This window comes from Nerophis ophidion, linkage group LG15 (assembly GCF_033978795.1).
Source record: "Nerophis ophidion isolate RoL-2023_Sa linkage group LG15, RoL_Noph_v1.0, whole genome shotgun sequence".
Lineage (NCBI taxonomy): Eukaryota > Metazoa > Chordata > Actinopteri > Syngnathiformes > Syngnathidae > Nerophis > Nerophis ophidion.
In genome coordinates this window covers 45,392,534-45,464,622 of record NC_084625.1, presented here as the reverse complement: position 1 = coordinate 45,464,622, position 72,089 = coordinate 45,392,534, and the positions used below count along the sequence as shown (strand labels likewise).

The following is a 72,089-nucleotide window of genomic DNA, read 5'->3' as shown; positions in this document are numbered from 1 at the left end:
CAGTTCATGCTCATAGACTTAGATTGGTCATATCAAGTTGTGGACTTGGATTGGTCAGATCTAGTCTTAGACTTAGATTGGTCGGATCTGGTCTAGCGGCTGGTGCCAATATCTCAGTAGGCTTCATCAGTTTATGCTCGTAGACTTAGTTGGTCAGATCAAGTTTTGCACTTGGATTGGTCTGATCTAGTCTAGCGGCTGATGCCAATATCTCAGTGGGGCTCATCAGTTCATGCTCATAGACTTAGATTGGTCAGATCAAGTTGTGGACTTGGATTGGTCAGATCTAGTCTTAGACTTAGATTGGTCGGATCTGGTCTAGCGGCTGGTGCCAATATCTCAGTAGGCTTCATCAGTTTATGCTCGTAGACTTAGTTGGTCAGATCAAGTTTTGCACTTGGATTGGTCCGATCTAGTCTAGCGGCTGATGCCAATATCTCAGTGGGGCTCATCAGTTCATGCTCATAGACTTAGATTGGTCAGATCAAGTTGTGGACTTGGATTGGTCAGATCTAGTCTTAGACTTAGATCGGTTGGATCTAGTCTAGTGGCTGGTGCCAATATGTCAGTAGGCTTCATCAGTTAATTCTCATAGACTTAGTTGGTCAGATCAAGTTTTGGACTTGGATTGGTCCGATCTCGTCTTGGACTTAGATTGGTCAAATCTAGTTTAGCGGCTGGTGCCAATATCTCAGTAGGCTTCATCAGTTCATGCTCATAGACTTATACTGGTCAGATCAAGTTTTGGACTTGGGTTGGTCAGATCTAGTCTTAGACTTAGATTGGTCAGGTCAAGTCTAGCGGCTGGTGCCAATATCTCAGTAGGCTTCATCAGTTTATGCTCATAAACTTAGTTGGTCAGATCAAGTTTTGGACTTGGATTGGTCGGATGTAGTCTAGCGGCTGATGCCAATATCTCAGTAGGCTTCATCAGTTTATGCTCATAAACTTAGTTGGTCAGATCAAGTTTTGGACTTGGATTGGTCGGATGTAGTCTAGCGGCTGGTGCCAATATGTCAGTAGGCTTCATCAGTTAATTCTCATAGACTTAGTTGGTCAGATCAAGTTTTGGACTTGGATTGGTCCGATCTCGTCTTGGACTTAGATTGGTCAAATCTAGTTTAGCGGCTGGTGCCAATATCTCAGTAGGCTTCATCAGTTCATGCTCATAGACTTATACTGGTCAGATCAAGTTTTGGACTTGGGTTGGTCAGATCTAGTCTTAGACTTAGATTGGTCAGGTCAAGTCTAGCGGCTGGTGCCAATATCTCAGTAGGCTTCATCAGTTTATGCTCATAAACTTAGTTGGTCAGATCAAGTTTTGGACTTGGATTGGTCGGATGTAGTCTAGCGGCTGATGCCAATATCTCAGTAGGCCTCATCAGTTCATTCTCATAGACTTAGATTGGTCAGATCAAGTTTTGGACTTGGATTGGTCAGATCTAGTATTTCACTTAGATCGGTTGGATGTAGTCTAGCGGCTGGTGCCAATATCTCAGTAGGCTTCATCAGTTCATTCTCATAGACTTAGTTGGTCAGATCAAGTTTTGGACTTGGATTGGTCCGATCTCGTGTTGGACTTAGATTGGTCAAATCTAGTCTAGCGGCTGGTGCCAATATCTCAGTAGGCTTCATCAGTTCATGCTAATAGACTTATACTGGTCAGATCAAGTTTTGGACTTGGGTTGGTCAGATCTAGTCTTAGACTTAGATTGGTCGGATCAAGTCTAGCGGCTGGTGCCAATATCTCAGTAGGCTTCATCAGTTTATGCTCATAGACTTAGTTGGTCAGATCAAGTTTTGGACTTGAATTGGTCGGATCTAGTCTAGCGGCTGATGCCAATATCTCAGTAGGCCTCATCAGTTCATTCTCATAGACTTAGATTGGTCAGATCAAGTTTTGGACTTCAATTGGTCAGATCTAGTTTTAGACTTAGATTGGTTGGATCTAGTCTAGCGGTTGGTGCCAATATGTCAGTAGGCTTCATCAGTTAATTTTCATAGACTTAGTTGGTCAGATCAAGTTTTGCACTTAGATTGGTCGGATCTCGTCTTAGACTTAGATTGGTCAGATCTAGTCTAGCGGCTGGTGCCAATATCTCAGTAGGCTTCATCAGTTCATGCTAATAGACTTATACTGGTCAGATCAAGTTTTGGACTTGGGTTGGTCAGATCTAGTCTTAGACTTAGATTGGTCAGATCAAGTCTAGCGGCTGGTGCCAATATCTCAGAAGGCTTCATCAGTTTATGCTCATAGACTTAGTTGGTCAGATCCAGTTTTGGACTTGGATTGGTCGGATCTAGTCTAGCGGCTGGTGCCAATATCTCAGTAGGCTTCATCAGTTCATGCTAATAGACTTATACTGGGCAGATCAAGTTTTGGACTTGGATTGGTCAGATCTAGTCTTAGACTTGGATTGGTTGGATCTAGTCTAGCGGCTAGTTGGTAAAAATGAATGAGGAAGTTGCGGGTAGTTGACAAAATGTGCGGGGCTGCACATAAATTGCGCAAAGACGTGTTTTATGCCATTCCTTCTGTGTCTCATTTTGTCCACCAAACGTTTTATGCTGTGCGTGAATGCACAAAGGTGAGCTTTGTTGATGTCATTGACTTGTTGGAGTGTTAATCAGACATATTTGGTCAGTTCATGACAGGAAGCTAATCAATGTTAACATGCTATTTAGGCCAGTTGTATGTACATATTGTGACATTATCCCTCGTTTGTTGGTATATTTGAGCTCATTTAATATCCTTTACTTATGTCCTCTGTGTATTTAATTTATATTTGCATGTCTCATGAGACATCATATGTATGTAATATTGGCTGCATTTCTCATAGTTGTTTGTGTGCCATATTGTTCCAGACCACAGCAAACGTTACCCAGATTGTAATAAATCCATTAGAAGAAGACAGCCTCCAGTTTCCTTAAACTTGAACACACTTGGGCGGTATAGCTCGGTTGGTAGAGCGGCCGTGCCAGCAACTTGAGGGTTGCAGATTCGATCCCCGCTTCCGCCATCCTAGTCACTGCCGTTGTGTCCTTGGGCAAGACACTTTACCCACCTGCTCCCGGTGCCACCCACACTGGTTTAAATGGAAAAATTAGATATTGGGTTTCACTATGTAAAGCGCTTTGAGTCACTAGAGAAAAAGCGCTATATAAATATAATTCACTTCACTTCACTTCACATATATATTTTGGTCATTCTAAGCCAATAATTTCTAGGCGTTATCTCATCCTGGGAGAAGTCTCCATTTTACTACTGATTTCAAATGTTGCAAAAATGTGTAGAATAAATATTAAATTAACATTTCTGTCAACGAAAATTTGCCTCAGCCTTTAATAGTAGGCTAATATAGCTAATATTGCTTGAATTTGCGTGAATTAGCACAACCATTTTTCAATATTTGTATTTACTATAAACAATTATATATGACTGCGATGAGGTGGCGACTTGTCCAGGGTGTACTCCTTCTTCCACCTGAATGCAGCTGAGATAGGCTCCAGCACCCCAAAAGGGACAAGCGGTAGAAAATGGATAGATGGATGGAATTATGTATGAACAATAACCAAGAAGTCTCAATTGACAACAATAATTTAGTTCAATCCAGTGGTTTGGTAGTCTAAGATCATGTGTTTCTATTCCATTTCCAGGTTATGTCCAAAGATTGCATATGAAAAGGGGGTAAAAAGGTTAATGAGTCCTACAAGGAAAGAAAAGTGTCCTACAGCAGAGAAGCCAATTCAAAAACTGCTATGCTGCTTGGGCATTAATTGAAAAAGTAAACAAAACACAATAAATGGGCTCAAACTATTGAAAAAACTAATGTAATTTGTACATTTTATCTTTGGGGAAAAGGTTGGGCTACAATATAACCCTAAATAGGACGGTCGTTTAATAAATACAGCATAAATATTTCACGATAATGGTGTTTAAAGGCCTACTGAAATGAGATGTTCTTATTTAAACGGGGATAGCAGGTCCATTCTATGTGTCATACTTGATCATTTCGCGATATTGCCATATTTTTGCTGAAAGGATTTAGTATAGAGAACATCGACCATAAAGTTCGCAACTTTTGGTGCTGATAAAAAAGCCTTGCCTGTACCAGAAGTAGCAGACGGGTTGTGGAGTTCCTCACATTTGAACATTGTTTACAATCATGGCCACCAGCAGCGAGAGCGATTCGGACCGAGGAAGCGACGATTTTCCCATTAATTTGAGCGAGTATGAAAGATTCTTGGATGAGGAAAGTGAGAGGGAAGGACAAGGGGGGAAAAAAAAGACTCTACAGAGGGAGCGATTCAGATGTTATTAGACAAATTTACTAGGATAATTCGGGAAAATCTTTTATTTGCTTATTGTGTTACTAGTTATTTAGTGAGATTATATGGTCGTATCTGTACAACCTGAAGGTCGGCCCCGCACCTTTCTTCAGCACCAGTCGACGGGTGGTGGCGATGCCCATATCTGCCCTTCGCAAGGGACCCTCTTCGAAACACGATCTTTCGAAATGATCGCTGCATAATACACTGTCCTTTGTGTGTGTGGTCCAATCCAACTGTGTTTCATTTGACCGCTCTGTTCCATAGTAAAGCTTCACCGTCATCTTTCGGGAATGTAAACAATGAAACACCGGCTGTGTTTGTGTTGCTAAAGGCACCTACAGCTTTCTTCTTTGATGTCTCCATTATTCATTGAACAAATTGCAAAAGATTCAGCAACACAGAGCCCAGAATACTGTGGAATTATGCGATGAAAACAGACGACTTTTAGCTCGGAACGATGCTGGAACAAAATGTCCTCTACAATACGTGACGTCACGTGCACGCGTCATCATACCGCGACGTTTCAGCATGATACTTTGGCGCGAAATTTAAAATTGCAATTTAGTAAACTAACCCGGCTGTATTGGCATGTGTTGCAATGTTAATATTTCATCATTGATATATAAACTATCAGACTGCGTGGTCGATAGTAGTGGGTTTCAGTAGGCCTTTAAAGTGATGATAAAATAAGTAAAAAGCTTTATGGGCTTTAAAAAATAGACACGTGTGCAATGCTGATAAACCGAACTACAGCTATTACAAAGGACATGTTGACTGATGTTCAGCAGAGACAAAGTATAATTGTATCCATGAGGCAATTCAGTCCATTGAAGTAGAACAAGCGAACACCTGCATGACAAAAAACTGAAGTGTCCGGTCGCCATAATCATGGCCCTTAAGAACCGCATAAAGTGTTTCTGCCGGCAGTCAGCCCTGATTGCAGCCAACCCTGCTCCTCCCCCTTTATAGGGGTCCCTAGCTTGGGACCAGCAAAGAGAAATGTACTTACTGGCAGCCCTTCACGGTGTAGAAGAGTGCTTTGCTTCTCGCCGAATTATTTAATTGTATTTTATTATTTCATTAATAAGAATAATGGTGTCACACTTCGTTAAAAGTCATTACACAGGCTGTAGAAGGTCATGGTGTATAATAAACGTTACATTGGCGACATGCAAATAAACAGAAAGAGTCAGGCCAGCAGGCACAAAACATTGATACAACATTGATTATACGTGCATGTCCTTTAAAACTGACTTTTAAACAACGTTGCAAAATAGTTGTATTTGTAAATTGAGACAACCTTGATGTCCAATGTTGGATCCACGTTGTTGGTTGGTAAATGACCCAATTTCAATGGTCAAATCAACGTTGGAACTCCATCCATCCATCTATCCAACTTCCTCTGCTTTTCCGAGGTTGGGTCACGGGGGCAGCAGCCTAAGCAGGGAAGCTCAGACTTCTCTCTCCCCAGCCACTTCGTCTAGCTCCTCCCGTGGGATCCCGAGGCGTTCCCAGGCCAGTCGGGAGACATAGCCTTCCCAACGTGTCCTGGGTCTTGCCTGTGACCTCCTACTGGTCGGATGTGCCCTAAATACCTCCCTAGGGAGGCATTTGGTTGGCATCCTGACCAGATGCCCGAACCACCACATCTGGCTCCTATCAATGTGGAGTAGCAAGTAGAGCTCCTCCCGGATGACAGAGCTTCTCACCGTATCTCTAAGGGAGAGCCCCGCCACCCGTTGGAGGAGAAAAACGGGTGAGTATGGCTTCCTGCGCTTCGTGCACTTTACTCATGGATAGGTTGGCTTTGCTAGAGAGCCGTGTCCGCCAGTTAGAGCAGTGTAATTTCGTAACTTTAGATGTTGCGGACACATCTGCTAGCCTTAGCTGTAGCGAGCTAACTAGCCCAGCTTGTAGCAGCCCTAATCGGCCTACAAGCTACGGTGTACCGGTTGAGACGCATAATAGATTTAGCCCTTTAGCTAGTCCTACACCCCAGTCTACCGGGCACCACACTTTAGTCATAGGGGACTCCATCACCCGAAACATAAAGCTTAGCAAACCAGCCACAATTAAGTGTATTCCCGGGGGCAGAGCACCTGACATTGAAGCTAATCTTAGGGAGCTAACTCGCAACAGGTCTAGTAAACACGTACGGCAGGCTAACCGCACCACTAGTTATGCGAATATAGTAATACACGTTGGCTCCAATGACGTTAGGATGAGACAATCAGAGATTACAAAGAGAAACATAGCCAGGGCTTGTAATCTCGCCAGAAAGATGTCCAGGCATCGAGTAATTGTCTCTGGCCCCCTGCCTGGGAGAGGCAATGATGAGAGATATAGCAGATTAGTCTCTCTTAACAGGTGGCTGGATAGCTTCTGCAGACAACAGGGATTTACGTTTATTGATAATTGGCCCTCTTTCTGGGGCAAACCTGGCTTGCTGAGGAGAGACGGCCTTCACCCTAACCAGGAAGGCGCTATCCTCTTGTCTCGGAACATAGACTTCGCATTGAGCCACATTTGACTAACTGCACTAGAGCAAGCCCGGTCACAGGCAATTACAGAGCCTGCTAGCCTGGGTATGGAGTCAGTTAAGTTAGAGCTAGCCAGCGCCAGGCTGGATGATCCCTGTACACATAGCAATTTTCGTAGAATAATACACAACTCACAAAATGTTTTTTCTACTGTGTCTATGACTACGTCAGAGTTAGACATGCGTTCTACTGAGGTGGCAAATTATGATGCGTTCAGTTTATCGCAACGCCAAGTAGACAATCTGAAAATTCCCGTCATATCAATTCCTAGATATGGTCGTAATTATTTTAAGTACACTGCGCATAATAAACGCAACATTATTAATATTACTACTACGGATAATTTTATCAACAACTCCTTAAAACAGCCCACTACCTATAATATGGGCTTTCTAAACATCAGATCTTTGTCTCCCAAAACGTTATTAGTCAATGAGGTCATTAGAGACAACAACCTTAACGTCATCGGTCTTAGCGAAACCTGGCTTAAACCAGACGACTTTTTTGCGATAAATGAGGCATCCCCTCCTAACTATACGAATGCGCATATTGCCCGTCACCTCAAAAGGGGAGGGGGTGTCGCACTAATATACAACGAAAACTTTAACTTTAGTCCTAACTTAAATAATAAATATAAATCGTTTGAGGTGCTTTCTATGAAGTCTGCCACACCTCTGCCTCTGTGCCTGGCCGTTATCTACCGCCCCCCAGGGCCCTATTCGGACTTTATTAGTGAATTCTCAGAGTTTGTTGCTGATCTAGTGACGCACGCCGATAATATAATTATAATGGGGGACTTTAATATCCATATGAATACCCCATTGGACCCACCGTGCGTGGCGCTCCAGACTATAATTGACAGCTGTGGTCTTACACAAATAATAAATGAACCGACGCATCGCAGCGGTAATACGATAGACCTAGTGCTTGTCAGAGGTATCACCGTCTCCAAAGTTATGATACTCCCGTATACTAAAGTAATGTCCGATCATTACCTTATAAAATTCGAAGTTCAGACTCATGTTCGGCAAGCTAATAATAATAATAACTGCTATAGCAGCCGCAACATTAATGCTGCCACAACGACGACTCTTGCGGACCTACTGCCCTCAGTAATGGCACCGTTCCCAAAGTATGTGGGCTCTATTGATAACCTCACTAACAACTTTAACAACGCCCTGCGCGAAACCATTGATAGTATAGCACCGCTGAAGTTAAAAAAGGCTCCAAAAAGGCGTACGCCATGGTTTACTGAAGAAACTAGAGCTCAGAAATTATTATGTAGAAAGCTGGAACGCAAATGGCGCACGACTAAACTTGAGGTGCACCATCAAGCATGGAGTGATAGTTTAATAACTTATAAACGCATGCTTACCTTAGCTAAAACTAATTATTACTCAAATCTCATCCGCATTAATAAAAACGATCCAAAATTTTTGTTTAGTACAGTAGCATCGCTAACCCAACAAGGGACTCCTTCCAGTAGCTCCACCCATTCGGCAGATGACTTTATGAAGTTCTTTAATAAGAAAATTGATCTTATTAGAAAGGAGATCAAAGACAATGCGTCCCAGCTACAACGGGGTTATAGTAACACAGATATGATTGTATATACGGCGGATACTGCAAATATCCAAAATAGTTTCTCTCGTTTTGATGAAATAACATTAGAAGGATTGTTACAACGTGTAAATGGAATAAAACAAACAACATGTTTACTTGACCCACTTCCTGGGAAACTTATCAAGGAGCTTTTTGTATTATTAGGTCCATCAGTGCTAAATATTATAAACTTATCACTTTCCTCGGGCACTGTTCCCGTTGCATTCAAAAAAGCGGTTATTCATCCTCTCCTTAAAAGACCTAACCTCGATCCTGACCTCATGGTAAACTACCGACCGGTGTCTCACCTTCCCTTTATTTCGAAAATCCTCGAAAAAATTGTTGCAGAGCAGCTAAATGAGCACTTAGCGTTTAACAATCTATGTGAAACCTTGCAATCCGGTTTCAGGGCAAATCACTCGACTGAGACAGCCCTCGCAAAACTGACTAATGATCTATTGCTAACGATGGACTCTGATGCGTCATCTATGTTGCTGCTCCTCGATCTTAGCGCTGCTTTCGATACCGTCGATCATAATATTTTATTAGAGCGTATCAAAATACGAACTGGTATGTCAGACTCAGCCCTGTCATGGTTTAACTCTTATCTTACTGATAGGATGCATTGCGTCTCCTATAACAGTGTGACCTCGGACTATGTTAAGGTAACGTGTGGAGTTCCCCAGGGTTCGGTCCTTGGCCCTGTACTCTTCAGCATCTACATGCTGCCGCTAGGTGACGTCATACGCAAATACGGTATTAGCTTTCACTGTTATGCTGATGACACCCAACTTTACATGCCCCTAAAGCTGACCAACACGCCGGACTGTAGTCAGTTGGAAGCGTGTCTTAATGAAATTAAACAATGGATGTCCGCTAACTTTTTGCAACTTAATGCCAAAAAAAACGGAAATGCTGATTATCGGTCCTGCTAGACACCGACCTCTATTTAATAATACAACTTTAACATTTGACAACCAAATAATAAAACAAGGTGACTCTGTAAAAAATCTGGGTATTATCTTCGACCCAACTCTCTCCTTTGAGTCACACATTAAAAGCGTTACTAAAACAGCCTTCTTTCATCTCCGTAATATCGCTAAAATTCGCTCCATTTTGTCCACTAAAGACGCCGAGATCATTATCCATGCATTTGTTACGTCTCGCCTCGACTACTGTAACGTATTATTTTCGGGTCTCCCCATGTCTAGCATTAAAAGATTACAGTTGGTACAAAATGCGGCTGCTAGACTTTTGACAAGAACAAGAAAATTTGATCATATTACGCCTGTACTGGCTTCCTGTGCACTTAAGATGTGACTTTAAGGTTTTACTACTTACGTATAAAATACTACACGGTCTAGCTCCAGCCTATCTTGCCGATTGTATTGTACCGTATGTCCCGGCAAGAAATCTGCGTTCAAAAGACTCCGGCTTATTAGTGATTCCTAGAGCTCAAAAAAAGTCTGCGGGCTATAGAGCGTTTTCCGTTCGGGCTCCAGTACTCTGGAATGCCATCCCGGTAACAGTTCGAGATGCTACCTCAGTAGAAGCATTTAAGTCTCATCTTAAAACTCATCTGTATACTCTAGCCTTTAAATAGACCTCCTTTTTAGACCAGTTGATCTGCCGCTTCTTTTCTTTCTCCTATGTCCCCCCCTCCCTTGTGGAGGGGGTCCGGTCCGATGACCATGGATGAAGTACTGACTGTCCAGAGTCGAGACCCAGGATGGACCGCTCGTCGGGACCCAGGATGGACCGCTCGCCTGTATCGGTTGGGGACATCTCTACGCTGCTGATCCGCTTGAGATGGTTTCCTGTGGACGGGACTCTCACTGCTGTCTTGGAGCCACTATGGATTGAACTTTCACAGTATCATGTTAGACCCACTCGACATCCATTGCTTTCGGTCCCCTAGAGGGGGGGGGTTGCCCACATCTGAGGTCCTCTCCAAGGTTTCTCATAGTCAGCATTGTCACTGGCGTCCCACTGAATGTGAATTCTCCCTGCCCACTGGGTGTGAGTTTTCCTTGCCCTTTTGTGGGTTCTTCCGAGGATGTTGTAGTCGTAATGATTTGTGCAGTCCTTTGAGACATTTGTGATTTGGGGCTATATAAATAAACATTGATTGAAAAAATGTGTCCGCTTGTACCCGTGATTTTGTCCTTTCGGTCATAACTCAAAGCTCATGACCATAGGTGAGGATGGGAATGTAGATTGACCGGTAAATTGAGAGCTTTGCCTTCCGGCTCAGCTCCTTCTTCTCCACAACGGATCGATACAGTGCCACATTACTGAAGACGCCGCACCAATTCGCTTGTTAATCTCACGATCCACTCTTCCCTCACTCTTGAACCAGACTCCGAGGTACTTGAACTCCTCCACTTAGGGCAAGATCTCCACCCCAACCCGGATATGGCACTCCACCCTTTTCCGGGCGAGAACCATGGACTAAGACTTGGAGGTTCTGATTCTCATCCCAGTTGCTTCACACAGCTGTGAACCAATCCAGAAAGAGCTGAAGATCCTGGCCAGTCGGCCTTTAGAGTTTTGACGGAAGGTACGGCGCTAGAGTCTGCTGAAATAAAAAGTGTTTCTCGCCTTCCTCTCGGTCATATTTTCATAATAATGATCTTGCAGCAGCCAGCGTCATCTCACAAGACCCTCCGGTACCGTGAATGTCATTTAAGTGACGTCTTGGTGAAGATTGATGATCACTAATTTTTAGGTCTATTTTTTTTTTAAAAGCCTGGCTGGAGATCGACTGACACACCCCCCGCGGTCGACTGGTAGCTCGCGATCGACGTAATGGGCACCCCTGTATTAGACCTTACCGGGAAGGCTGAGGAATGGGATCCCACGATAGTTGGAACACACCATCTGGTTCCCCTTCTTTAAAGAGAGGAACAGCCAGCCCGGTTAGCCAATCCAGAGGCACCGCCCCCGATGTCCACGCGATGTTTCAGAGTCTTGTCAACCAAGACAGCCCCACGTCAGAACTCAACATTGACACAAAGTCGGGCCATTCCGCCACCGCCTCCGGTGCCATTAATGTGTTGCTGACTGGCCGAGCTGGTGCTGGAGTCACAGGAACACATTGTGACAGCAATAGGTGGCCAAATTAGCACCTAGATAAATTAATAGACGTCCTCACAAATATAAATATGAATACTAAGCATTAAGTGCATTGGGGGACAAGTACATTTTGTGTCCTTTTGAATACATAAGGCCCCCTGGTGTAGACAGTATACTGTTTGAAGTGTACTGACTAAAGATGTCCGATAATATCGGACTGCTGATAATATCGGCCGATAAATGCTTTAAAATGAAATATCGGAAATTATCGGTATCGGTTTCAGAAAGTAAAATGTATGACTTCTTAAAATTTTGCTGTGTACACGGACGTAGGGAGAAGTACAGAGCGGCCCCAACGGCTGCCTTCGCTTCGCCTCGTCGAGAAAACGTGGCTTCCCTCAGAGACACTAGCGGTCACCCCACCCGTGTCCACACCCCTCCGACTTTCAGATACGACCATATAATCTCACTAAAACACTAGTAACACAATATGCAGATAAGGGATTTTCCAGAATTATCCTAGTAAATGTGTCTAATAACATCTGTATCGCTCCCACTGCCCTCGTCTTTTTTTTTTTTCTAGTCCTTCACTCTCACTTTCCTCGTCCACGAATCTTTCATCCTCGCTCAAATTAATGAGGAAATCTTCCCTTTCTTGGTCCGAATCGCTCTCGCTGCTGGTGGCCATGATTGTAAACAATGTTCAGATGTGAGGAGCTCCACAACCCGTGACGTCACGCGTACATTGTCTGCTACTTCCGGTACAGGCAAGGTTATTTTATCAGCGACCAAAAGTCCGAACTTTATGTTCGATGTTCTCTACTAAATCCTTTCAGCAAAAATATGGCGATATCGCGAAATGATCAAGTATGACACATAGAATGGACCTGTTATCCCCGTTTAAGAGGAAAAAATCTCATTCCAGAAGGCCTTTAAATTGGGCAAGTAGGGATATTTGTGTGTGTGTGTGTGTGTGTGTGTGTGTGTGTGTGTGTGTGTGTGTGTGTGTGTGTGTGTGTGTGTGTGTGTGTGTGTGTGTGTGTGTGTGTGTGTGTGTGTGTGTGTGTGTGTGTGTGTGTGTGTGTGTGTGCGTGCGTGCGTGCGTGCGTGCGTGCGTGTGTGTGTTATCTAATATGGGTTTGGTTGGTGAGAAGCGCTCTTACACGTAACTTCATCTGTTGACAAAAGGCAGCGAGTGATGTCGGCCTGCCAGCGGAAGATGAAAGCTCGCGTGATGCTCTCATCCCAGCTGACGAGGACAGCTGGAAGACCGCACAAAGGGGAGGGGCTGCTCTTAGTAGAAGAGTAATGGGACATCGTGGTTTGATATGTACATTAATTCCACTTGTCTTTGTCCGTTTTAGAGATTCGACCAGAAGGACAAGTGTGGGATTTTAAAGACTAACAAGGACTTGTCCTTGACACCACGGCCATGACTCCCCACCAAGTAGGCACGTGATGGCATTTTTTAACGCATACTGAGTTGGACATTTTTTTAAATTTACGCTAGCTTTTGAAGCAGGGGTCAGCAACCTTTTTGAAACCAAGAGCTACTTCTTGGGTACTGATTAATGCGAAGGGCTACCAGTTTGATACACACTTAAATAAATTGCCAAAAATAGCCAATTTGCTCAATTTACCTTTAATAAATATATATATATATATATATATATATATATATATATATAAACGGGTATTTCTGTCAGTCATCCCGTTGTACTTTTTTTTTCCTTTTAAGGAAGGTTTTTGGTAGAGAATAAATGATGAAAAAAACACTTAATTGAACGATTTAAAAGAGGAGAAAACAGGAAAAAAAAGAAAATTAAATTTTGAAACATAGTTTATCTTTCATTTCGACTCTTTAAAATTCAAAACTCAACCGAAAAAAATGAAGAGAAAAACTAGCTAATTCGAATCTTTTTGAAAAAATTAAAAAAAGAATTTATGGAACATCATTAGTAATTTTTTCTGATTAAGATTAATTTTAGAATTCTGATGACATGTTTTAAATAGGTTAAAATCCAATCTGCACTTTGTTAGAATATATAACAAATTGGACCAAGCTATATTTCTAACAAAGACAAATCATTACTTCTTCTAGATTTTCCAGAACAAAAATTTGAAAAGAAATTCAACACACTTTGAAATAAGATTTAAATTTGATTCTACAGATTTTCTAGATTTGCCAGAATAATTTTTGGGAATTTTAATCATGATAAGTTTGAATAAATATTTCACAAATATTTTTCGTCGAAAAAACAGAAGCTAAAATGAAGAATTAAATTAAAATGTGTTTATTTTTCTTTACAATAAAAAGAAAAAAAATTACTTGAACATTGATTTAAATTGTCAGGAAAGAAGAGGAACGAATTTAAAAGGTAAAAAGGTATATGTGTTTAAAAATCCTAAAATCTTTTTTAGGCTGTTTTTTTTTTTAATTGTCTTTATGAAAGTTATAAGAAGCAAAGTAAAAAAAGTAAATGAATTTATTTAAACAAGTGAAGACCAAGTCTTTAAAATATTTTCTTGGATTTTCAAATTCTATTTGAGTTTTGTCTCTCTTAGAATTAAAAATGTCGAGCAAAACGAGACCAGCTTGCTAGTAAATAAATCCAATTTAAAAAATAGAGGCAGCTCACTGGTAAGTGCTGCTATTTGAGCTATTTTTAGAACAGGCCAGCGGGCGACTCATCTGGTTCTTACAGGCTACCTGGTGCCCGCGGGCCCCGCGTTGGTGACCCCTGGTCTAGAGCTAGCAGTTTGACACACTTTCATTGGCACCTGAGCCGAGACAGTGAGGGGCGGGTTTGTTTATTAATCACCAGCTTGTGTGATGTGTCTCTCATCGCACCAACACGTATAATTAAGCTTTAAAGGCTTCACGTGTCTGCATTTGGTTTGCTTTTAGCTTCCTTTCAAGTTGCTGCATGAGTGTGCGTGCATGTGCGTGTACAGTAAATGGGCGGGGAGAATCCTCCCGTGTGTGCGTGGTCAGGGGGAGCTTCCCAAAAGGAGAAGGGGGGCAGGGGGGACAAAAGTGTGCGCTTCCCGCCTTGCATGACCCCCGCGGTGTCTCCTGACATGCTAGCTTGTTTGCACGGGTGACAGTTGAAAGGTTGGCGGCCGAACGTTTCTTCATCGTCCCTCACAAAAAGTGACAACACCCTCCGCACGTTGCTTCATAGCCGTCCTCAAAAAGTAAAAACTGAGACCGTCACATCGGCGACTTCAGGCTGGTTCCAAAATGATTCTTGGCTGCATTTTTGCAGCAGCTTGTCATTACCTGAGAATATAAGTTGATGCTTGCTTGTTTTATGTATGTGTGCAGTGTAATTATTACCGTTATCTGATACGCTTGTTCAGTGTTCAGATGCATTAAATATCAATCTGCTCCACATGCTAATATCTCACTTCACTGTGCATGTTTTAACATGTGTCACTACCACTGCATGCCGCTTATTAAAGTATTTTAGTCACCATTACTGCAGTACTGCACTGTATTTCTTCCTCGTGGTGTTATCTTAGACTGACCATACGTCCTATTTTCCCCGGACATGTCTTCTTCTGCGGGACTGTCCGGGGTGTCCGGGTGGGGTTTCTTAAATGCCTCAAATGTCCGGCGTTTTGTGTCAAGGTTGCGTGTATTTTCAATGTACGTACAGGCTTAAAGGCCTACTGAAACCCACTACTACCAACCACGCAGTCTGATAGTTTATATATCAATTAATAATAATAATAATAGATTTTATTTGTAAAAAGCACTTTACGTTGAGCAAACAACCTCAAAGTGCCACAGTGTAAAAAATAGTAATAATAAAAATAAATGAAATATAAAACTAGAAATAGCTACAACCAGCCTGCATGTCTATATGGGGCGGCATAGCTCAGTTGGTAGAGTGGCCGTGCCAGCAACTTAAAGGGTTGCAGGTTCGATTCCCGCTTCCGCCATCCTAGCCACTGCCGTTGTGTCCTTGGGCAAGACACTTTACCCACCTGCTCCCAGTGCCACCCACACTGGTTTAAATGTAACTTAGATATTGGGTTTCACTATGTAAAGCGCTTTGAGTCACTAGAGAAAAAGCGCTATATAAATATAATTCACTTCACTTCACTATAGAAAGGCTTTTTTAAAAAGATGGGTTTTTAAGCCTTTTTTAAAAGCATCCACAGTCTGAGGTGCCCTCAGGTGGTCAGGGAGCGCGTTCCACAGACTGGGAGCAGCGGAGCAGAAAGCCCGGTCTCCCATTGTTCGAAGCTTTGTCCGTGGAGGTTAAAGGAGGATAGCCTGTACGGAGCGGAGGTGTCATGTGGAGGATTTGGGGGTGAGCAGTTCCTTGAGGTAGAGGGGGGCATTACCATGGAGGCACTGGTGAGTTAGTAGGGAGATTTTGAATTCAATCCTGAATGGAACAGGAAGCCAGTGAAGGGATTTGAGAGTTGGTGTGATGTGGTCATGTTTCCGCACTCTCATCAGGATCCTCGCACTACTATTTTGTATGTACTGCAGCTTCTGGATGTTCTTGCCGGGGATCCTGACAAGAAGTGCGTTGCAGTAGTCGAGCCTGGAGGAGACAAAGGCGTGGACGATAATAATGAAATATTAACATTGCAACACATGCCAATACGGCCGGTTAAGTTTACTAAATTACAATTTTAAATTTCCCGCGGCGTTTCCTGTTAAAACGTCGAGGAATGATGACGCGTATGATAACACGTGTTTTTGACGTTATTGGTTGGAGGGGACATATTAGCCCAGCACCACTTACGGCTAAAAGTTGTCTCTTTTCATCGCATAATTACACAGTATTTTGGACATCTGTGTTGCTGAATCTTTTGCAATTTGTTCAATTAATAATGGAGACTATAAAGAACAATGCTGTTGGTGGAAAGCGGTGGATTGCAGCTGCCTTTAGCACCGAAACACAGCCGGAGTTTCTTTGTTTGTTGTGAAGCTTTAACACAGAGCGGTCAAGCGAACATGTTTCTCTACGTCAACCAGCAAGTTTTTGGATGGGAAAATTGTGATATTAAGTCGGCTCTTACCGGAGACTTGAGTGGATTATGCGACTTTATCCTGCAGCTCAAAAAGGCAGCTGTGATCTTGGCTCCTCGGCTTCTCTCAGAGACACTGGCGTTCACCGCAGCCATCCGACTTTCAGGCATGACTATATAATCTCAGTAAAATACTATTAACACAATAAGCAGATAAGGGATCTTCCAGAATTATCCTAGTAAGTGTGTCTAATTACATCTAAAACGCTCCCACTGCCGCCGCCTGGAGCCGTCGCCTTTTCTTTTTTTTTTTGTGCTTCACTCTAACTTTCCTCATCCACAAATCTTTCATCCTCGCTCAAATTAATGGGGGAATCGTCGCTTTTTCGGTCCGAATTGCTCACAATGTGAGGAGCCCTCAGACTGGTGACATCACACGCACATCGTCTGCTACTTTCGGTACATGCAAGGCTTTTTTATTAGCGACCAAAAGTTGCAAACTTTATCGTCAATGTTCTCTACTAAATCCTTTCAACAAAAATATGGCAATATCGCGAAATGATCAAGTATGACACATAGAATGGACCTGCTATCCCCGTTTAAATAAGAAAATCTCATTTCAGTAGGCCTTTAAGATGGGTTAAATACAAAACAAATTGTGAAGGTGTGACCACGCAGCAACATTCGTGAGGAAGGGGCAGAGACAGTGTGAGCGAGAGGGCGAGTGGTAGATAAATTGTCAATCAAGGCATACTTGGTCAACAGCCATACAGGTCACACTGAGGGTGGCTGTATAAACAACTTTAACACTGTAACAAATATGCGCCACACTGTGAACCCACACCAAACAAGAATGACAAACACATTTGGGAATAACATCTGCACCGAAAGGCAACTTAAACACAACAGAACAAGTACCCAGAACCCCTTGTGGCACTGACTCTTCCGGGATGCTACAATATACAACACTGCTGTCAACAGAGGAGTGCTTTATATAAATAAATATATAATTTATAAGGGCAGCACGGTGGTACTGGGGTTAGTGCATGTGCCTCACAATACACCGGTCCTGAGTTGTCCTGGGCTCAATCCCGGGCTCGGGATCTTTCTGTTTGGAGTTTGCATGTTTTCCCCGTGACTTTGTGGGTTCCCTCGGGGTACTCTGGCTTCCTCCCACCTCCAAAGACATGCACCTGGGGATAGGTCCTAAATGGTCCTTAGTGTGTGAATGTTGTCCGTGATGAGGTAGCGACTTGTCCAGAGTGTATCCCCGCCTTCCGCAAGAATGCAGCTTAGATAGGCTCCGGCGACCCTTCGCGACCCCGAACGGGACAAGCGGTAGAAAATGGATAGATGGATGAATATTATTTATAAAGCAAGTTCAATTATCATTGGAGCCTGAGGTAGTGCGCGAGGTAGGGAAATTCTGGGTGGATGTAGTCAGACTCACCTCGACGCACAGCAAGGGCTCTGGACCCAGTTCTCTCGAGAGGGGCAGGACTCTCTTCCACACTGGCGTTGCTCGCAGTTAGAGGCGACGAGCTGGGGTAGCAATTCTCTTGTAGCCTGCATGTTGGAGTTCAACCTAGTGGCCTCCCTCCGCCTTCGGGTGGGGGGACGGGTCCTGACTGTTGTTTGTGCTTACGCACCAAACAACAGTTCAGAATCCCCACCCGGGGAAGACCCAGGACACGTTGGGAAGACTGTGTCTCCTGGCTGGCCTGGGAACGCCTAGGGATCCCCCTGGGAAGAGCTGGACGAAGTGGCTGGGGAGAGGAAAGTCTGGGCTGCCCTGCTTAGGCTGCTGCCCCCACGACCCGACTTCGGATAAGCGGAAGAAGATGGATGGATAAATTTCTTATTTCAAGTATGAATAAAAAAAAAAACATGCCGAGTGCATATCATTATGTCAAGAAAATGGCACTAGCATTTACTTAATTTAAGAACATTTTTCAACATATTGAGCAAAATTGTCCATTTTTTTTCTACCAAGAAAAGTGCACTTGTTATTAGTGAGAGTATACTTATTTTAAGCTATTTTTGGGTTCATTGAGGTTAGCTAATTAGGGACCGATGTCCCTTTGGGACACAGCACCCTATTGAATTCCTAGCGTTTTATTATTATTCTTTATTATTATATTGCCGCCTCTTTGAGCTGTAATTTGACCCCCTGAGCATGCTTCAAAACTCACCAAATTGAACACACACATCAGGACTGGCGAACATTGTAATCTAATCAAAAAACCAAACCGCAAAACTCAAAATTACGCTGTAGCGCCCCCTAGGAAGAAAACACAGAGAAGACGGCCTCTAACTCCCAGTAGGATTGTCGTAGACACATTAAACAAAAACCTCTATTTAGGTCTCACTTAGACCTATATTTCATACACTGACAACCCCTAGTTAAAATCAACAGGAAGTTTGCAATTCCCCCTTCAATACAAAAGTTGGGTAAAGAATGTCGCTTTATTTCAAACATTATCTCCTCTGAGGCCGTTTGTCGAGTCGGCTTCAAATAAGCACAGGAGAGAGATTGAACCCTTCTGATTAAAAGTTGATGAAATAGTTTATAACGGATCTAAGAGACTGATGTATAATACATGTGTATACAACTTTTTCTGTGTAATAATCCATCCACCCATCCATCGCTGCTTGCAGCTTTAATCATACCTGTTTTGGAAAGTCTTGACAAGCCGAATTTTCTTTTTCTATTGGCAGATCATTTTGCTTAGTCCAGGGGTAGGGAACCTATGGCTCTAGAGCCACATCTGGCTCTTTTAATGACTGCATCTGGCTCCCAAATAAATCTTAGCTGACGTTGCTTAACACGATAAGTAATTAATAATTCCGCTGATAATCACAGTGTTAAAAATAGCGTTCAAAATATAAAACATTCTCATGCATTTGAATCCATTCATTCGTTTCTACTGCACCTGTTCAAGAAGTCGCATTAATGGTCCAAAGTATTTTATTTATTATTGGTTAGCTTCAGAATAACAATGTTATTAAAAAGAATAAGAGATGCAGTCCAAATGAAAGAGGAGGCGTAGAATTCTCTTGTCAGAGTGTGTGACGACACTGTACAAGGGTACAGGTCTACGGGTTTCTCCTCATTGAGCTAAATCAGGGGTAGGGAACCTGTGGCTCTAGAGCCGGATGTGGCTCTTTTGAAAACTAAATCTGGCTCTCGGATAAATCTTAGCTGACATTTCTTAACACAATAAGTAAGGAATAGTTTTGCTGGTAATCACAGTGTTAAAAATAACCTTCAAAATAGAAAACATTGTCATGCATTTTAATCCATCCATCCATCCATTTCCTACCGCATTTGTTCAAGAAGTCACATTATTGGTAAGAAGTATCTTATTTATTATTGGTTAGCTTCAGAATAAACATGTTATTAAAAATAATAGGAGACTTATTGTACTCTAATAAAGTTGTTATCAATTAAAAATGCATGCATTTAGTTGTATTCGGTGTTAAAAAATATTATATGGCTCTCACAGAAATCCATTTTAAAATCTTTGGCTTTAATGGCTCTCTCAGCCAAAAAGGTTCCTGACCCCTGAGCTAAATTGAATCCAGTCTCTGTTTGATTCCTTGCTTCTTGTCTGTTTAATAGATGTCATCAGTGTTTGAACCTGACAGTTGTATTCTGTGTTAAAAATATTATACGGCTCTCACGGAAATACATTTTAAAATATTTAAAATTAAAATACTTTAATGGCTCTCTCAGCCAAAAAAGGTTCCCGACCCCTTGTTTAGTTCAAATAAAATACCCCTAATTTTTGTATTTATTTTTTCTTCTTGTTTTTGAACACTGACTTTTTTTCAATTCTCAAAGGGTCAGCATCGGTGTATGCAATGTGACGTTTCTTCCAGAACATATTTCCATACTGCCGAGCTGAAAAGTTCTGATTTGTATGAAAGCAGCGTGAAGGGCTGGCAAAAGTTTCAGCGCCTCTCAAACGCAGCGAGACGCCATCGCAGGCTACAATTTATGGCCATTACTTTGGCCTATTTCGAGCGATCCTGATGGATTCTGCTCAATTATTGTCCATTACGGAGAAAGATGGACGCCATCAAGAACGCCGCAAATTACCGCCTCCACCCCAGCGGTGGACTCGGCAACTTGTCAGCGAGGTGTGTTTTGCTCCTAAATGTAATACATAGGTTCCGAACATTTCTGCCTCGTGACCCCTTAATGCAAATCCACGTTAACCTTTGACCTCTTCATAACATTCCGGATATGTGACACTTAAGCTTGTGAGCAGCGGAATCTCAGTGTGCTTGTTGACCTTCATAATTGCACAAAAAGAAACAACATTTATATACAAAACCCGTTTCCATTTGAGTTGGGAAATTGTGTTAGATGTAAATATAAACGGAATACAGCGATTTGCAAATCCTTTTCAACCCATATTCAGTTGAATATGCTACAAAGACAACATAATTGATGTTCAAACTCATAAACCTTTTTTTTTGCAAATAATAATTAACTTACAATTTCATGTCTGCAACACGTGCCAAAGTAGTTGGGAAAGGGCATGTTCACCATTGTGTTACATCACCTTTTCTTTTAACAACACTCAATAAACGTTTGGGAACTGAGGAAACTAATTGTTGAAGCTTTGAAAGTGGAATTCTTTCCCATTCTTGTTTTATGTAGAGCTTCAGTCGTTCAACAGTCCGGGGTCTCCGCTGTCGTATTTTATGCTTCATAATGCGCCACACATTTTCGATGGGAGACAGGTCTGGACTGCAGGCGGGTCAGGAAAGTACCCGCACTCTTATTTTACGAAGCCACGCTGTTGTAACACGTGCTGAATGTGGCTTGGCATTGTCTTGCTGAAATAAGCAGGGGCGTCCATGATAACGTTGCTTGGATGACAACATATGTTGCTCCAAAACCTGTATAGACCTTTCAGCATTAATGGTGCCTTCACAGATATGTAAGTTACCCATGCCTTGGGCACTAATACACCCCCATACCATCACAGATGCTGGCTTTTGAACTGTGCGTCTATTACAATCCGGATGGTTATTTCTCTCTTTGTTCTGGAGGACACCACGTCCTCTGTTTCCAAATATAATTTGAAATGTGGACCCGTCAGACCACAGAACACCTTTCCACTTTGCATCAGTCCATCTTAGGTAAGCTCGGGCCCAGCCAAGCCGGCGGCGTTTCAGGATGTTGTTGATAAATGGGTTTGGCTTTGCATAGTAGAGTTTTAACTTGCACTTACAGATGTAGCGACCAACTGTAGTTACTGACAGTGGTTTCATGAAGTGTTCCTGAGCCCATGTGGTGATATCATTTACACACTGATGTCGGTTTTTGGTGCAGTACCGCCTGAGGAGTCAAAGGTCCGTAATATCATCGCTTACGTGCAGTGATTTGTCCAGATTCTCTGAACCTTTTGATGATTTTACGGTCTGTAGATGGTAAAATCCCTAAATTCCTTGCAATAGCTCGTTGAGAAATGTTGTTCTAAAACTGTTCGACAATTTGCTTACCAAGTGGTGACCCTCACCCCATCCTTGTTTGTGAATTACTTAGCATTTCACAGAAGCTGCTTCTATACCTAATCATGGCACCCACCTGTTCCCAATTAGCCTGCACACTTGTGGGATGTTCCAAATAAGTGTTTGATGAGCATTCATCAACTTTATCAGTATTTATTGCCACCTTTCCCAACTACTTTGTTTACTTTGACCCAGGACTGTTGAACGACTGAAGCTCTACATAAAACAAGAATGGGACAGAATTCCACTTTCAAAGCTTCAACAATTAGTTTCCTCAGTTCCCAAACGTTTATTGAGTGTTGTTAAAAGAAAAGGTGATGTAACACAGTGGTGAACATGCCCTTTCCCAACTATTTTGGCACGTGTTGCAGCCATTTATTCTAAAGTTAATAATTATTTGCACAAAAAAAATGTTTATCAGTTTGAACATCAAATATGTTGTCTTTGTAGCATATTCAACTGAATATGGGTTGAAAATGATTTGCAAATCATTGTATTCCGTTTATATTTACATGTAACAATTTCCCAACTCATATGGAAACGGGGTTTGTACTTGTATCCCGCTTTTCTACCTTTTTTTAAGGAACTCAAAGGGATTTGACACTATTTCCACATTCACCAATCCACACACAGACATTCACACACTGATGGCGGGAGCTGTCATGCAAGGCCCTAACCACCACCCATCAGGAGCAAGGGTGAAGTGTCTTGCTCAAGGATACAACGGATGTGACTAGGATGATAGAAGGTGGGGATTGAACCTGGAACCCTCAGGTTCACTCTCCCAACTGCGCCATGCCATTACATAGCAAACAAGGTACAGATGTATACAAATAGGTAATCAGTGACGGGCAAGCGACGTAGATTATACTATATTATCTAAAATCTATATTTCGATATATATTGTAACATCAGGATCTCTTGCAACGATATACAATAAGTTGAATTCCCTTGAGGTCATGTCTGGCTCATTAAATATGTCAAACTGGTAGTGGCGGGCTAGGGAGCGTCTGTTGTCATAGCGTTCTGGGCGGCATTTTGCTTTTCTCGAAGAAAAATGCCCTATGCTTGCGTTGTTGGGACCGTTCATAACGCGAAAAAAATGAAAGATTATTCCGAGTTCCGAGAGAGGTAACCAAGAAGGGCGGGAGAGTGCAAGATTTTACGAAAAAAAGACAAGGAAAGTGGCACTCACTCCAGTCCGAGGGAGCCACTGGGAGCAGGTGGGTAAAGTGTCTTGCCCAAGGACACAACGGCAGTGACTAGGATGGCGGAAGCGGGGATCGAACATGCAACCCTCAAGTTGCTGGCACGGCCACTCTACCAACCAAGCTATAGTGCACACATCCATCCATCCATCCGTCTTCTTCCGCTTATCCGAGGTCGGGTCGCGGGGGCAACAGCCTAAGCAGGGAAGCCCAGACTTTCCTTTCCCCAGCCACTTCGTCCAGCTCCTCCTGGGGGATCCTGAGGCGTTCCCAGGCCAGTCGGGAGACATAGTCTTCCCAACGTGTCCTGGGTCTTCCCCGTGGCCTCCTACCGGTCGGGCGTGCCCGAAACTCCTCCTTAACCCTTGTGTGGTGTTCGGGTCTGTGGGACCCGTTTTAATTTTTTATTAAAAGAAAAATTATACAATTAATACATTTTTCAAACTGAGACTGACTGACTTTGGCTCATTTTCTGTGGAGATCATATATCAGAATACATAATTAATGACCACACACCATATACACCCCCTACACATTTCTATAACTTATAAGATGTCCGGGTCCACTAGACCAGGACATCTGGAGTACGACAGAGTGTAGGTACACAGAACATCAGAGGGCCAAATGTGCGAGAAAATGAGAGCAGGCAGTGTTGACAAACTATGTTGTAAACTTGTTTTGGAACCACAGGTGCAGAAACACAAAAGAAGAATCCCTTTGGGATGCATAAAACTGGCAGAGAAATTTTCCGTGCAACGTTCATATTGTTGTTACTCAGCCAGCGTTTGTGGGTCTGATGGACCAACAAATTTCTCTGCCAGTTTCTGCATCCCACAGGCATTCTTCTTTTGTGTTTCTGCACAATCAAGCACTTCTATGTTAAAATACCCAATCAATCAATGAATCAATGTTTATTTATACAGCCCTAAATCACAAGTGTCTCAAAGGGCTGCACAAACCACAACCACATCCTCGGTACAGAGTCCACATAAGGGCAAGGAAAAACTCACACCAACAGATGTTTACCTTATCCAATAAACATCTGTTCAGTACTTTAACAAAAAAGTGTTTGATTGTAAGGTATTAAAAGCCACAAAATGCGTTGGGTCCATCAGACCCACAAACGCTGGCTGAGTAACAACAATATAAACATTACACAAGGGTTAAAGAGGTGTTCGGGTGGCATCCTGACCAGATTTCCGAACCACCATTCACCCATTCACAGACACATTCACACACTGATGGCGGGAGCTGACATGCAAGGCGCTAACCATCAGGAGCAAGGGGGAAGTGTCTTGCTCAAGGACCCAACAGACATGACGAGGTTGTTAGAAAGTGGGGATTAAACCAGGAACCCTCAGGTTGCTGGCCACGCTGTCCCCAATAAGCACACACGTTGGGGTTTTTTCTTGAATTTTGTAGGCTACTAAGAACTAGCAGCTACACAACAGCTAAGCACATAATAGCTCACAAGCTAGACATACATAATCTTTACTTGAACAATATTACAATCTGAAACAGTACAATCCATGCATCCATCCATCTTTCTCCGCTTATCCGAGGTCGGGTCGCGGGGGCAGCAGCCTAAGCAGGGAAGCCCAGACTTCCCTTTCCCCAGCCACTTCCTCCAGCTCTCCCCGAGGAATCCCAAGGCGTTCCCAGACCAGCCGGGAGACGTTCGGGTGGACTCCAGACCCGATGCCCGAACCACCTCATCTGGCTCCTCTCCATGTGGAGGAGCAGCGACTTTACTTTGAGTTCCTCCCAGATGACAGAGCTTCTCACCCTATCTCTAAGGGAGAGCCCCGCCACACGGCGGAGGAAACCCATTCCGGCCGCTTGTACCCGTGATCTTGTCCTTTCGGTCATGACCCAAAGCTCATGACCATAGCTGAGGATGGGAACGTAGATCGACCGGTAAATTGAGAGCTTTGCCTTCCGGCTCAGCTCCTTCTTCACCACAACGGATCGATACAGCGTCCGCATTACTGAAGACGCCGCACCGATCCGCCTGTCGATCTCACGATCCACTCTTCCCTCACTCCTGAACAAGACTCCGAGGTACTTGAACTCGGCTCAAGTGATATCAGATGATAATTTCATTGTATTTGCTTTTAATTATATTTCTTGCCTGGCCGGCAATATCAACGCCGGCTGTGGTCTTGGCTGTCATCACCTTGCCTTGCTCCACTCCTCTCGTCCACCAGCTTGTTGCTCCAGTGAAGGAGCTCATGCAGCTCGACGGAGAATGACTCACCTTGCCTATATTTATATTGCAATCGCCCAGATCATCAAGTCTGTGTTTGTTCCTTCTTGTTAGGTTAACACCACCACCACAGCAGTTTACAGACCACATCGCCAGCCTAGTGAGTACCCTGGCACTGCCTTACATCTTTTTCACACTCTTGACTAGTTGCCTAATAACAGATTATGACTAATGAGTCAACCTATAGTGAATGTATTAGTTGCAGCCCTTATTTATTCCAAGGTAGATTATTATTGTGTTGATTATTCAGTCGAATGTTCGATTATTTATTTCGTCATTATGCCTTCACAATCTGCACCTGTAGTCTTAGGTCTTATTAAGGTTTGATCACATTACGCCTAGACTGGCTCACCTGCACTGGCTTCCTGTGCACTGAAGATGTGACTTTAAGGTTTTACTACTTACGTATAAAATACTGCACGGTCTAGCTCCATCCTATCTTGCTGATTGTATTGTACCATATGTCCCGGCAAGAAATAGGTGTTGAAAGAACTCCGGCTTATTAGTGATTCCCAGAGCCCAAAAAAAAGTCTGCGGGCTATAGAACGTTTTCTATTCGGGCTCCAGTACTCTGGAATCCCCTCCCGGTAACAGTTAGAGATGTCACCTCAGTAGAAGCATTTAAATCTCATCTTAAAACTCATTTGTATACTCTAACCTTTAAATAGACCACTTTTTCAGACCAGTTGATCTGCCGTTTCTTTTCTTTTCTCCTCTGCTCTGCCCCCCCTCTCCTCTGCACAGGTCCAGTAGCCATGGATGAAGTGCTGGCTGTCCAGAGGTGGACCGCTCGCCTGTGCATCGGTTGGGGACATCTCTGCACTGCTGACCCGTCTCCGCTCGGGATGGTCTCCTGTTGGCCCCCTATGGACTGGACTCTCACTATTATGTTGGATCCACTATGGACTGGACTCTCACTATTATGTTAGATCCTCTATGGACTGGACTCTCACTACTATGTTAGATCCATTATGGACTGGACTCTCACTATTATGTTAGATCCACTATAGACTGGACTCTCACTATTATGTTAGATCCACTATGGACTGGACTCTGACACTATTATGTTACATCCACTCTGGACTGGACTCTCACTATTATGTTGGATCCACTATGGACTGGACTCTCACTATTATGTTAGATCCACTATGGACTGGACTCTCACTATTATGTTAGATCCACTATGGACTGGACTCTCACTATTATGTTGGATCCACTATGGACTGGACTCTCACTATTATGTTAGATCCACTATGGACTGGACTCTCACTATTATGTTTGATCCACTTTGAACTGGACTCTGACACTATTATGTTAGATCCACTATGGACTGGACTCTCACTATTATGTTAGATCCACTATGGACTGGACTCTCACTATTATGTTGGATCCACTATGGACTGGACTCTCACTATTATGTTAGATCCACTCTGGACTGGACTCTCACTATTATGTTAGATCCAGTATAGACTGGACTCTCACTATTATGTTAGATCCACTATGGACTGGACTCTGACACTATTATGTTAGATCCACTATGGACTGGACTCTCACTATTATGTTAGATCCACTATGGACTGGACTCTCACACTATTATGTTGGATCCACTATGGACTGGACTCTCACTATTATGTTAGATCCACTATGGACTGGACTCTGACACTATTATGTTAGATCCACTATGGACTGGACTCTCACTATTATGTTAGATCCACTATGGACTGGACTCTCACACTATTATGTTGGATCCACTATGGACTGGACTCTCACTATTATGTTAGATCCACTATGGACTGGACTCTCACTATTATGTTAGATCCACTATGGACTGGACTCTCACTATTATGTTAGATCCACTATGGACTGGACTTTCACAATATTGTGTTAGACCCACTCGATGTCCATTGCATCCGGTCCACCCTAGAGGTGGGGGCGGGGTAACCCACATCTGCGGTCCTCTCCAAGGTTTCTCATAGTCATTCACATTGACATCCCACTGGGTTGTGAGTTTTTCCTTGCTCTTATGTGGGCTCTGAACCGAGGATGTTGTTGTGGCTTGTGCAGCCCTTTGAGACACTTGTGATTTAGGGCTATATAAATAAACATTGGTTGATTGATTACCTAGCTTAAAGGTCAAAACCCATCTATAAACCGGTCTAAACCCGCCACGGTGAATTATAGTTTGAAGAAAAATCTTTAAATTAGCCGCTCTGTTTTATAAGCCGCAGGGTTCAAAGTGTAGAAAAAAGTAGCAGCTTATAGTCTGGAATTTATGGTACTCAGAGACTGAACTCTTGCCAAGGATATTGAACCCTTTTCTTTACTCGTTTTAACTTCTCCGTCACCAACAAACTGTGCATGCTCCGCGTCCGTGTTGTGGGTGGACTCTACTACTGGCCCAAATGGAACACAACCTTTACGGATCCACCATCCTAACTGTCCCCCGCACTCGTTGCCTTTGCAATTCCCACCTAGGACAGCTGGTGCGCATCACTCTCCTCTAGTCGTCCGCTTCCCCTTTCTATTTTTTTGTTTCCCTTCTGCTTTTTTGCCACAATCTCCTAGGTCCACACTTCCCAAAAATTTCTCGGGCCAGAATTGATTCTAGACCCTAACCACCTTGGCCTTGCTCCTGCTGTTACCTATTGACACATTTTCCCGTGGGCCTGTTGAACACACCAAGCTTACTCAGGACTAGCTCATGGCTCAAGATGGTTCGTGGGCTTGACATGTCCAGCATTCCTGTCTGCAAACAGTCCCCTGCCTCTTTCTGTCCCATCAAACTGGTTCACCTCAAACCGCCACTCAACACACCTCCTTACTTGCTTAGCTTCAAGCCCAACGCTCTCTCCAGGACCAACGGCCTTGCCACAGAGGAATCTGGCCGAGACACATTTGTACTTGCGGCCTGGGTTGTCGAGACACCCCAGTCGGAGGTGGAGAGAAGGAAGGCCAATGCAGACAGAGTAGCACAAGTACCTGGGGGTTATCCATTATCCAAGTTTTGCAATACGAACATTCATCCAAGGTCATCTAGAGCTGATTTGCACTCAGTTCATCATTGCCCAGAGATTCGGGGTGTCCTTCGATTACCACGGTGTGACAGTGTCTTGCTGTCGTGCGGGTTCTCAGGCCCACCAAGGAAGGACATTGTGGCGCAGGTTAGACTTTCTTTTATTTTTCAATGATAAAAAGTCTCTAAGGGTTGCTTTTCAGCCTTGCCGTGTCCTGCTTCCTCTGCCGCTCCACCTTTGCAGTCGCGTGTGTCTTCGTCTTCCTGTGGCTCTCTCTCGCTCTCGTTCAGCACCCGCTTCCTTCTGGCTCCTTCTCTCTCCGTCTCTCCCTTCGGCGTTTACGGCCGCTGCCCTTTTATACAGTGCGAGAGGAGATTTATTATTGTGCCCAGCTGGGCGACCCATGCACCTGATAATATTTGCGGGGTTGATTGCAGCGCCCCCCGCCTCGCTGCTTGCTCGCAGTCCACGCCTCTTCGCCGCCATCTTGGGCCGGGCTCCGGCTTGCCCTGCCTCGCTGTTGGACTGCCGGCCACGCCTCCTCGCCGCCATTTTGCAGCGGGCTACGGTGTGCCTTGCCTCGCTGTCGGACTGCCGGCTCCGCCTCTCCACACACGGACATTAGGAAATTTGTCACAGCCTGCTCTGTCTGGTCCAGATGCAAGCCATCCCCATCATTCTCCAGCAGGCATCCTCCTTTTTCCGTTTCCTCCTATCCCTGGCCTCATTTCGCTCTTGACCCCAATATGGTTGGGTAGATTTCAAAGATGGCACACCTCCTTGCACGTCACAATTTGCCTTTAAACCTGAGGGGACTTAACTTCTCTGCCGTTTCGGAAGCTACTATTAAATGGGTTTTGACTTTTCAGGGTATGAATGTACAGCTAAGGTTTTGAGGTCATATACAAAACCCAAAACCAATGAGGTTGGCACGTTGTGTAAATTGTAAATAAAAACAGAATACAATGATTTGCAAATTATTTTGAACCTATATTCAATGGAGTAGACTGCAAAGACAACATACTTAACGTTCGAACTGAAAAACGTTGGTATTTTTTGCAAATATTAGCTCATTTGGAATTTGATGCCTGCAACATGTTTCAACAAAGCTGGCACAAGTGGCAAAAAAGACTGAGAAAGTTGAGGAATGCTCATCAAACACTTATTTGGAACATCCCACAGGTGAACAGGCTAATTTGGAGCAGGTGGGTGCAATGATTGGATATAAAAGCAGCTTCCATGAAATGCTCAGTCATTCACAAACAAAGGATGGGGCGAGGGTCACCACTTTGTGAACAAATGCGTGAACAAATTGTCCAACAGTTTAACAACAACATTTCTCAACGAGCTATTGCAAATAACTTAGGGATTTCACCATCTACGGTCCGTAATATCATCAAAAAGTTCAGAGAATCTGGAGAAATCACTGCACATAAGCGATGATATTACGGACCTTCACATAAGCACATAAGCGATGATATTACGGACCTTCGATCCCTCAGGCGGTACTGCATCAAAAAAGCGACATCAGTGTATAGTGATATCACCACATGGGCTCAGGAACACTTCAGAAAACCACTGTCAGTAAATACAGTTGGTTGCTACGTCAGTAAGTGCAAGTTAAAACTCTACTATGCAAAGCGAAAGCCATTTATCAACAACACCCAGAAACCTTCCCGGCTTCTCTGGGCCTGAGCTGTTATGGTATTGCAGAGGGGGGTGACGGCAGACTGACACCATGGGGCAGTATGTTCAATAATTTATTATATATAGTAAATATATATATAATAAGAATAATAAAAAATACTAAACTAATAAGATAACCCAAGGAAATGGAGTGTGTCAAACCCAAGTGCGAAAGTGTGTTACTATGTGTGTAGATTAACTGAAGTGTGTGTTATTGTAAATGTTGAATGAGGAAGCAGACAAAACCTAAGAGGGCATGGCAAAAGGAGTCCAAATTCCGCGAGGGGTTCGTGGGGCAGAGAGAGTGACGTCAGAGTCCGGGGGCGAGTGAGGAGTCGGGAAACGAGAGAGGTAGTCCAAATCCAGGGCAACGAAAGGGAAACACGGGAGAACAAACAAGGATGTCAGAAACCGAGGGAAAAGCGCAGAGAGAGAGCATAAGCCTTACGGTATCCGATTGGAGAACTAAGTTCCCGCGCTGATCCTGGGGTCCACTGGTCCTTTATTGAGCTTGCCCTCATCAGTACCAGGTGAGTAAATTGGTAAATGAGTGCAGGCTTGATGGACTGATGCAAAGTGTTCTATGGTCTGACGGGTTCACATTTGAAATTATTTTTGGAAACTGTGAACGTTGTCCCCTCTGGACCAAAGAGGAAAACAACCATCCGGATTGTTATAGGCGCAACGTTCAAAAGCCAGCATCTGTGATGGTATGGGGGTGCATTAGTGCCCAGGGCATGGGTAACTTACACATCTGTGAAGGCACCATTAATGCTGAAAGGTACATACGGGTTTTGCTGCTATCCAAGCAACATTATCATGGACGCCCCTGCTTATTTCAGCAAGACAATACCAAGCTATGTGTTAAAACAGCGTGGCTTCATAGTAAAAGAGTGCGGGTACCATACTGGCCTGCCTGTAGTCCAGAGCTGTCTCCCATTGAAAATGTGTGACGCCTAAAATACCCCAACTTTTTAAAGTAACCGGCATTGTAACAATTTTGTACTTTTTGCTGATGCTACGCTGAGAGGAGGAGCGGTTTGAGTCACTGCTGGCATGGACAGAGTCAGGTGGCAGGCATCCCAGCAGCACTGGTCTTGGCTGCAGTCAGCACAAAGTGGACTAATTGAGAGGAGAAGCAAAAAAAAAAAATAAATAAAAAAATGTCGCAGCCAGTCGGTCCCAGCGCTGTCCCTAAACCATATGATTCACAATGGCGGATCAATAAGTTCTCAAGTGCTAATAAGCGCTGGCACATTCAGTGATATGTGAGTCCCTCCATCATTTGAAGCGGCGCAGATTTATAGGAAATCCATTGTTAGGTCCAAAGTATGAGGTAATGTAGCACTTAGTAAATGAAGGCAAAAAAGCCGGGGTGATTTGTATTTCATTTACAAAGGACACGTCTAATCATGATGACGCTCTTCTTCTTCTTCTTCTTACTCAGCAAGGAGCGCAGCCTTTCCTCCCAGACAAACCACGGGGGACTCCACGCCGGCGATTAAAGTCATGTTAGGGGGAAGCATTAGAGGTCAAGTCATAAAATAATGAGATTTGCGTTGTCTGCGATCAAAGTGATCGCTCTCTCTGGCTGACATAATTGTTAATAAGCCATTATGGCTGCCCTTTCTCATCCCTTTCTCAGCACAGTCGCCACTGGGTACAACATGACCATACATCACACTATGCAGCCTGCACAAGTGTCTTTATGGTTATTATACCTTCAGAATATTCATATTAGTACAAAACCCGTTTCCATTTGAGTTGAGAAATTGTGTTAGAGGTAAATTTAAAAAAAAATACAATGATTTGCAAATTCTTTTCAAACCATATTCAATTAAATGCACTACAATGACAAGATATTTCATGTTCAAACTCATAAACTTTATTTTTTATTTGCAAATAATAATTAACTTACAATTTCATGGCTGCAAAACGTGCCAAAGTAGTTGGGAAAGGGCATGTTCACCACTGTGTTACATCATCTGTTCTTTTAACAACACTCAATAAACGTTTGGGAACTGAGGAAACTAATTGTTGAAGCTTTGAAAGTGGAATTCTTTCTCATTCTTGTTTTATGTAGAGCTTCAGTCGTTCAACAGTCCGGGGTCTCCGCTGTCGTATTTTACGCTTCATAATGCGCCACACATTTTCGTTGGGAGACAGGTCTGGACTGCAAGCGGGCCAGGAAAGTACCCGCACTCTTTTTTTTTATGAAGCCACGCTGTTGCAACACATGCTGAATGTGGCTTGTCATTGTCTTGCTGAAATAAGCAGGGGCGTCCATGAAAAAGACGGCGCTAAGATGGCAGCATATGTTCCAAAACCTGTATGTACCTTTCAGCATTAATGGTACGTTCACAGATGTGTAAGTTAACCATGCCTTGGGCACTAATGCACCCCCATACCATCACAGATGCTGGCTTTTGAACTTTGCGTCGATAACAGTCTGGATGGTTTGCTTCCCCTTTGGTCCGGATGACACGATGTCGAATATTTCCTAAAACAATTTCAAATGTGGACTCGTCAGACCACAAGACACTTTCCCACTTTGCATCAGTCCATCTTAGATGATCTCGGGCCCAGAGAAGCCGGCGGCGTTTCTGGATGTTGTTGATAAACGGCTTTCGCTTTGCATAGTAGAGCTTTAACTTGCACTTATAGATGTAGCCACAAACTGTATTCAGAGACAATGGTTTTTGAAGTGTTCGTCGGTTTTTGATACAGTGCCGTCTGAGGGATCGAACGTTACGGTCATTCAATTTTGGTTTCCGGCCAAGCCGCTTACGTGGAGTGATTTCTCCAGATTCTCAGAACCTTTTGATGATATTATGGAGCGTAGATGTTGAAATCCCTAAAATTCTTGCAATTGCACTTTGAGAAACGTTGTTCTTAAACTGTTTGACTATTTGCTCTTGCAGTTGTGGACAAAGGGGTGTACCTCACCCCATCCTTTCTTGTGAAAGACTGAGCATTTTTTTGGGAAGCTGCTTTTATACCCAATCATGGCACCCACCTTTTCCCAATTAGCCTGCACACCTGTGGGATGTTCCAAATAAGTGTTTGATGAGCATTCCTGACCTTTATCAGTATTTATTGCCACCTTTCCCAACTTCTTTGTCACGTGTTGTTGGCATCAAATTGTAAAGTTAATGGTATTGGCAAAAAAATGTTTATCAGTTTGAACATCAAATATGTTGTCTTTGTAGCATATTCAGCTGAAAATGGGTTGAAAATGATTTGCAAATCATTGTATTCTGTTTATATTTACATCTAACACAATTTCCCAACTCATATGGAAACAGGGTTTGTATAATCCATGTTGGACACGTAAGACATTAATTGTGTAAAATTATTTTAAGGTGTCCTTTAACACTGGGAGAATCTCGTTGAAATGTGGTCGTGAAAATGGAGGTTTGTGTTTTGACATTTTTAAAGAAACAGTACCAGCATTTTTTGGGGGTTCATCTTTGCATGTCAAGGTGAGTTGTATTTTGAGAAGAAAGTTAAATAAAAAGCCTTTAAAAAATGGTGTTCATGGTGTGGGGGAGGGGGCCTAAGACAAACAAGTCGCTGTTGAAAATAAAAGCACACACTGAAATCCATTCTGATGACAGTTGGAAGAATGCAGGCTTTATGGGGGCGGGGGGACTTGAGCCCCATCTTTGCCGTATCTTTTAAGCGTGATTATTTACTTAAAACAACAAACCAAAGCCTGAGTCTGGCAGGGTGGACGTCAGCCTTTTGATTGAGCCCTCAGCTTGAATTCTTAGCTAATAAATTGTTCCACGTCTTTGTCTGGGGTTTAACGACAGTGGTCCAAGTTTTTCTTGCCCTAATCTCAAGAATGCAGCAGCCTCTTGAGAAGTTTCCTTCTCTCCCAGAGTCGCGTCTTGGCTTTGTTTTCTTAGACGACTCCGAGCATTGACAGGCATCGCCGTTAGCCTGCTTTCACCAATCCGTCTCAGCCCAGGCCGCAAAACCGTTTTAAAGGCGAAATGGGGCAAACTTTTCATCGGACCCCACAAAAAGAGAGCTTTCGGGGGCTGTTTTCAACGTGAAGGTGACCTGGGAGGGACCCTGAGCTCACGGCGCAGGTATGAGCAGCTTAGCTTTGTTCTGACGACAGCTGGCTGAGTCACATCCACTAACCTCCTTTAGTCAGCTTCCAAATATGTGCCAACAATAAAATAATCATTAGTGGCATGCACGCAGGCTGTGACAACTGTCTTCAGTATACACCGTTTTATTTTCATATTATTATATGTAGGTGTCCCAATCCGATATTGAAAATTGGTCCAAAAACATCGGATTGCGTGTAAAATGTATGATACAAGCAGTCTTTCTGCGTGTTTAGTTGTGCAAATCAGACATCTAAATGTCCTCCAATAAATGGTAAATGGGTTATACTTGTATAGCGCTTTTCTACCTTCAAGGTACTTAAAGCGCCTTGACACTATTTCACCATTTACCCATTCACACTCTGATGGCGGGAGCTGCCATGCAAGGCGCTAACTAGGGCCCATCAGGAGCAAGGGTGAAGTGTCTTGCTCAAGGACACAACAGACGTGACGAGGTTGGTGGAAGATGTGGATTGAACCAGGAACCCTCAGGAACTGGCACGGCCACTCTGCCAATTGCACCACGCCGTACCCAATAAGCACATGTGACGGTCTTGAGCCGTCGTCGCTTGGGTTCAATGGACCACCCAGGAAGGACATGCTTTTGAGCAGGTTTGACTCCTTTATTTTGCAATAAAGCTTGTCCGAGTCACATCCACTAACCTCCTTTAGTCAGCTTCCAAATATGTGCCAACAATAAAATAATCATTAGTGGCATGCACGCAGGCTGTGACAACTGTCTTCAGTATACACCGTTTTATTTTCATATTATTATATGTAGGTGTCCCAATCCGATATTGAAAATTGGTCCAAAAACATCGGATTGCGTGTAAAATGTCCGATACAAGCAGTCTTTCGGCGTATTTCCTTGTGCAAATCAGACATTTAAATGTCCTCCAATAAATGGTAAATGCGTTATACTTGTATAGCGCTTTTCTACCTTCAAGGTACTCAAAGCGTCTTGACACTATTTCACCATTTACCCATTCACACTCTGATGGCGGGAGCTGCCATGCAAGGCGCTAACCAGGACCCATCAGGAGCAAGGGTGAAGTGTCTTGCTCAAGGACACAACAGACGTGACGAGGTTGGTGGAAGATGTGGATTGAACCAGGAACCTTCAGGTTGCTGGCACAGCCACTCTGCCAATTGCACCACGCCGTACCCAATAAGCACATGTGACGGTCTTGAGCCGTCGTCGCTTGGGTTCAATGGACCACCCAGGAAGGACATGCTTTTGAGCAGGTTTGACTCCTTTATTTTGCAATAAAGATTGTCCGAGTCACATCCACTAACCTCCTTTAGTCAGCTTCCAAATATGTGCCAACAATAAAATAATCATTAGTGGCATGCACGCAGGCTGTGACAACTGTCTTCAGTATACACCGTTTTATTTTCATATTATTATATGTAGGTGTCCCAATCCGATATTGAAAATTGGTCCAAAAACATCGGATTGCGTGTAAAATGTCCAATACAAGCAGTCTTTCTGCGTGTTTACTTGTGCAAATCAGACATTTAAATGTCCTCCAATAAATGGTAAATGGGTTATACTTGTATAGCGCTTTTCTACCTTCAAAGTACTCAAAGCGCCTTGACACTATTTCACCATTTACCCATTCACACTCTGATGGCGGGAGCTGCCATGCAAGGCGCTAACCAGGACCCATCAGGAGCAAGGGTGAAGTGTCTTGCTCAAGGACACAACAGACGTGACGAGGTTGGTGGAAGATGTGGATTGAACCAGGAACCCTCAGGTTGCTGGCACGGCCACTCTGCCAATTGCACCACTCCGTACCCAATAAGCACATGTGACAGTCTTGAGCTGTCGTCGCTCGGGTTCAATGGACCACCCAGGAAGGACATGCTTTGGAGCAGGTTTGACTCCTTTATTTTGCAATAAAGCTTGTCTGCGGTCGGGTCGCTTTTCAGCTCCTTCCTCCACTGCTCGTTTCCGGTCTGCTTTTCAGCTGCCGTCGTCGTCATCCTCGTCTGCTTTTTGGGCGCTCTTGCTTCTTAGTCGCTGCTGCCGGCTCTCCTACTCCTTCCGCCCCGATCTCTCCTCCTCCTCCCCTTTTATACAGCGTGAGGAGATGAGTTAATTGTGTGCCGGTGTGCGAGCCACGCACCTGGTCTTGCTCGTAGCGTCGCTCCTGGCACGCCTCGCCTCTCCGCTCAGCCGCATTCTCCGCCTCCTTGCCGCCATCTTGGGCAGGGCACGCCATCGGACTGTCGGCTCCGCCTCCCCACAGCACACAAGTTTGTGTTTTTATTAAATTTTGTACACTACTAAGAACTAGCAGCTACACAACAGCTAAGCACACATAGCTCACAAGTTAGACATACATAATCTCTACTTGAACGATATTGCAGTCTGAAACAGCACAATCCATCCATCTTCTTCCGCTTATCCGAGGTTGGGCCGCGGGGGCAGCAGCCTAAGCAGGGAAGCCCAGACTCTCCTTTCCACAGCCACTTCGTCCAGCTCTTCTCGGGGAATCCCGAGGCGTTCCCAGACCAGCTGGGAGACATAGTCTTCCCAACGTGTCCTGGGTCTTCCCCGTGGCCTCCTACCGGTTGGACGTGCCTGAAACACCTCCCTAAGGAGGAGTTCGGGTGGCATCCGGACCAGATGCCCGAACCACCTCGTCTGGCTCCGCTCTTTACATTGAGTTCCCCCCTAATGGCAGAGCTTCTCACCCTATTTCTAGGCGAGGGAAACTCATTTCGGCCGCTTGTACCCGTGATCTCGTCCTTTCGGTCATAACCCAAAGCTCATGACCATAGGTGAGGATGGGAACGTAGATCGACCGGTAAATTGAGAGCTTTGCCTTCCGGCTCAGCTCCTTCTTCACCACAACGGATAGATACAGCATCCGCATTACTGAAGACGCCGCACCGATCCGCCTGTCGATCTCACGATCCACTCTTCCCTCACTCGTGAACAAGACTCCTAGGTACTTGAACTCCTCCACTTGGGGCAGGGTCTCCTCCCCAACCCGGAGATGGCACTCCACCCTTTTCCGGGCGAGAACTATGGACTCAGACTTGGAGGTGCTGATTCTCATCCAAGTCGCTCCACACTCGGCTGCGAACCGATCCATTGAGAGCTGAAGATCCTGGCCAGATGAAGCCATCAGGACCACATCATCTGCAAAAAAGCATAGACCTAATCCTGCAGCCACCAAACCGGATCCCCTCAACGCCTTGAAATTCTGTCCATAAAAGTTATGAAGAGACTCGGTGACAAAGGGCAGCCTTGGCGGAGTCCAACCCTCTCTGGAAACCTGTCCGACTTACTGCCGGCAATGCGGACCAAGCTCTGACACTGATCATATTTTTATATTTATTTGGGACAAAGTGATTATACTTCACGTAAAGTTTAATTTTAGTAAGGTAGTTTGAATCAATGTTTTGAGCAACATGTATAAAAAATACAATGTACAGGACATTTATATAATTTATAGTCAATTTTATTGTGCATTTGTATATTTATTTGGGACAAATTGATTAACTTCACGTAAAATTGAACTTTAGTAAGGTAGTTTGAATCAATATTTTGAACAACATCTCTAAAAAATACAATGTATATGACATTTAAATAATTTATAGTCAATTTTATTGTGCATTTGTATATTATATTTATCTGGGACAAAGTGATTATATTTCACGAAAAGTTGAATTTTAGTAAAGTAGTTTGAATCAGGGCTTCACGGTGGCAGAGGGGTTAGTGCGTCTGCCTCACAATACGAAGTTCCTGCAGTCCTGGGTTCAAATCCAGGCCCGGGATCTTTCTGTGTGGAGTTTGCATGTTCTCCCCGTGAATGCGTGGGTTCCCTACGGCTACTCCGGCTTCCTCCCACTTCCAAAGACATGCACCTGGGGATAGGTTGATTGGCAACACTAAATTGGCCCTAGTGTGTGAATGTGAGTGTGAATGTTGTCTGTCTATCTGTGTTGGCCCTGCGATGAGGTGGCGACTTGTCCAGTGTGTACCCCGCCTTCCGCCCGATTGTAGCTGAGATAGGCGCCAGTGCCCCCCGCGACCCCGAAAGGGAATAAGCGGTAGGAAATGGATGGATGGACATATTTTTATTTTATTTTGAAACGTCCCACACTAAAGCATTTCCGCTTTTGGGCAAGGGTGGGCGGGGCCTACGTTACCTAGCAACCGTACAGACCGCGCTGTTAGGATGGCAAGGCGGAAGGTACGCTCTCTTCACAATTAAGTAACTTTTCATGAAAAGTCACGCGTGTCCGTGTGAGAAAGTGGCCGAAGTGACGTGTTTCCCTGCTTTGGGAACTGACCCACGTCGTGTTGTGTTATTTAAAAAACGCGTGGCGACGTTTGGAGCGTGTATCTCCCACGCTAGCTTGTTAATGTGATTGTAAACACCTGCGACACGAGCGCTTTACGGTAAACTTAGTTAAACTTAGTTCAACTTTTGTCTTTATTTGGTACACATGAACATTTTTTTTAGTTAATCGACAGTACAATGGTGAATATTTGAATTTGAATGTATCTGACAGGATTGTGACGTAAGCAGCAAGTTGGTGATCACCTCAGTGGCCCTTCAGGATCACATCAGAAGGAACCTTCTAGAACCCGAGTTCTTGCTTTCTGACCCCCTGCTGAAGTACAGAAGCAAAACACCTTTAAGGCAGAGAGGGAAGCAAAAGGATGTGCAGAGACCAGAACTTCCAGAGGAGCGAGAATATGTACTTGGTCCTCCTCCACCTCCTCCAACGTTGGGTAGGTTGTTCTGAAACAGTGGTGTCAAAGTCAAGGCCTGTGGGCAAATTAGTTATCTATGGATTATATTTGATTAGTATTACAAACCCCGTTTCCATATGAGTCGGGAAATTGTGTTAGATGTAAATATAAACGGAATACAATGATTTGCAAATCATTTTCAACCCATATTCAGTTGAATGCACTACACAGACAAGATATTTGATGTTCAAAGTCATAAACTTAATTTTTTTTTTTTTGCAAATAATAATTAACTTATAATTTCATGGCTGCAACACGTGCCAAAGTAGTTGGGAAAGGGCATGTTCACCACTGTGTTACATCACCTTTTCTTTTAACAACACTCAAACGTTTGGGAACTGAGGAAACTAATTGTTGAAGCCTTGAAAGTGGAATTCTTTCCCATTCTTGTTTTATGTAGAGTTTCAGTCGTTCAACAGTCCGGGGTCTCCGCTGTCGTATTTTACGCTTCATAATGCGCCACACATTTTTGATTTGAGACAGGTCTGGACAAGCCACGCTGTTGTAACACGTGGCTTGGCATTGTTTTGCTGAAATAAGCAGGGGCCTCAATGATAACGTTGCTTGGATGACAACATATGTTGTTCCAAAACCTGTATGTACCTTTCAGCATTAATGGTGCCTTCACAGATGTGTAAGTTACCCATGCCTTGGGCACTAATACACCCCCATACCATCACAGATGCTGGCTTTTGAACTTTGCGTCTATAACAATCCGGATGGTTATTTTCCTCTTTGTTCCGGAGGACACCACGTCCACAGTTTCCAAATATAATTTGAAATGTGGACTCGTCAGACCACACGATACTTTTCCACTTTGCATCAGTCCATCTTAGATGAGCTCAGGCCCAGCAAAGCGGGCGGCGTTTCTGGGTGCTGTTGATAAATGGGTTTGACTTTGCATAATAGAGTTTTAACTTGTACTTACAGATGTAGCGACCAACTCTAGTTAATGACAGTGGTTTTCTGAAGTGTTCCTAAGCCCATGTGGTGATTTCCTTTACACACTGATGTCAGTTTTTGATGCAGTACCGCCTGAGGGATCAAAGGTCTGTAATATCATCGCTTACGTGCAGTGATTTCTCCAGATTCTCTGAACCTTTTGATGATTTTACGGACCGTAGATGGTAAAATCCCTAAATTTCTTGCAATAGCTCGTTGAGAAATGTTGTTCTAAAACTGTTCGACAATTTGCTTACCAAGTGGTGACCCTCACCCCATCCTTGTTTGTGAATTACTTAGCATTTCATGGAAGCTGCTTTTATACCCAATCATGGGACCCACCTGTTCCCAATTAGCCTGCACACTTTTGAGATGTTCCAAATAAGTGATTGATGAGCATTCCTCAACTTTCAGTATATATTGCCACCTTTCCCAACTTCTTTGTCACGTGTTGCTGGCATCAAATTCTAAAGTTAATCATTATTTGCAAAAAAAAATGTTTATCACTTTGAACATCAAATATGTTGTCTTTGTAGCATATTCAACTGAATATGGGTTGAAAAGGATTTGCAAATCATTGTATTCCGTTTATATTTACATCTAACACAATTTCCCAACTCATTTGAAAACAGGGATTATAGAACGGGCCGGCAGGCTACAGCCGCCTGCTGCTGTTTTTGCACGCACCAATACTACCATCAGTGTTGGCACTAGGAATTTTCAAAACTGAGATAGGCTCCGGCACCCCCCGCTACCCTGAAATGGACAAGCGGTAGTAAATGGATGGATGGATGGTCCCATGGGACCCCATCAAGTCATTGTTTTGAAAACAATTGATAAATGTATGCATTATCCTGTTTAGACATGTCCAATAATATCGGGCTGCCGATATTATCAGCCGATAAATGCTTTAAAATGTAATATCGGAAATTATTGCTATTGGTTTCAAAAAGTAAAATTTCGGGCCAGATCAGACCCGTGAACAGCTTTATTCCGGCCCGCGGGATGAGTTTGCTAGGTATAAAAATGAGCCAACATTTCTTAATGAAAAAAACGCTGTTCTAAAGGTGTCCACTAGATGTCGCAATAACAATGATTTGTATCTCTGTAGATCAGGGATCGGGAACCTTTTTGGCTGAGAGAGCCGAAAAGCCAAATATTTTAAAATGTATTTCCGTAAGAGCCATATAATATTTTTTTTAACACTGAACACAACTAAACGCGTGCATTTTTAAGTAAGACCAACATTTCTAGAGTATAATAAGTCTCTTATTCTTTGTAATAACATTGTTATTCTGAAGCTAACTGTGGAGGGGCCGTGGCCCGCGGGCCTGCAGCGAACTGGGGTGTGCCAGGACCGGCCTCGAAATCAGCGAGAGCTGCGTAGATGGTCCACCTAAGCCTTGTTATCTAATCACCTGTTGCTCTGTTATAAGCAGCAGTCAGGATGAGAGACGGGGTTGGGGCTGGAGCCAGAGCGCGAGCGAGAACGAAAGAGAAAAAGACAATTGCTGGAAAGCAACTGAGAGACTTATTGAAAAATAAAACAATAGTGTAACCCTGAAACAGGCTCTCATGTTGTTGCTTGGTGGTCTGGAGAACCCCCAGGAGGACAAGCCCCACACTAACCAATGATAAATTAACTTCTTAACGCAACTTCTTGAACAGTTGCGGTAGTAAACAGATAGATGGACTACAAATGCATGAGAATGTTTTATCTTTTGAACATTATTTTGAACAATTATTACAAGTGGAATTATTAATTACTTATTATGTTAAGCAATGTCAGCTCAGATGTATCCGAGAGCCAGATGTAGTCATCAAAAGAGCCACATGTGGCTCGCGAGCCGTAGGTTCCCTACCCCTGCTGTAGATTATGCTACATATTTAAAAAAAAAAAAAAACACGATGTTAGTACGCAGTCAAGGAAAATGAGTAAACTACTTCAATAACATCCTGTAATTTGATCCGGATATTATTGTTTTTATCCTAATAGATTGAAAATGAACACCAATTTGTTGACTGATGAAAATTATCACATAACTTTTCAGAAAGTATAAATAATGACAAATAAAGATAGAAAACTGTTAACCGCAACATGTAAGTGTAAAAAAAACAACAACATTATGATTTGCACATTTTCAGAATGTGCTTGTTCTATTTTTAAACAAAGAAAATAATCTTAAACGGTGCGTCTGTCTCACAATACGAAGTTCCTGCAGTCCTGGGTTCAAACCCAGGCTCGGGATCTTTCTGTGTGGAGTTTGCATGTTCTCCCCGTGAATGCGTGGGTTCCCTCCGGCTACTCCGGCTTCCTCCCACTTCCAAAAACATGCACCTGGGGATAGGTTGATTGGCAACACTAAATGGTCCCTAGTGTGTGAATGTGAGTGTGAATGTTGTCTGTCTATCTGTGTTGGCCCTGCGATGAGGTGGCGACTTGTCCAGTGTGTACCCCGCCTTCCGCCCGATTGTAGCTGAGATAGGCGCCAGCGCCCCCCGCGAGCCCAAAAGGAAATAAGCGGTAGAAAATGGATGGATGGATGGATGGGTTTTTATTTTTAAGTTATCATGCCGTGATTCTACCAGTCCGGCTCACTTGGGAGTATATTTTTCTCCATGTGGCCCCTGATCTAAAATAAGTTTGACACCCCTGGTATAATCATTCATTCACTTTCTTCTTTCCTTCAGGGATCTAAACTTTACCGCTGCCAGTATTTTTTTTTCTGTATTGTAATATTTTCAGAATGTGTTTGTTCTATTTTTGGCCAAAGTAAGACAGAAAAAACAATCTGAAGTTGTCTTTATTTTTTTGTTTTACTGCCATGATTTAATAGTCCGGCCCGCTTGGGCACAGATTTTCCTCCATGCGGCCCCGGAGCTAAAATTAGTTTGACACCCCTGTTCTGGAACTTTCTATGTGCCTTTCATTCATGACGTGATGATCATCTCCTTTACCAGCTCAGAGGATGGGCTTGGTGGCCCCGCCTGCGGGCAGGCTGAGCGAGGACCAGTGGACGCGGGTGAAGACCAGGTCACTCCAGCAGCGGGAGTCTGAGCAGCCTTGTTCAATATGCAGAGAGGCTTTCTGCCTTCAGCCTCAGGTATTCACCAACAGCCTGCCTGCGATAACGCTGAATTGCTAGGGAGCAACCATGTGACCAGGAGGAAGTCCGCCGTACTTCCGGGCAAACATCAATATGGCCACCGTCGAGTTACCACTGGCTGTGCACATGTCAGAGCACAGTACTATAAAGGTGTCAAGAGCCTAATATACAATGCAGATAATACGCCAGATTTCACTAAAAAGTAGCTGAATGTGATCAAATGGAGTCATCCACTATACAACACTTTTGATAAGATGTTGACATGTTCTTAGGGACGGCGTGGCGCAGTGGAAGAGTGGCCGTGCGCAACCCGAGGGTCACTGGTTCAAATCCCACCTAGAACCAACCTCGTCACGTCCGTTGTGTCCTGAGCTAGACACTTCACCCTTGCTCCTGATGGGTGCTGGTTGGCGCCTTGCATGGCAGCTCCCTCCATCAGTGTGTGAATGTGTGTGTGAGTGGGTAAATGTGGAAGTAGTGTCAAAGCGCTTTGAGTACCCTGAAGGTAGAAAAGCGCTATACAAGTACAACCCAACCCATTTAAAGGCCTACTGAAATGAGATTTTCTTATTTAAACGGGGATAGCAGGTCCATTCTGTGTGTCATACTTGATCATTTCGCGATATTGCCATATTTTTGCTGAAAGGATTTAGTAGAGAACATCCACGATAAAGTTCGCAACTTTCGGTGCTAAGAGAAAAGCCTTGCCTGTACCAGAAGTCGCAGACGATGACGTCATATATTTGATGGCTCCTCACATATTCACATTGATTTTAATGGGAGCCTCCAACAAAAAGTGCTATTCGGACTGAGAAAACGACAATTTCCCCATTCATTTGAACGAGGATGAAAGATTCGAAGATTTGTGTTTGAGGATATTGATAGCGACGGACTAAAAAAAAAAAAAAGTTAAAAAAAAAAAAACGCGATTGCATTGGGACGGATTCCGATGTTCTTAGACATGTTTACTAGGATAATTCTGGGAAATCCCTTATCTTTCTATTGTGTTGCTAGTGTTTTAGTGAGTTTAATATCACCTGATAGTCGGAAGGGTGTCTCCACGGGTGTCTTGACGCGCAGTGTCACAGGGGAGTCGACGGCAGCTATGGACGGCACAAGCTCAGCTTTTCTCGGGTAAGAACCAACTTTTTAACCACAATGTTCTCACCGAAACCTGCTGGTTGACAAGTGGTCGGGATCCATGTTCTCTTGACCGCGCTCTGATCCATAGGAAAGTTTCACCTCCAGGAATTTTAAACAAGGAATCACCGTGTGTTTGTGTGGCTAAAGGCTAAAGCTTCCCAACTCCATCTTTCTACTGTGACTTCCCCAATATTAATTGAACAAATCGCAAAAGATTCAGCAACACAGATCTCCAAAAAACTGTATAATTATGCTGTTAAAGCAGACGCCATTTAGCTGTGCGTGTGCGCAGCGCTCATACTTCTTAAAAACCTGTGACGTCTTGCGTACACGTCATCATTATACAACGTTTCGAAGACGAAACTCCCGGGAAATTTAAAATTGTAATTTAGTAAACTAAAAAGGCCGTATTGGCATGTGTTGGAATGTTAAGATTTCATCATTGATATATAAACTATCAGACTGCGTTGTGAGTAGTAGTGGGTTTCAGTAGGCCTTTAAGGTCACTGAATATCACATTTCTACCTATCTCGTGGCCCATATGTCCTTCTACACTCACAAGGAGTTCAAGAAGTCCCAAAAATCAGGCACATAATTTCTTTAAGTCTGGTTGGGATCACAACTTAGGCAGTAAAGCAATGAAAGCAAATGCTGAGGTTTTAATATTTGGTCAAAGTTTAATCAGAATTTATAGCTAGACAGATAGATAGATAGATAGATAGATAGATAGATAGATAGATAGCACTTTATTGCATCCTTCAGGAGAGTTCTTTCAGGAAAATTAATATTCCAGCAGCAGTGTACAGAGTTGAGATCAATTTAAAGTAAAGTAAATAATGGGGGTGTAAATGGAAACAAAATAGAAAAATATTACAATAAGAATAAAAAACAAACAAAAAACAATGGGAATAAATATATCACAGTAATATAATAATATAACAAGAGAAACTAGGCAGTAGTGACCATGTTATGAAAAAGTATTGCACTGTTATTTTCTGCATCTCCTGTCATCCTAGTACCCCCCTTCCCCCTCCCCAGAGAGGAGTTGTACAGTCTAATGGCGTGTTGGACAAAGGAGTTTTTGAGTTTACGGGGGAATAAATGTTGATTTTGCAAACTACCATATTTTCCGGACCATAAGGCGCACAGCCGATGAGCGGCTCTAGTCAGGTTTTTTTTCATAGAAAAGGCGCATTAAAAAATTGTGTTATTATTTCAATGTTTTTTCTAAATGTAAAATACTTCCTTGTGGTCTACATAACATGTAATGGTGGTTCTTTGGTCAAAATGTTGCATGGATGATGTTTTACAGATCATCTTCAAGTCGCTTCAGGATGCGCCGTTTTGTGGGCGGTCTTATTTACGTGGCTCACCTTCGACAGTGTCTTCTCCCCGTCATTTTTGTTGTAGCGGTGTAGCGTGCAAGGACGGGATTTGAAGAAGCGTCAAAAGATGGAGATAACTGTTTTAATGACATTCAGACTTTACTTCAATCAAAAACGATACAGCATATCCTCATCTGTGACTCACTAGTTCAACAATGCCGGAAATGTGTCCTGTGAAAAACCGTCCGACCGGAACTCTCTAATAACTAAAGTTCCTTGGGTGATTTATGTAAACCCACTATACCGGTAGTTTTTAGCGTTTCCATAGTGAGCTATAAATTAAAACTTTACGCTACTTTATATTAGAAATTGCAACAGCAGAGGGTGAAAGCGCCATAACAAGAAGACGCTTATGGACTACTGCATCGGCACTGACTACAGTGGCGGACCTGCGCAAATTTTCAGGACTTGTGCAGATCTCAAATACACATTATCAAAGTTGGTTTTGCATAATATTGTGAAACAAAACGCCAGATAATGTCAGCTAATGGGTGCCATTTGCGGTCCTTATACACACACCATAGTAATATTTGTATCTCTGACTACGGTAGCCGTAATGGGCTGACAATCCATCAAGCAGTGCGGCTTCAAAGTCATACGAAAACATTTTGGCAGATTTTTGAGTACCGTGTGTAATGTTCTTTATTTCCAATGGAACATTTAAAGTTTTGGTGTTTACTGCCATCATATTGCAGTCCACACTTATCTCATATGCGTGACTACCATCTACTGGTCACACTTTTCATTGCCAAATAAAATTGCTTCGAGGTCGGTAAGCACAAACTGAATTATTCCGTACATTAGACACCCGAGTTATAAGGCGCACAGTCGGTTATTGAGAAAATGAAAGGATTTTAGTGCGCCTTATAGTCCAAAAAATACGGTAAATCAACGTTGATATTGTGATAGCACAACTTAGGGGAACTAATGTTGTAAGCATACCAGTTAGGAATGGGCAATATGGCCTAATATCTACATGGTGATGAATAGCGCAGCCTCCTGCAATAACGATATACTATATCACAACATATTATTTAGCAAATAAACGATAATAGAATCATTTTAAATCGGATGGTCGTAATTTGGCTGCACGCGTATGCTTTACCACGTTGCGTCATTTCCGGTTTTGTTATTTTGTAAAATTATTATTATTCTATTTCCTAATTTACTGTTAATATCTGGTTACTTTCCGTTGCAACATGGTTCTGTCTACACTTCTGTAAATTGTAATGAGCACTTATTACAATTTACTCTCGCTGCTGTCTTGGATCCGCTTTGAACTGAACTCTTGCGGCTGTGTTGGAGTCACTATGGATTGAACTTTCACAGTATCATGTTAGACCCGCTTAACGTCCATTGCTTTCGGCCCCCTAGAGGGGGATGTTGCCCACATTTGAGGTCCTCTCCAAGGTTTCTCATATTCATCATTGTCACTGGCGTCCCACTGGGTGTGAGTTTTCCTTGCCCTTATGTGGGTTCTTCCGAGGATGTCGTAGTGGTTTGTACAGTCCTTTAAGACATTTGTGATTTAGGGCTATATAACTAAACGATTGATTGATTGATTGATTGATTATTCTGTTGTTTCGATACTTTACATTAGTTTTGTGCGATGCTATAATTTTGGCAATTGATCCAATACTAAGTAGTTAAAGGGGCAGTATTAGTCATCCCGATACTGATACTTAAAACTTTTAAGATCATTGATTCAATTTTGATTACAATTATAATCCGACAAAAACACAGGATGGCGGTCTAACAAAATCAATGAAATATTCACATTATTTCTTAAAGGGGGCATTTTACGATTTTTTTTTTACATTTAAGGCACTTCTTTATAGTCTACATATGTGTTTGTATTTTTATTTTGCCTAATGTTCACAATATTTATAAGAGACAAGAAGACAAAATGTTGGTTTTTTCGCTTTATAACATATACAAATAGGCTTGCTCTGTATGGTTAGCAATGCAGCTAATGGAAGCAATCTATTCTACTTCTAAATTACTTTAAAATGCATTCAAAAACCAATACTTCATTTACGTCCCATAACCTGTAAAATAACCAAACTGTAGCCACATTGGTATTTAAAGAGCAAACATTGAGGATTTTTTTTGTGGTGTACTAACACATCAGCGTGCTACGGTATTAGCCATACAAGTTAACTACGGCAAGAGATAGGCTAACAACTGCGTCAGCACGAAACGCGTTGTAAGTTTGTAATGCACAACACTGCGATAGAACACAAATCTGTGTTGACTGAAAAACATGAACAATCTTATTACAGTATCTGTAGAGTATTATTTCATGTTTTGTTTGTACGCAGCTAGCCAGACAACGTATGTACTGTACTTGTATTAGCAAGCATGACGTGCTGCGTGTATCATGATCAATATAAAGAGTGACTCACTCGAAGGCCAGTTGTCTGTTTGGTCCAGCTGACAACAAAGGTTTTTCTGGTCAATTATGGGTAAGCAGTCCATTTATGTCAAAATAACATGGCTTCAAGTTCCACATTTTACAGCTTCGAATCACTTACACCTCACTCTCTTCTTGAAGCAGCAGTTCATCCTTCGCATATTCAGATTCAAAAAGATAAGTTGCGAATCCTAATTTGTCCAAAAATAGTCGTCTTCGTTGTTTGTTACCAAATCTACCATGATTACAACACACACGTGTCTTTGTATCTGAAAGGGGTTGTTCCCAGAAGTCGGAAATGCGCTGGTATGGAAACGGAAATAAATGCACAGAAGAATTAGTTCCCGCATTGATTAAAATGACCAAAATACGGTAATTATTGTTTATATTAATTTTCTGTTACTACATTATATATATACTTGCAGAGTGTGTGTAAAACGTTGATGAAGGGTTTTAAAGTTGTTTTATAGGGCTTTAAAGGCTGCAACTGCCCATTAGCCGCATCTTCCAAGGGTTCTTTATCATTTTAAAATTTATTTTTAAAAAAGACGTCTGTTCTTGTCTCTCATAATGATTGTAGACAATAGGCAAAATACCCCCCAAAAAAGTGCAGTTAGTCATGATCCGTTGCCGGCACATGTTTAATTTGGTATTTCTTAATTGTTTATTACTTTTTCAGCACCCTCGTTGGCTTTCTTAGTTGCCATGGGTGCTGATTTTCGGCACCTGCCTGTAATTAGTGGTCAGGATGCTCACCTGATCACTAATCATGTAGCTATTTATTCCTGCCTTGCACCACACTGCCTGGCAGTATGGCTTGCTCTTTGTGACATTTACGTTAGTTCCTGTTTTCACCATCTGTTTGTATTTTTCCTAGTGTGGCGTTTATCTTGTTTTTTTGGCCGGGCAGAAGACATGGAACACAGGTCTAGCAGAACACTAAATAATGAACCAGCACTAAAGGAGAGAACAGGGTGGCACTAAATAGAATTTATTAACAATGAGGAACAGGTGTGCGGGCAAGACAACAAACAGAAAATAAAGGTGACGCAAAATACAGAGACCAAACAGCAAATAGTGACAAAACAAGAGCACCAGCACAAGAAGTGATTCTAGACCCAGGAAAATAATAAACATAGTCCAGACTGTCATGTGGGATCGACACAAAACTGCTCATATCTAGGTATATGCAGAACAACCAAAATAAAATAAATGTATAAGCAGTTAAAAGGTCAGTTTAAAGTTCATACAGACATTGACAAAGTGGTCACTGCAAACTCCAGCGTGTTCAGACTCGGCCCCACTCGACAAGGCGACAGGTTCAGCAGCCGCGTGATTAATGTCAGATAGACGGAAGTATTTCATCTCCAGTAAGTGTCACTTTGACGGATCAATTTCAATACCATCAACATGTGATCACCTGGATAATTTGTTTGCTTCATGCGGATGTTTGCTTATTAAACTTGGCTCAAAGCAAAATGGACACAAACATTCTTTTACAGACACACACTAACACAGTGGTTCTCAAATGGGGGTACGCGTACCCTGGGGGTACTTGAAGGTATGCCAAGGGGGACGTGAGATTTTTTTTAAATATTCTAAAAATAGCAACAATTCAAAAATCCATTATAAATATATTTGTTGAATAATACTTCAACAAAAGATGAATGTAAGTTCATAAACTGTGAAAAGAAATACAACAATGCAATATTCAGTGTTGACAGCTAGATTTTTTGTGGACATGTTCCATATATATTGATGTTAAAAATTTATTTTTTGTGAAGAAATGTTTAGAATGAAGTTCATAAATCCAGATGGATCACTATTACAATCCCCAAAGAGGGCACTTTAAGTTGATGATTACTTCTATGTATAGAAATCTTTATTTATAATTGAATCACTTGTTTATTTTTCAACAAGTTTTTAGTTATTTGTATATCTTTTTTTCCAAATAGTTCAAGAAAGATTACTACAAATGAGCGATATTTCTCACTGTTATACAATTTAATCAATCAGAAATTAATAACATGGTGCTGAAGTTCCTGCAGTCCTGGGTTCAAATCCAGGCTCGGGAACTTTCTGTGTGGAGTTTGCATGTTCTCCCCGTGAATGCGTGGGTTCCCTCCGGGTACTCCGGCTTCCTCCCACTTCCAAAGACATGCACCTGGGGATAGGTTGATTGGCAACACTAAATTGGCCCTAGTGTGTGAATGTGAGTGTGAATGTTGTCTGTCTATCTGTGTTGGCCCTGCGATGAGGGGGCGACTTGTCCAGGGTGTACCCCGCCTTCCGCCCGATTGTAGCTGAGATAGGCGCCAGCGCCCCCCGCGACCCCAAAAGGGAATAAGCGGTAGAAAATGGATGGATGGATGGATGGATGTATTTTACTTCTTTATCTCTTTTTTTCAACCAAAAATGCTTTGCTCTGATCAGGGGGTACTTGAATTAAAAAAAACCTTCCCAGGGGGTACATCACTGAAAATAGGTTGAGAACCACTGCACTAACAAACATAGTCATGCTTACCATTTTGAAATAATATACAAATCCCGTTTCCAGATGAGGTGGGAAATTGTGTTTGATGTAAATATAAACGGAATACAATGCTTTACAAATCATTTTCACCCATATTCAATTGAATGCACTACAAAGACAACATCTTTGATGTTCAAACTGATTTGTTGTGCAAATAATCATTAACTTTAGAATTTGATGCCAGCAACACGTGACAAAGAAGTTGGGGAAGGTGGCAATAAATACTGATAAAGTTGAGGAATGCTCATCAAACACTTATTTGGAACACCCCACAGGTGTGCAGGCTAATTGGGAACAGGTGGGTGCCATGATTGGGTATAAAAACAGCTTCCCAAAAAATGCTCAGTCTTTCACAAGAAAGGATGGGGCGAGGTACACCCCTTTGTCCACAACTGTGTGAGCAAATAGTCAAAGAGTTTAAGAACAACGTTTCTCAAAGTGCAATTGCAAAAAATTTAGGGATTTCAGTATCTACAGTCCATAATATCAAAAGGTTCAGAGAATCTGGAGAAATCACTCCAAGTAAGCAGCATGGCCGGAAACCAACATTGAATGACCGTGACCTTCGATCCCTCAGACGGCACTGTATCAAAAACCGACATCAATCTCTGCCACATTCAGCACGTGGTACAACAGCGCGGCTTTGTAAAAAAAGAGTGCGGGTACTTTCCTGGCCTGCCTGCAGTCCAGACCTGTATCCCATCGAAAATGTGTGGCGCATTAGAAAGCGAAAAATACGACAGCGGAGACCCCGGACTGTTGAACGACTGAAGCTCTACATAAAACAAAAATGGGACGGAATTCCACTTTCAAAGCTTCAACAATTATTTTTCCTCAGTTCCCAAACGTTTATTGAGTGTTGTTAAAAGAAAAAGTGATGTAACACAATGGTGAACATGCCCTTTCCCAACTACTTTGGCATGTGTTGCAGCCATGAAATTCTAAGTTTATTATTATTTGCAAAAAAATAATAAAGTTTATGAGTTTGAACATCAACAATATTGTTTTTGTAGTGCATTAAACTGAATATGGGTTGAAAAAGATTTGCAAATCATTGTATTCTGTTTATGAGGTGGCGACTTGTCCAGGGTGTACCCTGCCTTCCGCCCGATTGTAGCTGAGATAGGCGCCAGCGCCCCCCGCGACCCCGAAAGGGAATAAGCGGTAGAAAATGGATGGATGGATGTATTCTGTTTATATTTTCATCTAACACAATTTCCGAACTCATATGGAAACGGGGTTTGTATGACAAAAATAAAATCTTGAACTTTGACAGCGCCAGTTGAAATGAGCGATATCCTTCTCGGAATGATCTGGAACGGCTTGTTTAGTCTTGAAATGCATGTGTTGAATGCGATATGTCAGACTGCAGGTTGTGGCTTTCTCTCCGCTCTAATGGCTTGTCGAGCTGCTGGAAATTGTGCACAGCAGGGGGGCTCTCTCTCAGCCGATGGAGAGTGTGGAGCCGGCCCAAAACAATAGGAAATCAATACGTCCCCCCGACCTCCTGCCCTCCAGAGATCTAAGTAAACCTTTTCGTGTGCCAAGTGGCATTGCTGTAGCCGTCCCCTTTCACAGCATAAAAGGGCTCCTCTGGTAGGTAGTCCAGGTTCCAGCCGGTTTGCAGAAGCTCCTGCTGGTTCCTTCTATCCTCTTGGCAAATAACACTTAGTTACACACTTTCACATGTGTCTGAATACACACACTCACGTTGGCATCCTAAAGCTGCTATGTGTGTGTGTTCCATTAGGCTCAACAGTGTCTTTGTGTCCCTCTTAGGTGCTGCTGTCCTGCTCCCATGTCTTCCACAAAGCATGTCTGCAGGCCTTCGAGAGGTTCTCCGGGAGGAAGTGCTGCCCGATGTGCAGGAGGGAGCAGTACGAAACGCGTGTGATCCACGATGCCGCACGCCTCTTTCGCAACCAGTGTGCCGCCAGGTGCGATTATTGCTCTGGTTTGCAGTCACCTCTCTCTTCTCCCAACCAGTCAAAATACAGTCCTACCATCTCTTTTTGTAAAATTTGACAAAAGGTCCACAAAGAACTAATTACACAAAAAACGAAGCATTTGTTCCCATTACAAATAATCTGTTCGAGGGAATATGAACACAGATCGCATTTTGTGGAAAACGTTTATAGTTTTAAATGCAGAAAACTAAGTGAAATGCATGAAATGACAAATTAAATGTATTACATCACTTTTACCTTAAGTGTAGGGGTGTCAAACTCATTTTCATTGATGGCCACCAATGTTTCCACCAGAATATTTGTTAGTTAAGGTGGTGTATCTCCATTGCTGCAATAGACTACTGACTGTGGTGAAGAAGCCTACAATTTTTAGTTGTGTTTTCCACTCCGTATAAAGAATGGCAATATACGATGTATGTCTCGATATTTTTTCCCTAAAGTAAAACACAACACAAAACAGTCCTAGTTACTTGAGGTTCCTAAGTATTTCATTATTTTGACTTAGTAAATATTGACTTACTAAGACAAAATAATGACTAAGTCAAATTAATGACTTACATTAAATAGGCATTTGCATTAACCGTTTGAAAAACAGTTAAGTGGGGCCAGATCCTGACATATGCTCAACTCATCATGCTTAATTTAGTACAGCATTTGGGAAGCCTGTTGTTGATTTTTATTATGTAAATGTTATTTTTTTATCAACATGTGATAGCAGGGACCCTGCCATTCAAAACTAAGCTGCTACGTTACTAATGAATAATGTAACGATAGCTGAAAAAATAGTACAATAGCAATAATAATAATAATAAAGTCAAATACAAGAAAAGGCCACAAGAGCAGTATCCTACACTTTTCTTTTGTAAAGTAAATCTAAACAGCTGATATGGGCATCTACATCAACTATATGATTGGCCTGATAAGCTGGACAGGTCAATTTTTTTTTAAGACTTTAGTTTAGGCGGTGGCTCTTTGTTGTTAAGGCGGCCGCCTTAACAACAAAAAGCTTCGGGAAACCCTGGCCACATTGCAGTTATTATGGCTGCCCTCAGAAGGCCATTTGTAGCAGTGAATAATATAAATATAAATGGGATTTAAATAAAATGGGATAACATTTTTCCTAATGCTATATTTACACAATTGCAGATGTATGTGATTTATATATATTTTTTTACCTACATTGTAAAAAAATGTTTGCTTTTATAGTGGAAAAAAAACTGCATCCGAGTTTCCAAAATCTCACTGTAAAATTGACAAAGTTGTGTACAGCATATTACTTTAAATCTAAAAGCGGTACCAGTGTTTTTGTTTTTTTTGGTAAAATCTATGGTTGTTGTGTTTACAGTGTATAAAATCTATGGTTTGTTGTTTTTACTGTGTATCTACTGCTATTTTTGTTGGTAACGTTTTTAGCATAAAATCGTTTTATTATTTTGACACTGCACAATTTGACGGATAGCTTGCCTTGAAATTATAAGTCAAGCAGATATTTAAGTACCGTATTTTTTGGCGTATAAGTCGCTCCAGAGTATATGTCGCATGTGCCGAAAATGCATAATTAAGAAGGGAAAAAACATATATAAGTCGCACTGGAGTATAAGTCGAATTTTTGGGGGAAATTTATTTGATAAAACCCAACACCCAGAATAGACATTTGAAAGGCAATTTAAAATAAATAAAGAATAGTGAACAACAGGCTGAATAAGTGTACGTTATATGAGGCATAAATAACCAACTGAGAAGGTGCCTGGTATGTTAACGTAACATATTATGGTAAGAGGGCGGAGTAGCTCGGTTGGTAGAGTGGCCCTGCCAGCAACTTGAGGGTTGCAGGTTCGATTCCCGCTTGTGCCATCCTAGTTACTGCCGTTGTGGCCTTGGGCAAGACACTTTACCCACCTGCTCCCAGTGCCACCCACACTGGTTTAAATATAGCTTAGATATTGGGTGTCACTATGTAAAGCGCTTTGAGTCACTTGAGAAAGGCGCTATATAAATATAATTCACTAAGAGTCATTCAAATAACTATAACATATAGAACATGCTATACGTTTACCGAAAAATCTGTCACTCCTAATCGCTAAATCCCATGAAATCTTATACGTCTAGTCTCTTACGTGAATGAGCGAAATAATATTATTTGATATTTTACGGTAATGTGTTAATAATTTCACACATAAGTCGCTCCTGAGTATAAGTCGCACCCCCGGCCAAACTATAAAAAAAAAAACTGCGACTTATAGTCCAAAAAATACGGTATTTATTCAGTTATTTGAATTTAAACATTGTTGAAACGACAACATATTTATTTATTTTTATTCTAACACAAAATGCTTGAAATGTATAATAGTATTATATTTGTTGCATTATTAGTTCATATTAAAGTATAAAAAATAGGCATATGCATGCAGTACATGTATTGTTTCTGTCAAAATGGAAAGAACAAGTACATTTACTAAGAAAAGTACTATGCTTATTCGAGACATATTATTTCCAGGCTTTCGTGATCAATATAAAATGATGTGGCGGGCCAGAACTGGCCCCAGGTTTTGAGTTTGATACCTGTGCTTTAGGGGGTTTCTCACCTTTACCAAACGCTACTTTCTTTGGCCACATGGTGGATTATTTTGCAATTGTCCGTCCATCCAAAATGACTAGTTTGTTATGCACAAGTTCATGTTTGGCCAGTGTGTAAATGTAAGTGTGAATGTCTCCGCCTTCCGCCCATGTACACCCGGAGACAAGCGGTAGGAAATGGATGGATGGATGCAAAAAGTGAGTCGTACTAAAACGCTGTATTCGATATAGTATGATGCAGATCACTGTGCTATAAGTTTGTCAACTCTGCAAATAAATATTTGTATTTCTGTGTGTGCAGAATCCAGGCTTTCTGGCGAGGCTACATTGCACGGAAGTGGTACAGGAATATTCGGAGAAACGTCTGCCCGAAAGACAAGCGCCTGCGCCGTAAATTCTATGAAGCAAAGGTGAATTTTATAAGGAGATGACATCATCAGCCTAATAACGTCTGCATTGGCTTCTAGTTCAATCTGGTCTGCACCACCTAAAAGGGAACTTGCCTGTCGTTCACAATTATTATGAGAGACATGACGATGGATGTTTTCTCTTTTAGGGGGGGATTTTAAATATTAAATAAATGCTTTCAAACGTTCACTTACAATGGAGCCTATGTTAGTTGCGCAATTCAGCCTATGAAGCCCTTAAAAAACATAACCGCTGTACCGCGGCACACTAGTGTGCCGTGAGATACAGTCTGGTGTGCCGTGGGAGATTATCTAATTTCACCTATTTGGGTTAAAAATATTTTTTGCAAACCAGTAATTATAATCAGCAAATAATGTGCCATTGTTGAGTGTCTGCACTGTCTGGAGATCGGCAGAGTAACCGTGTGATACTCCTCTATATCAGTAAGTGGCAGCCGGTAGCTAATTGCTTTGTAGATGTCAGAAACAGCGGGAGGCAGCTTGCAGGTATAAAGGTGTCTAATGCTTAAACCGAAAATAAACAAAAGGTGAATGCCCCTAGGAAAAGGCATTGAAACTTAGAGAAGGCTATGCAGAATGAAACTAAAACTAAACTGGCTACAAAGTAAACAAAAACAGAATGCTGGACGACAGCAAAGACTTACTGTGGAGCAAAGATGGTGTCCACTATGTACATCCGAACATGACATGACAATCAACAATGTCCCCACAAAGAAGGATAAAAACAACTGAAATGTTGTTGATTGCTAAAACAAAGTAGATGTAGGGAATAGCGGTCAGGGAAGACATGAAACTGCTACAGGAAAATACCGAATAAAGAGAAAAAGCCACAAAAATAGGAGCGCACGGAAAGAACTAAAACACTACACACCGGAAAACAACAAAAAACTCAAAATAAGTCACAGCGTGATGTGACAGGTGGTGACAGTACACCTACTTGGAGACAAGAGCTATACTGATGCATGCTTGGTCATGGTTTAAATTCATATCCAACAATCGCGACAACGACTTTTTACTATCAATATCAGCTGCTGAGTTTACTTTGTTAATGATTTCTGCTGGTGGTGTTCCTCCGCATTTTTTCAATGAAAAAAATGTGCCTCAAAAAAGGTTGAAAAACCGAAGTAATGCATACTTACTACTAGGGCTGGGCGATATGGCCTTTTTTTAATATCTCGATATTTTTAGGCCATGTCACGATACACGATATATATATCTCGATATTTTGCCTTAGCCTTGAATGAACACTTGATGCATATAATCACAGCAGTATGATGATTCTATGTGTCTACATTAAAACATTGTTCTTCATACTGCATTAATATATGCTCATTTTAAACTTTCATGGAGAGAAGGAAATCACAACTAAGTCAATTGACCAAAACTGTATTTATTAAACAGTTATTAGCAGGTGACTTTTAAAAAATTTTTGAAAAACCGAAGTAATGGACACTTACTACTAGGGCTAGGCGATATGTCCTTTTTTTTAATATCTCGATATTTTTAGGCCATGTCACGATACACGATATATATCTCCATATTTTGCCTTAGCAGGGGGTCCATCATCTGGCAGTGGTTCGGCTTAGCAGTAATGCTACTTTTGGTAGCAACGCCTGTCCCCACACTTGACAAATTAAAGTTGTCTATTCGACATCTTCCTGCTTGAAGCCGAACCACCGCCAGACCATAGATCCCCTGCTGTTTTTTGGGGAATTAATTCTTCCTTCATTTGTTACCAGATTCGCACCTTCTTTCTCTCGTATTACCACTCGCACAGCTTCGCTAGCATCACAGCTAACGTTACCGCGTGATCGTATACGTATGTGACGTATGACGTGACAGTATGTGACGTGTGTAAGAAGGTACTATCCTTGAGAAGGAGACACAAGAAGGAGTGTGAAGAGCCTGTAGTGTAATGCCCGCAGCTAAAAGCAACTGCGTGAGAACGTATACTCGAATATCACAATATACTGTATTTTTCGGAGTATAAGTCACTGCGGAGTGTACGTCGCACCGGCCGAAAATGCATAATACAGAAGGAAAAAAACATATTTATATGTCGCACTGGAGTATAAGTCACATTTTTGCGGGAAATGTATTTGATAAAATCCAACACCAAGAATAGACATTTGAAAGGCAATTTAAAATAAATAAAGAATAGTGAACAACAGGCTGAATAAGTGTACGTTATATGAGGCATAAATAACCAACTGAGAAGGTGCCTGGTATGTTAACATAACATATTATGGTAAGAGTCATTCAAATAACTATAACATATAGAACATGCTATACATTTACCAAACAATCTGTCACTCCTAATCGATAAATCCCATGAAATGTTCTTCCTCGATGTCGCTTCTAAACAACTCTGCCAACTCCAAAGGTATGCGCCGCTTCCTCTTGTCGTTTTCTGCTGCCTATTTCACTACGTCCAGCTTGTAATCTGCAGTACATGATTTCCTTTTCAGTGCCATTTTTGTTCAGCCCTTCTCAGTTTTTATAAGTTACCGCCAACAATGAAATGATCCAATTTAATAGCTACGGCAGTAGCATATAGCAGTTAGCATTCCATGACCCCCAATGCACTTCTGCCATGACCCTCCCCCGCCGAATTCTTATTGGTTGACGTGTGTGTGACGATTGCTGACGTGTGTGTGACGATTTCTCACATTTTCTTGGTCTCTTCCGCGAATGAGATGAATAATATTATTTGATATTGTGTAATCCGCAGTACATGATTTCCTTTTCGGTGCCATTTTTGTTCAGCCATTCTCAGTTTTTATAAGTGACCGCCAACAATGAAATGATCCAATTTAATAGCTACGGCAGTAGCATATAGCAGTTAGCATTCCATGACCCCCAATGCACTTCTGCCATGACCCTCCCCCGCTGAATTCTTATTGGTTGACGTGTGTGTGACGATTTCTGACATTTTCTTGGTCTCTTCCGCGAATGAGATGAATAATATTATTTGATATTGTGTAATCCGCAGTACATGATTTCCTTTTCAGTGCCATTTTTGTTCAGCGCCTTAGAGTTTTTATAAGTTACCGCCAACGATGAAATGATCCATTTTAATAGTTACGGCAGTAGCATATAGCAGTTAGCATTCCATGACCCACAATGCACTTCTGCCAGGACCCTCCCCCGCTGAATTCTTTTTGGTTGACGTGTGTGTGACGATTGTTGACATTTTCGCCGTCTCTTCCGCGAATTAAATAAATAATATTATTTCATATTTTATGGTAATGTGTTAATAATTTCACACATAAGTTGCTCCGGAGTATATGTCGCACCTCCGGCCAAACTATGTAAAATACTGCGACTTATAGGTAGTCAATACTTATAAGTCGGTAGTCATTTTCTATATCGCACAGAGACAAACCCGCGATGTATCGCGTATATCGATATATCGTTCAGCCCTACTTACTACCATCAATAGTCCCCATCTTGGCTACGTAGCAGAAGGAGACGTACTAATTGGAAACATTGGCGGCTGAGGAGTAAGGAAAATAATGCAATTTTCATTTGTTCAGTATGAAAGTGACAAGATTTGGAGTAACAAACCCGGGACAAATAGGCCACGAGTGTCTGATTGGGTCAAATCAAGGCAAGCGTGGTGCAGAAGCACTCTTTGACCCCAAGTACACACACACACACACACACACACACACACACACACAAATTCACCTGCGTTGACCCTCCGGAGCCGCTTTGATGTTTTGTGAAACGTTCCTTGTTTGTCGGCTAATACGGAGAGAGTCAGTGTTTTAGTCAAACAGATGGAACATTCCAGACTGCACACAAAAGCACCACGCTCTCACTCTTGTCTGCTATTCCTTCATCCATTCAAGTAGTTGTGTGGCGTTTGTGTACCTCACGTCGTCACCGAGGCTCGTCGTCGTGTTGAGTGATGGACTCGTAGTGGAAAGGAAACATTGCCATCTAGTGAGGCCTGCTCAGAGCCCGCCAGACACAGCTGGCTTCCTCGGGATTGTGGTGCGAGGTTACATCTTGTGTTTACTTAATGCCGTGCCATGAGGAAAATCAAAAACCAAAAGCTCGGACGGAACCAATTAAATCGGACGCCGCATCAGGCCACGCCCATCGGTGTGAGTCGGTGGTGGGTGGTCGTGACATGCTGGTATCTTTTGTCACACCGTGGATGATGCTGTGCAACACGCTGCTGACAGCCGTGGTGGACGCCATCTTGAAGGTGTTTGCTTAGCTGACTGTAAAGCAAACAGGCGTGTTGGTGCTCGACCGCTCTGAGCCACACGCTGCCGACCAAGACATGCCTGCAACTAAACAAGTTACACATTATCAACTCATCCCTGCGGCCGGCTTTCCTTTTTGGGTCCGACCCTGAGTCAACACATTAAGGGGTGGGGGCGGGGTGGAGGTGGAGATAAGACACTCCTACTGCTCTCGCCCTCCGTGTGTTCTTCTGCGTCCTCGCTAGTAGCAAAGTTCATCACGCTGTTTGTGGAAAAAGTCATAAAACTGCTACCTGAGCGCTTCGCAGTTGTCGAATTAGACGTCCGAGCCCGGCCGTAAAAGCGGTCCTGATGTCAGCGTGACAGCTTGGCGAGGAGAAGCAGGCAGTGCACATGTGCAAACACGCCCTAAGACAGGGGTCGGCAACCCGTGGCTCTTTAGCGCCGCCCTAGTGGCTCTTTAGAGCTTTTTCAAAAATATATGAAAAATGGAAATGATGAGGGGGAAAAAACATATTTTTTGTTTTAATTTGGTTTCTGTAGGAGGACAAACATGACACAAACCTCCCTAATTGCTATAAAGCACACTGTTTTTATTAAACATGCTTCACTGATTCGAGTATTTGGCGAGCGCCGTTTTGTCCTATTAATTTTGGCGGTCCTTGAACTCACCCTAGTTTGTTTACATGCATAACTTTCTCCGACTTTCTAAGACGTGTTTTATGCCAATTCTTTTTTGTCTCATTTTGTCCACTAAACTTATAACTTTGCGCATGAATGCACAAAGGTGAGTTTTGTTAATGTTATTGACTTATGTGCATGCTAATCAGACATATTTGGTCACTCTATGACTGCAAGCTAATCGATGCTAACGTGCTATTTAGGCTCCCTGTATGTACATATTGCATCATTATGCCTCATTTGTAGCTATATTTGAGCTCATTTAGTTTCCTTTAAGTCCTCATAATTCAATTCATATCTCATGACACACTATCTGTATGTAATATGGCTTTGAATTTTTTGCGTTTCCAGACAGATATGTTTTTGTATTTTTGGTCCAATATTGCTCTTTCAACATTTTGGGTTGCCGACCCCTGCCCTAAGACCACGTGATGTCTTGTGGAGCTGCTAATACAGCTTTTATGCTAAAGCAGGGGTAGGGAACCTATGGCTCTAAAGCCAGATGTGGCTCTTTTGATGACTGCTTCTGGCTCTCAGATAAATCATAGCTGACATTGCTTAACACGATAAGTAATGAATAATTCCGCTGGTAATCACAGTGTTAAAAATAATGTTCAAATTATAAAACATTGTCATGCATTTTAATCCAACCATCCGTTTTCTATCACAACTGTTCAAGATGTTGCATTAATGGTAAGAAGTATTATATTTATTATTGGTTAACCTTAGAATAAAAATTGTATTAAAAAGAATAAGAGACTTATTATACTCTAAAAATGTTGGTCTTACTTAAAAATGCAAGCATTTAGTTGTATTCACTGTTTAAAAATATTATATGGCTCTCACGCAAATACATTTTGAAATATTTGGCTTTCATGGCTCTCTCAGCCAAAAAGGTTCCCGACCCCTGTGCTAAAGCATACTTGCCAACCCTTCCGATTTTACCGGGGCAACCATTCTCCCGTATTTCTCCAATTTCCACCCGGACAACGATATTGGGGGCGTGCCTTTAGCGTCCTCTCTCACCTGAAAAGGAGAATATTATATATGTCTCCGTTATCCTTAGGTTTATCTATAACCCATAAAGAAGGCAGGCACGGAGCTATTTCTCAGCGTGTGTTTATTCCAGCCGGCACGTTAATACACTGACACACAACATCCGGATTCACATCATGCATCGTTTTCAAACTACGGCAAGTAGTAATGTCCAAAAACATAACAGAGACGAAGCAGAAGAACAAAGAAGAAACACGGCAACGGCGAGTAAGAACAAGTAGAACGCTTGCAAGTTCCAAAATAATGCACAGAGTGCTTTTTTTTTTTAACATGCCTCAAAACAGCAGCTTGGAATTTGGAACATGTTGGAGGAGGTTGAGGTGGGGTGGGGTGGGGTTTATTGTAGCGTCCGGAAAGAGTGAGTGCTGCTAGGGATACTTGGTATTTGTTCTGTTGTGTTTAAGTTGTTACGTCGCGGATGTTCTCCCGAAATGTGTCTGTCATTCTTGTTTGATGTGGGTTAACAGTGTGGCGCATATTTGTAAAAGTGTTAGTTAGTTATACAGCCACCCTCAGTGTGACCTGTATGGCTGTTGACCAAGTATGCGTTGCATTCACGTGTGCGTGTGAAAAGCCATAGGTATTATGTGTCTGGGTCGGCACGCAAAGGCAATGCCTTTAGGGTTTATTGGCGCTCTGTAATTCTCCCTACGTCCGTGTACCACTCCGTACAGCGGCGTTTTAAAAAGTCATAAATTGTACTTTTTGAAACCGATACCGATCATTTCTGTTATTACATTTCAAAGCATTTATCGGCCGATAATATTGGACTGCCAACATCTCTAGTAAAAACAAATGTACAGTCTTTCCATTTGCAGTAATACACCGTTAAAAACAACAACCGTAGATTTTAGTCAAAAACTGGCAGCGCAGTCAACAGAATTTTAATGCGAAAAACAGTAGTGAATTATATTTATATAGCGCTTTTACATAGTGAAACCCAATATCTAAGTTCCATTTAAACCAGTGTGGGTGGCACTGGGAGCAGGTGGGTAAAGTGTCTTGCCCAAGGACACAACGGCAGTGACTAGAATGGTGGATGCAGGGATCGAACCTGGAACCCTCAAGTTGCTGGCACGGCCGCTCAACCAACCGAGCTATTCCACCCCATTAATATGCTGTAAAGAACAATGTACAATTTATTGTAATTTTTATTAGATTGTGGATAGTTTGCTGTAAAGTATTTTATTGGAAAATATGATAATATACTGTAATTAGACTTAGACCCTTGTCTTGGACAAACTTAAATGACCCACAAGGGAAATTTGCTCCACACAGTAGCTCAGTTACAATAATGGAAAAGATGGTATGTAGGTATAAAATGGAGTAAAAGCAATATAAAATATAACATATATACGTAATATTTACATAATATATGTACAGTATAGGATATACACTGATATAGCATCCAATATTAGTTGCCATCTCCGGGTTGGGGAGGAGACCCTGCCCCAAGTGGAGGAGTTCAAGTACCTAGAAGTCTTGTTCACGAGTGAGGAAGAGTGGATCGTGAGATCGACAGGCGGATCGGTGCGGCGTCTTCAGTAATGCGGACGTTGTACCGATCCGTTGTGGTGAAGAAGGAGCCGAGCCGGAAGGCAAAGCTCTCAATTTGCCGGTCGATCTATGTTCCCATCCTCATCTATGGTCATGACCGAAAGGATAAGATCACGGGTACAAGCGGCCTCAATGAGTTTCCTCCATCGGGTGGCGGGGCTCTCCCTTAGAGATAGGGTGAGAAGCTCTGCCATCCGGGAGGAACTCAAAGTAAAGCCGCTGCTCCTCCACATGGAGAGGAGCCAGATGAGGTGGTTCGGGCATCTGGTCAGGATGCCACCCGAACGCCTCCCTAGGGAGGTGTTTAGGGCACGTCCAGCTGGTAGGAGGCCACGGGGAAGACCCAGGACATATTGGGAAGACTATGTCTCCCAGCTGGCCTGGGAACGCCTCGGGATCCCCCGGGAAGAGCGAGACGAAGTGGCTGGGGAGAGGGAAGTCTGGGTTTCCCTGCTTAGGCTGCTGCCCCCGCGACCCGACCTCGGATAAGCGGAAGATGATGGATGGATGGATGGATATTAGTTGCAATATTGGATACTATTAAAGTTTAAAAAGTATGCAATTTCAAGCAGTACATATCTTTTTTTTGTCAAAAGGAAACAAATCAGTTACATTTAGTGAGAAAATATGAAGTACTTTAATGACATCAGGTGTTTGCGGGCCAGATAAAATGATGTCGCTTAGAGTTTGACAGCTGTGGTTTTGGACCATAGCTGGGAAAGTTGTTACTCTACCTGTGTATTTTTTCTATGCACGCTTTGCTCTTGTTTACTGTCCAACAATATTGACATATTTCATAAGATGGCAGTACACTTGGAATATTTCAATTCAAATTTGATCAAAAATGAACTTGGGACGCTGGTGGGCTGCACCCGGCCCACAGGCACTTGTTTGGAGACCCCTGGTTAAGGTCTTTGTATTGGTTTCTGCTCATTGCCCTTGTGAGTGGACATTGTGCAGGTATTGATCTGCACTGCCGGCCACCACAACAAACACAAGCAGATAATTATCCCTGATGAAGCTTTGTGCCAGTAAGATGTTTCTTGCCCTCAGCTGCAGGAGCTGAACGAGAGCTTTGTGCGACACCATCATACCGACGTGGAGGCTTTTCTTAGCGATATCGACCGCTCGCTGTCATTGAGCCGGCGAGTGTTCCAGCAGCTGGAGAGAAAGTACGTCTCGGAGCCTCAGGAGGACGACTGGGAGCGCATACGCAGTCAGGTCAGGAAGCATCACCGCACACCCTCCAGCCTCCTGCCTCTGTCCTAACCTTTTTAATCCATGACGCATTTACGCTTGCACGGGCGTGACAAGAGATCATTAATTTATTCACGTAATCAATACTACGCCAAGTGCATGTTCACATTTCCATGAGAAAAGGTGCCGGCCTCCACATTGTAAATAAAAAGACCACCGTGCTCCTTTAGTGGAGATAAGAACCCCATTTCCATATGAGTTGGGAGATTGTGTTAGATGTAAATATAAACGGAATACAATGATTTGCAAATCCTTTTCAACCCATATTCAGTTGAATGCACTACAAAGATAAGATATTTGATGTTCAAACTCAGACTTTTTTTTTTTTTTTGCAAATAATTATTAACTTCGAATTTCATGGCTGCAACACATGCCAAAGTAGTTGGGAAAGGGCATGTTCACCACTGTGTTACATCACCTTTTCTTTTAACAACACTCAATAAACGTTTGGGAACTGAGGAAACTAAATGTTGAAGCTTTGAAAAAGGAATTCTTTCCCATTCTCATTTTATGTAGAGCTTCAGTCGTTCAACCGTCCGGGGTCTCCGCTGTCGTATTTTACGCTTCATAATGCGCCACACATTTTCGATGGGAGACAGGTCTGGACTGCAGGCGGGCCAGGAAAGTACCCGCACTCTTTTTTTACGAAGCCACACTGTTGTAACACGTGCTAAATGTGGCTTGGCATTGTCTTGCTGAAATAAGCAGGGCGCCCATGAAAAAGACGGCGCTTAGATGGCAGCATATGTTGTTCCAAAACCTGTATGTACCTTTCAGCATTAATGGTGCCTTCACAGATGTGTAAGTTACCCGTGCCTTGGGCAGTAATGCACCCACATACCATCACAGATGCTGGCTTTTGAACTTTGTAGTCTGGATGGTTCGCTTCCCCTTTGGTCCGGATGACACAATGTCGAATATTTCCAAAAACAATTTGAAATGTGGACTCGTCAGACCACAGAACACTTTTCCACTTTGCATCAGTCCATCTTAGATGATCTCGGGCCCAGAGAGGCCGGCGGCGTTTTTGGATGTTGTTGATAAATGGCTTTCGCTCTGCCTAGTCGAGTTTTACCTTGCACTTACAGATGTAGCGATGAACTGTATTTAGTGACATGGGTTTTCTGAAGTGTTCCTGAGCCCATGTGGTGATATCCTTTAGAGATTGATGTCTGTTTTTGATACAGTGCCGTCTGAGGTATCGAAGCTCACGGTCATTCAATGTTGGTTTCCGGCCATGCCGCTTACGTGGAGTAATTTGTCCAGATTCTCTGAACCTTTTGAGGATATTATGGAGCGTATATGTTGAAATCCCTAAATTTCTTGCAATTGCACTTTGAGAAACGTTGTTCTTAAACTATTTGACTATTTGCTCACACAGTTGTGGACAAAGTGGTGTACCTCGCCCCATCCTTTCTTGTGAACGACTGAGCATTTTTTGGGAAGCTGTTTTTATACCCAATCATGGCACCCACCTGTTCCCAATTAGCCTGCACACCTGTGGGATGTTCCAAATAAATGTTTGATGAGCATTCCTCAACAATATCAGTATTTATTGCCACCTTTCCCAACTTCTTTGTCACGTGTTGCTGGCATCAATTTCTAAAGTAATGATTATTTGCAAAAAAAAAAAAAAAAAAAAAGTTTATGAGTTTGAACATCAAATATCTTGTCTTTGTAGCATATTCAACTGAATATGGGTTGAAAAGGATTTGCAAATCATTGTATTCCGTTTATATTTACATCCAACACAATTTCCCAACTCATATGGAAACGGGGTTTGTAGTAGATGATAGAAAAATAAATCTGCAGTGTCAATGGTATTTATTGCATAATTTCACGTGTGAACAGGTGAGCCAGCGGGGCACAGGCGACTGTGCCATCTGCCTGACAGGACTGTGCGGGCCCGACATCAGCCTCCACCAAGGGAGACGCTCGGTGCTGCTTTCCTGCTCGCACATTTTCCACCAGCGCTGCTTGGATGCCTTTGAGGCCTTCGCCCTGGCTGGTAGAGCCACATGTCCTCTCTGCAGGTCCACTTACTACAAAAGGCTCATCTGAGGCAGGTAGACACACTTTATGGACATCTCACTGATAACCACTTATTGGGATTGTGTTAGTCTTTACCATGAATTGATTAACGTGGACCCCGACTTAAACAAGTTGAAAAACTTATTCGGGTGTTACCATTTAGTGGTCAATTGTACGGAATATGTACTGTACTGTGCAATCTACTTATAAAAGTTTCAATCAATCAATCAAAGCAGGGATCGGCAACCCAAAATGTTGAAAGAGCCATATTGGACCAAAAATAACAATAAAAATATGTCTGAAGCCGTAAAAACTGAAAAGCCTTATATAAGTGTTATAATGAAGGCAACACATGATGTAAGTGTATATTAGCATTTTAGCCTACTATCAAAATGTGTCGCAGGCTGACGCAAATCTGCATTGACAGAAATATTGAAATGTAATTAGGGCTGGGTGATATGGCTTTTATTAAAATCTCAATATTTTTAGGCCATATCGCGATACACGATATATATATCTCCATATTTTGACTTAGCCTTGAATGAACACTTGATGCATATAATCACAGCAGTATGATGATTCTATGTGTCTACATTAAAACATTCTTCTTCATACTGCATCAATATATTCTCATTTTAAACTTTCATGCAGAGAAGGAAATCACAACTAAGTCAATTGATCAAAAGTGTATTTATTAAACAGTTATCAAGCAGTGGCACAAACATTCATGTCATTTCAAAACAGAAAGTGCAAGATTGTCAGAGACATTTTAAAACGAGCTATGAGTGCACTTTTGTGCTTGATGTCACTAAGATGACATCAAAACAACACTAAATTAAAGTGCGCTTTTTGTGCAGAACACTACTACAATAGTTAAAAGGGGAACATTATCACAATTTCTGAGGGGTTAAAATCAACAAAAATCAGTTCCCAGTGGCTTATTTTATTTTTCGAAGTTTTTATCAAAATTTTACCCATCACGCAATATCCCGAAAAACGACTTCAAAGTGCCTGATTTAACCGTCGTTATATCCAGCCGTCCATTATCCTGTGACGTCACAGCGTGACCACACAGAAACAAACATGGTGGATAGCACAGAAAGTTATAGCAATATTAGCTCGGATTCAGACTCGGATTTCAGCGCCGTAAGCGATTCAACAGATTACTTATGTATTGAAACGGATGGTTGGAGTGAGGAGGCAGGTACCGAAAACGAAATTAAAGAAAAAACAGAAGCTATTGAGCCATATCACGACAGACAGCGGCAGGGGAGGAAGCGCGGAGGAATCCGGCGATCGCCATCCAACCAACGATTGGTATGTGTTTGTTTGGCATTAAATGTGGGTGGAGGGAAAGGCTGGATGCAAATATAGCTACAAATGAGGCATAATGATGCAATATGTACATACAGCTAGCCTAATTAGCATGTTAGCATCGATTAGCTTGCAGTCATGCCGTGACCAAATATGTCGGATTAGCACTCCACATAAGTCAATAACATCAACAAAACTCACCTTTGTGATTTGCTTGACTTTATTGTGGAAATGCATCTGCTTTGAGTGTCGCAGGATATCCACACATTCTTGCCAACTCTGTCGTAGCATAGCTGTCGTCGGTACAGTGTGCAGAACAAACGAGGGACTTTGGCATCTTTTGACCACTTGAATCCGTCTCTGTTCGTGTTGTTACACCCTCCGACAACACACTGATGTGCATGATGTCTCCAAGGTACCGGAAAACAGTCGAAAAAACGGAAAATAACAGAGCTGATTTGACTCGGTGTTGTTTGAGAAAATGGTGGGTCGCTTCATGTTGTAACGTCACGGGTGAAAGGTCATTGCTCCGACAGCGAACAATTGAAAGGCGTTAAAATCGCCAAATTCAACCTTTTAGAGTTCGGAAATCGGTTAAAAAAACATATGGTCTTTTTTCTGCAACATCAAGGTATATATTGACGCTTACGTAGGTCTGGTGATAATGTTTCCCTTTAAAACAAATAAAGTGCACTTTTGTGCATGATGTCACACAAGATATTTCAATAACTGTCAAATAAAAATGAGCTGCATAATAGGAAATCAAATAGTGTATGTCCTTCACTATGTGGTAGGTTCCTGCGGACGTTGTCTCCTATTTTTTTGGTTTGGTGTTGATCTTGAAATGGTTGCTTGGGTAATTAGTGGGTGTGGCACCAAACAGAGATGTTGACATGCGGAGTTTCAAGCACTCTTCATTCTCTAGCGGGGGACTTTTCAAATGATGCTACATTAGCAGTGCAGCTACTTTTTGTAGCAACGCTTTTGCCACATACTTGTTCGATATCTTCCCGCTTGAAGCCAAGCCACCGCCAGATGATGGACCCCGTGCTGCTTTTCTTAGGAATTAATTTTTCATTTGTTACCAGATTTGCACCTTCTTTCTCTCGTATTCCCACTCGCACCACTTCGCTAGCATCACAGCTAATGTTACCCATTCTGCTCAGCGAGGGCGTACGACGTGACAGTATGTGACGTATGTAAGAAGGTGCGCTTGTTTTATCTCTATGTGAGGAGAGACAAGAAAGAGGGAAAAACGCCTGTTGTGTAAGTTTTGCAGCTAAAAGCAACTGCGTGAGAACGCATACTCGAATATCACAATATAGTCATTTTCTATATCGCACAGAGACAAACCCACGATATATCGAGTATATCGATATATCCCCCAGCCATAAATGTAATATTTATTCTACACATTTTTACGACAGGGCTTCACGGTGGCAGAGGGGTTAGTGCGTCTGCCTCACAATACGAAGTTCCTGCAGTCCTGGGTTCAAATCCAGGCTCGGGATCTTTCTGTGTGGAGTTTGCATGTTCTCCCCGTGAATGCGTGGGTTCCTTCCGGGTACTCCGGCTTCCTCCCACTTCCAAAGACATGCACCTGGGGATAGATTGATTGGCAACACTAAATTGGCCCTAGTGTGTGAATGTGAGTGTGAATGTTGTCTGTCTATCTGTGTTGGCCCTGTGATGAGGTGGCGACTTGTCCAGGGTGTACCCCGCCTTCCGCCCGATTGTAGCTGAGATAGGCGCCAGCGCCCCCCGCAACCCCAAAAGGGAATAAGCGGTAGAAAATGGATGGATGGATGGATTTTTACGACATTGAAAAACATTAGAGGGTGAGATAACTCCTGGACATGACTGGCTTAGAATGGCCAAAGGTATAGATGTGTGTGTCCAAGTTGAAGGACACTGTCTTCTTCTAATAGATTTATTACAATCTTTGCCAGCTGGGTAACATTTGCTGTGGTCTGTAACGGCACACAAACTTCTATAAGAAATGCTGTCAATATTACATACATAATAGTAGAGGTGGGGAAAATGTTAGATTTTTAGATGCATAGAAATTTGGACATTGACAATTATAAAATCGATTAGTAAATGTCAATAATCAATGTATTTATTGCAAATAAAGTAACAGATAGTTTTAGAAATATGGCTGACTGCAGTGAGCCAGCTCCTTTATTATAGGGCACTTATGTTCCCGTTTTGCACACATTTTTATGAATTTAATAAGTATGAGGGGAATTTCTTATTCCAAATGCACTGAAAAGAAATACATTATCGATTTTTAATCAAATCATGAGATGGCCAAAGATTCCCACCTCTACTAAATAACCTGATAGCAATCAAATAGCTTACAGTCATGCACAAATATGCTTGATTAGCACAAGTCAATAACTTCAAGAAAGCTCACCTTTGTGCATTAAGGGACAGCATAAAACGTTTGGTGGACAAAATGAGACAAAGGAGTAGTGATGTAAAACATGTCTCTGTGGCAGCGTTGTAAAAAGTTGTACATGCAATTTGTTACGTGACAACCTCTGAGGAAGGCAACAGTTGAGTTGAGTGGAGTTTGAGTTTATTTGGAACATGCAAACATCAAACATGATGCATCACTATTTCCAGTTTCTCTTTTCAACGTGTTCCAAAAGGAGTAGATCTTATTTAATCCTACCCCTTTTCTTTTACATAACAGTTGCTAAAACGTTTGTTCACTTCCTGTTCTTAATGTATTCATAATATATTCCATAAGTAATCACAATAAAAATAAATAATTGGTGAAGTAAGTTATATTCCATACGATGAGATAAGTAAGATATTTTTGAGAATGGATGAAATACACTCAGAATATTTATCATGGTTCTTCTTCTTTGTAAACACTTTAAGTTTGAAGAGTTTCTTGGACATTGTTTGGTTGCTTTGCTTAATCCATTCCATCATTTAATTCCACATACTGATATACTGAAGGTCTTAAGTGTTGTACGTGCATTTTTCTCTAATTTATAGCAGGTTATAGTTTGCTTTGTGTAATTGTAGCCAAAACCGTCCGGTACAGAAGTAAACACGCAGGTCTGGCTATAAGAAAAACTAATTGCATAGTTTTTTGAAGACGTAGTGAACCTCTTTGGAGTACTGTAAGTTGTACATGTTTAATATAATTTCTAACAATTAGGAAGGTTTGTGTCATGTTTGTCCTCCTACAGCAGGGGTGTCCAAACTTTTTCTACTGAAGGTCGCACACTGAAAAATCAATAATTTTTATTTTAAAAACCAATACAATATATGTATGAACAAAATATACATTTTGGCCTCCACTCAGTTATGATCCCGGGGACTCCAAAGGGTTTTGGTCCAAAAAAATATTCAAAATGTGTCATTATTCAGTATTATTATTTTTATTATTATGCAAGTCTGTCTATCTGTGTTGGCCCTGTGATGAGGTGGCGACTTGTCCAGGGTGTACGCCGCCTTCTGTCCGATTGTAGCTGAGATAGGCACCAGCGCCCCTCGTGACCCCAAAGGGAATAAGCGGTAGAAATGGATGGATGGAAGTTTTAAATCTCTAGATCAACATTAGTGGAAAAAAAATTTTAAAACACCAAATATGCAATTTTTTCACCCAATAACTTTTTTATGTGGAATATTTGAGATTATATAATGTTTGGAGCCTTATTTTTGGATTTTGATTCATTATTTTTTGAGCAATGACACTTAAAACAAATCACACTAAAATAATTGGGGATCCAAAAGTGTCCTGCTCATTAAAGTGTTCAAAAATAAATACATTTTTTTACTGTTAACTTTCAGCACAATAATCTCGAGATCAACTTCAGATATATCCGTCAATTTTAAGTTTTATTGTTGTTTGCATTTTGTTTTAAGCCCTTCTTTTAAAAAATAGCTCAGTTTTTTATATGGCAGAACACGAAATATGCAACGTTTTCCCCCAAAAATATTTCAAAGTGGAATATTTAATGTGACTAAATCGGAGCCTTGAATAGGTCAATAATTCAAAATGACAATGATTTTGATTCATTATTATTTCATGAAGAAAGAAACAGCCTGCATGGCAGCTTTGTGTTATAAGAGTAAGCGTTGCAACAATTTCTTGTTACATTTCACCTGTTTGCTCTTTTATACCACTGTCCTACAGAAACCATATTAAAACAAAAAATACATTTTTTCCCATCTTTTTCCGTTTTCATACATGTTTTAATTGGCTCCAGAGAGCCACTAGGGCAGCACTAAAGAGCCGTGTGTTGTCGACCCCCGGCCTATATTATGCTCGTTTGGATGAAGTCATGCTAACCCAGGGGTCGGGAACCTTTTTGGCTGAGAGAGC

At 42.3% G+C, this 72,089-nt stretch overlaps 1 protein-coding gene across 1 annotated transcript; it reads left to right on the top strand.

Annotated features, from left to right (window-relative positions):
- The first annotated feature begins 38,519 nt into the window (after positions 1 to 38,519).
- Positions 38,520 to 67,042, top strand: rnf32 (ring finger protein 32). The gene is made up of 7 exons (XM_061922473.1): positions 38,520 to 38,570; positions 38,893 to 39,115; positions 43,040 to 43,182; positions 52,439 to 52,596; positions 55,505 to 55,613; positions 64,196 to 64,363; positions 66,251 to 67,042. The coding sequence occupies exons 1-7, from the start codon at positions 38,556 to 38,558 to the stop codon at positions 66,458 to 66,460; spliced, it is 1,026 nt and encodes a 341-aa protein (XP_061778457.1). The 5' UTR covers positions 38,520 to 38,555; the 3' UTR covers positions 66,461 to 67,042.
- Positions 67,043 to 72,089: the final 5,047 nt, after the last annotated feature.

Excerpts from the sequence above, each read along its gene's own strand:
- rnf32 (XM_061922473.1), top strand. Across the intron at positions 39,116-43,039 it reads TCCACCTCCTCCAACGTTGG|CTCAGAGGATGGGCTTGGTG; the intron begins GTAGGTTGTTCT and ends CTCCTTTACCAG. Across the intron at positions 64,364-66,250 it reads GGGAGCGCATACGCAGTCAG|GTGAGCCAGCGGGGCACAGG; the intron begins GTCAGGAAGCAT and ends ACGTGTGAACAG.